Here is a 72,089-nt window from a genome sequence, read left to right as displayed (position 1 = left end):
TTAACATTTATTTATAATTTAACACTTAAATAAACGCTTTATTTTAGGTCTCCACCTTTCAAGAGGCGTTTATCGAAATCGAAGAGTCCTTGCAAAATTATCTCTCACTAGACGACCTTAATTCCAATGTCGACAATGTAAAATTTACTTTAAAAGAACGGTGTGACGCTAACTGACGGTGGCGAAGAGTTTGAAGTCGCTAAAACGTTTATCGAGTCCCAACTAAATTTAGTTGTTAAGGCTGAAACCCTTAACTTTTCCAACAATTTTGACCGATCGAACAAAGGTGAGTGTCTACGTTTTAAAATCGAATTTATTTCCTCAGATCTCAACCTCATCCTCGAGGAAATTAATTCGAATATTTACTTAAGACAAAATCCGTCGTCGCAAACGTCGTTCGTGGACCACATTATAAACAAAGTACGATTTTTCCTCTAATCATTTGTACAGCAACCTTAGAAAATACTTTATGAATGTTCTCGAGCCTTAGACTTGTGATTCCCCAAGAAATCGAGCGTTAGGCCTAGCTCTGCATTGTTGATCACCAACAATTAGAGCGTAAGGTATCAATCTTCAACAAATAGAGCGTTAGTCTTGGCTCAGCGTCATTAATCTTCAACAAATAGAGCGTTAGGCATAGCTCAGCATCTTGAATCTCCAACAATTAGAGCATTAGGCTAAGCTCAGCGTCATTAATCCCCATATAGTGGGATGGCGTAGCGGTTGGCGCTTTCGCCTCGCATCAAAAGGGTCCCCTGGGTTCGGTCCCGGACAGTGGCAGTGGGTGAAAACACAGGGGACAAGCCCTGCTGCGTTGAGTTTGCAAGTTCTCTCCGCACTTATAAAAGTAGTTTTCCTCCGCTGCCTAACCCGGTTTCTCCATTCCATCGAAACTTCTTGAGGTTAATGTTAATAAATAGTGTAGGGCGATGTCAGTTAGCTGTGGCATAGGGGGTAGCCAGCACCCCTCTATACATTTTAAAGGGACCCACCTGTAAATAAGCCTTAGGCTTAGTGTGCACATCCTTTCGTAGAAAAAGCTTTAATTATTATTATTATTAACAATTAGAGCTTTAGTCTTAGCTCCGTGTCTTCAAATCTAATTACGACATTTTTTTAAAAAGGTGGCCGAAGGCGTAAACCTACCAGACAACTAGAGCTATAATCCCCTCTATTGAACCCGAACAAATTATGGAAAAAAACAGTCTCGCGAACAAATCATTTTACTTTGTCTGTGGAAAGTATGAGAAAAATTTACGCCTTTTGAAAGAAAAACTTCAAGTTGAAATTCTCGTGGACGAAGTTAATTACGAAATAATAATCTCGGGATTGGTTAAAAATGTTGATAAAGCTATCGAAAGGTTGCGCGATTCCCAATCAAACTTTAGTAAAAACCTACTGGATATGACTTACAACGTAGATCGCAAACTCGATCCCAAAAACGTATTTAACAATTTTGGTGTTTTTTTTTCTAAATCTGAGAGCGAGGGCTCGCAGATTTTTTATAACATTGAAAGTGATTTATCAAAGTTTTTCAAACATCTCAATGAGAATGAGGAATTGAAAGGCAATATTTAAAGCCAAGTATTACGTATTAATTACGGTGATGTAAAAGAGGTCTCTAAACATTGAAGGAGAGAGGAAGGGAGTGGAAACCCCCATACCTATAGCGTTGCCTCTGTAGCCCCACCTACGGCACCGTTGTCTTCCCAGCATCCTTAGCGGTTAGGGTCGTACCGGACGAAAATGTAAAGGACGCTCCCTCTATCTAAAAATTAGAAGCTAGTTCTCGTACATATAAAATGGCGCTACGCGGCAGCACTTGACAATCGCCTACCGAAGGGTAGGGGCGTGCGCGAGGTACACTGGGAGAGATACGGTGCCTCATGTCGCCCTTCATCATTTCCAATCCATCTCACCTCCCTTATCCTGTCTAAACACTATTTTTAGGACTTTTTGCATTTCGTAATGAGTAAGAAGTGAAATTTAACTCTTTTCATATTTAAAAAAAATTTCATATTTAAAAACATGGTTACATTTAATGAGAAAGGAAATTAAAAACCAGTTTCATATTGGAAAAAAACATATTTAAAAAGTGCGTCATATTTAGAAAAAAAGTTTCTTAAAAAAATGTTTCATATTTTGAAAAAAGGGCTCCATATTTAAAAAAAGGGTTTCATAATTTGAAAAAAAGGGTTTCATATTTTGAAAAAAAGGGTTTCATATTTTGAAAAAAAAGGGTTTCATATTTTGAAAAAAAAGGGTTTCATATATTGAAAAAAAGGTCTTCATATTTTGAAAAAATGGGTTTCATAATTTGATAAAAATGTTTCATATTTTGAAAAAAAGGGTTTTATTTTGAAAAAAAGGGTTTCATATATTGAAAAAAAGGGTTTCATATTTTGAAAAAATGGGTTTCATAATTTGATAAAAATGTTTCATATTTTGAAAAAGAATTGATATTCTGAAAAAAGTTTTGATATTTTTAAAAAGTTTGATATTTTTAAAAAGAAGTTTGATATTTTGAAAAAGTTTGATATTCTGAAAAAAAATTTAATATTTTGAAAAAAAATGTTTCATACATAGCGATTTAAAATAAAAGCATTAATAATTTCAATAATGTTAAAATTATCTCAAAACTATTTTTCACTTTTACATTTGTAAAAGACAAAGACATCTTGAACATAGTGTTTTTAAACATTATATATATTCTAAATAAATATACGCTATAAATTCGTAAAGCCACTTGCAGACTGAAAATTTGGCCTTTTCAAGCCAAAAAGGATATGTATTTTACACACAAGTGATACATTGGTGTTTGGCGGACGACCTTGAAATTCACGAAATGTCTCATTGTGTTACTGCGTTTAGAGCCTGAGACCAAAATATTGAAGTTCTACCCCATCAGATTCCATCAAAAGCATGGCCTTCAAAAAAATGATGGGGTACTGCAGGTACTTTTTTGAAATTGGCCTCTACATAAAATCCCTATGTTGCTGGTGGAGGAAAGCGTGGCCGAAGGGTGTTCATCCCTCCCGCGAAGAGAATATTTTGCGGGAGGGGGGTAGAGATGAAGGGTATTCTTACCCTTCCGCTGAAGGAGTTCATGAAAAGACTCCTTTTGACAAAAATTAAATTCCCAATTTTTTTAGCCCTCTTTTTGAAACTTTTAACATGGATAAAGAATGCGCGTGAGGAAATTTGTTTTCACTCTATAGAATAGGCAACTCCCTATCTCTGATGACAGCTTATTCTGTATATACTCTGTTACAACATCGGTTCTCAGCACGCGCAAACCCACGTCTCTATGTGACGTAGCTTTGTACGTGTTGTCAAGAGACGAAAAACTTCAGGATCTAAAATATCGGCCAGTTTTTTTAGCTCGAGTGCACGGACCTCTAGACCTTAGTTTCAGATACGTGTGAAATTGCCTACTGCCTACAGCGATTTTGAGGTTACTGTATGGAAAGTGTACCCGCCTATCCATTACTTCTTCCAATTTCCCCTGATTATTACCTGACTTTTACTTCAAAAATATTTTCCCCCGACTTTTTAGGCCTATTTTCAATTTCCCAGACTTTTCCAGGTCGTGTACAAACCCTGCGGTACATTGATACCCACTAGAAAAACGGAAACGTGGGCGTAAGCCATTGTTTTTAAAAATTTCCGAAAAACTATAAAAGAAAATTGAAATTTCTATTTGGAAGGACGCTTATTTTGTAATTCTCTTCAAAACTATAAACAGCGAAAAAGGAGGAGGGCTGTGACAGGATGTAGATCATAATAAAATAAAGGGAAGAATAGTTTTTGGGCAGAATCTTTACTAGGGATATGATTGTAGGCATGATGAAAAATGTTAATTTAAAAATTCTGTATTTAGGCAAAATGAAAAGTACTCTATGTAGTATCTCTCTCCTTATAATAGGATAGGGTTCTAACAGAGTAGCTTCTCTGAATGGACGTTACAGAATGGGGTCCCAGCACCATAAAGAAAAAGAGTGAATTACCTGAAAAAGGTGTCTTTTCCCAAAAAATGTACACTGGAATGTTGCATCAATAACGCCACTTTTCCAAAAAAATGTACACTGGAATGTTGCATAAATAACGCCACTTTTCCGTACTGGTTACCAGAGAGAACTATAGAACTTGCAAGTGATAAATTTCCAGCATAGAGGCCGTGAAAATTCGGTTGGCTTTCCCATTTGCCCTATAAGAGTTGAGATATACCTTAGGCATTTGTGATTGAAAGAAAACAATGGAAATCTACTAATTACCTTTGCATGTTTTCCACCTGATCCTTCGCAACAATTCCACGTATAAATGAGGGCGGTAGCTCGCCTATGAACTTTGTAGGTGATGGCTGATTTGCAATATTGGCACTTTGTTCCAAAAGCTTTTTGAACAAGAGATGTCAGAGAAGAAGTAAACACAAAACACAGGTTCCCTTATTATTTCTTCAGCCGTTAGATGTGTGGGTTTTTGCGGCACAGGCTAAAAAGAGTAACATATAAGTATTAATTTGAAATTATAAGAAGATGGAAGAATTAAAGTGGGAGAACTTACTTTATTGTATTTAATTATCAATTCAATTATCAATTCTTCATAATCAGTATCTTTATCGTCATCTTCCGTAAAATCATTTTCAAAATTGAGATCATCACTTTCTCCTTCATTGCTATAAGTGTTTGCGGAGGTTTAGGAAAATTTCTAACAAATTAATTAATTAAACAATATTCCAAAAAATATTACTCTAGATTTTCAAGTTCGTCTCCCAATACCTCCTGCTCTAGTTCATCAGCGTCTCTTTCCATTTTATCTCCATCTTCCTCCCTGAATTAAGGTTGCCCAAATTAGAAAGAACCAAGACTGTAGGATTGTTTTAAGTTTAACACAAATGAAAAGGGCATGTTTACTTTTCAAGCTCTTCCTCCTCTTCCATTTCCACTTCAAATATAGTACGTTTTGCCCGTTTTGTTGGAGTTCTTTTAACAGGCGTATTAGCCAATGGTGACTCCATAGCCAAACCTAGCCTCTTATAGCCCTGGTTTATCTGCAAATAAAAGAAAAACTAAACTTCTGGGCTTAGTTAGGTGACTAAAGCATTGAATATCTACCTTTGGTGTCACACGCCGATAATGTCTTTGAGGAGGAAACCCTGGAGATGTCATCATCTCAAATGTGGTAATGGGGTCAGTTTGAGTATTTTTCCCAGTGGTATCAAACACACTTTGGGTCCATTTATTACACATTTCCCCCTGGCTTGTTTTCAATAAACATTAGCTAACAGCATAATAATTACTGTGAAAAAGAGGGTTGGGGGCCTAAAAAACTTACTGCAGTTTGTCAAGTAGGAATGTCACAAATTTATCATTTTGTGATCCTATTCCCGTACCCCACCGATTCTTCTCCGTTGTCCATCTTTCAAAAAATGCTTTACTAAGCTTTATTCTATGGATAGGTTCTGAAAAACATAATGGATTTCTAATTTGTCAGACAGTATTTGGTTTAGTTAAATTTTTAACCTTTATTCGCCATAGTAAGTTTACTTATAAATGAATTTCCAAAGCCAAAATTACAAGTTTCCTAAGCCTTGAAACTTTTCACTCACTGTGATATTTTCCTAACTACCAAAAAATTTCTAATATTTCAGTTAGTGTTATGTTACTAGTACTATTAATTCTTAAATTATGTTATGAAAATTATAATAAATGTATTAAAAAACTATAACTTTATATTCGTAAGGAACTAGTACAGCTCTCTACGACGAATAGACCTAAATCGTAAGCAGACGAAAGGTCACGATGAATGTGATGCTGTCAGCAATCTGCCACCATGGAGCAATATTAGTATAGACGTAAGTTTATTTAAGGCAATTTTAATAGAAATACCATTATCACTCCACTAAAACTACTCCATGGAAAACGGCAAAAAATGTAAGTCTATTAAGGGCCAGCGCCGATTGGATGGCCAACTATATGACGGTGATTGGCTTGATTACCGAGTTGTATTTAAGGCGCGAAAAATCGTTGTTTTTTGTGAGTCGTGACCAAAGAACTTGGAACATATAGCCCCCTAGAATTACACAGCCACGCTCGAATTTTTCAATTTCCAAGCCCACTTTTTTTTAAACGATAACTTTATCATTCGTTGGTAACGCCATCTATAATGCTTGAGACGAAATAATTATCAGTCGTCTGCTAAATTGACGGCGGTGAAAAGGTGAATTTACCTCATTTGCTTTAATTGCTTATGAATTTGGGCGCATAGACGCGGTAATGAAAATGTTTTTACCTCTCCGAGTGACGATGACGTCACGGAGAGGTTTTACACTGGACGTGTCTGTGTGTGTGTCTGTCACCGCGTTCGCAGTTGCCAAGTCGGAGCAAACGTGTTCGCAATCTCCGGACCGCGTTCGCAGTACACAGAAATTCGGAAAATTTTACTTCATTGCTTTATCCATCTTATTTGACGCCAATCATTAACTAGCCGTTAGACCTTCATCTGTTGGCTAACCGCCAATTCCTTCACTCAACGCACACCGGTATTTATTGGCTTCTAACACCACCAGGTAGGTATAAAACTGTTTCATGTCAATATTCAAGAACATCTTTTGATATTAACATTTCAAATTTGGTGTTTAATTTTTAATTCAGCTTTACTACATTTATATATAGTGTAAACGTAAATTGTAACTTCAATAGATAATGTGTATGTTATTACTTCATTTTCCCAGTGTTGAAACGATCGGGTCTATGAAATAATATACCCAAGATTTAAACCAGAATTGACCTTGTTTCGTGTCCTCTTACAAGAGGTATTAACTGTTTAAAGTGAGCCGAAAGTTAAATACACACTTAAGTGATAGATATTAGGTCCTCATTAGAACTATGAGGATACACAGGGAAATGTTAAACGATTAAACCTTCACAAATTACCTTCGCAATATCCCTCCAATTTGAACTACGTATTTCCGGTTTTTCTCACTGGCTGGTGGACCTGGATTAGAAAGTAAATTCGTCTTGGCTCGGAGAGGTAATACTTTGGTTTTCCCAACTTGTTAAATATTGTTTTGATATTATTTATTGTGAAAACTGGGTGACTCCCATAATCCCCCTGGACATATTCCCCCCAAAAATTTCCCCCGTCCAAATGGGCATAAGACAAAATCCCCCCAAACTGGAGACAAAATCCCTCCCAAATTGGAGACAAAATCCCCCGCTTACGGAACGAAATCCCCACCTTGGAGACGATCCCTTCAGGGGTCATTCCTATTTTAGAGGTCTTTTTCCACAGTGGAAATTTTTTTAGTAGGATAGTAGTAAAAATAGTAGTATTCCCCCTACGAGGAAAAGCGGAACCAATGATGGAGAAAATAGTATGAATTGCCGACTAACCATAAATTTTCGCCTTTTCCAAAATATCGCTGACTAACCATAAATTTCCGCCTTTTCCAAAATATCGCTGACTAACCATAAATTTCCGCCTTTTCCAAAATATCGCTGACTAACCATAAATTTCCGCCTTTTCCAAAATATCGCTGACAAATTATAAATTTCCGCCTTTTCCAAAATATCGCTGACTAACCCTAAATTACAGCCTTTTCCAAAATATCGCTGACTAGCCATAAATTTCCCCCTTTTCCAAAATACTACTGATAACCATAAATTTCCGCCTTTTCCAAAATATTGCCGACTAACCATAAATTTTCGCCTTTTCCAAAATATTGCTGACTAGCCATAAATTTCCGCCTTTTCCAAAATATCGCTGACTAACCATAAATTTCCGCCTTTTCCAAAATATCGCTGACTAACCATAAATTTCCTCCTTTTCCAAAATATCGCTGACTAACCATAAATTTCCGCCTTTTCCAAAATATCGCTGACTAACTATAAATTTCCGCCTTCTCCAAAATATCGCTGACTAACCATAAATTTCCGTCTTTTACAAAATATCGCTGACTAATTATAAATTTCCGCCTTTTCCAAAATATCGCTGACTAACCCTAAATTTCAGCCTTTTCCAAAATATCGCTGACTAGCCATAAATTTCCCCCTCTTCCAAAATACTGCTGATAACCATAAATTTCCGCCTTTTCCAAAATATTGCCGACTAACCATAAATTTTCGCCTTTTCCAAAATATTGCTGACTAGCCATAAATTTCCGCCTTTTCCAAAATATCGCTGACTAACCATAAATTTCCGCCTTTTCCAAAATATCGCTGACTAACCATAAATTTCCGCCTTTTCCAAAATATCGCTGACTAACCATAAATTTCCTCCTTTTCCTAAATATCGCTGACTAACCATAAATTTCCGCCTTTTCCAAAATACTGCTGATAACCATAAATTTCCGCCTTTTCCAAAATTTTGCTGACTAACCATAAATTTCTGCCTTTTCCAGAATATCGCTGACTAACCATAAATTGCCGCCATTTCCAGAATATCGCTGACTAACCATAAATTACCGCCTTTTCCAAAATATTTTTGACTAACCACAAATTTTCGCCTTTTCCAAAATATCGCTGACTAACCATAAATTTCCCCCTTTTCCAAAATATTGCTGACTAACCATAAATTTCCGCCTTTTCCAAAATATCGCTGACTAACCATAAATTTCCGTCTTTTCCAAAATATTGCTGACTAACCATAAAATGCCGCCTTTTCCAAAATATTGGAATTTTGGAAATAAGTTAAAACAAAATCAGTAGTTTACTTCTTTTGGTTTAGGAACATTGTTTGCAATACCTTTCACTCTTGTGAATTATACTTTTGCATTATTATTAAAGATAATCTTTGGATTTGGGCTTCCGTTTACCTTTACTTCTAAATGCCTATTATCTGGGGGATTTTCAATAAAATGATCCTTTCGGTAGGATTTTGTTGAACAGTTTTCCTTTTGGGGGATTTTGTCCTGGACGTTTTCTCTGGGGGGATTTTGTACAAACACGTCTAAAATCGGGGGGAAAAAGTCTTGGCAAATCCAAAATAGGGGGATTTTGTCCGGGGGGATTATGTCCAGGGGGATTATGTACGAGACCCGTGAAAACTAGGCCTATAATATTAAATATGTTTTGAAGCGATTGTAGGCCTATACTTAGCTGCTGTTATTATTGTCCTTAAAATAATATCAATTTGGTAAGCTTTTTTCCAACAGCTTCCATTTTCATTTTTTCATTAAAAATACGAATAACTTTGGAAACTAGAAAGTTCAGAACATGTTTTCATCCAATTTCTTGGGAAAAATGTTTTCACGCATCAGACACCTTTTTACGATGGATTAAATTTTGAGAGCAATTGTTTTAGAAGCAGTACCACCATCATTTTCAAGGTTTTGCATCCGCAGGCATTTTTTGGTGAGATCAAGAATTTTCACTACGCACTCCGAAGGATATATTATTAAACTACCATGATCTCTAACAATTAATCCTCTGGTCGACGTGGTCGTAATGCAGTAGTTGTGAAAACTCTTGTGATAAAGAGGAGGTTTTTCTTGTGCAAGTTTGCATTGATTGCATTTGAGGACTTTGTGCAGTTTCCGTACACAAATCCAGCCTAAATAGTGAATGATGGTGTCTCTCAATAGGTTTGACCCATCAAAATATAAATGTCCTCTGTTAGCTTGGAGAAAATTTGTTGTCACCTCAGAAAAAATTGGTGACACAGTATTATCACGAGCCAAGGCATTTGCACAACCAGAACCCTCAACCACAAAGGCGTTCTTATAAGCTCCTTTAAATTTTAAAATCGTGGGATTGTTGTTCCATCCACCTTTTTGTCTTACTACTCCGAAAAAATATCTAAATGGTTTTGAGACAGTTTGCACGTTGGAACGTAATTTTTTTTTGATTAAAACAATATATTAGTAGATATCAACAGATTTTGATGACCCTAAACTATCACTCTTTTTGCTAGCCCGACTATGTTTTTTATAATTAATGATTAAAAGTTTGAAAACACCGTTGGAGTTTCTCAAAATTTTTTTAATAAAATATAATTCCATCTCTTAGTTGTGGGTTTGTGGGTACACGCAAAGGTAATGTAGAATAGCGGTTTTGCCCAAGTGACAAAAAACTTATTTTGGTGACTTTCCGATAGTCAGATATTTGAAAATGATTGCTAACAGGGTTGCCACAGTACCTGGAAAACCTGGAAAAGTCAGGGAATTTAAAAATGGGTTGAAAAGTCAGGGAAATTGATTTAAGTGAGTAAAATTTCTGGGGATAAGTCTTTATTGAAAGAGTAATGAAAGTTTTCTCCTCATCCTCTCTTCTTAACACAACGCGGTATTTTTCCCTGGAGACCAATTTGATTTTCCAATGGCATTGAGCCATTTTACTAACAAACTGGACTGATCAACCGGATATCTTTATTTGAGTTGCAGTTAGTAATAAAAATAATGTAAAATTGTGGAACAATTTTCGCGCTTTGCTTACTTATGCCAGGAGGACTGTTCCTATCTGGAACTCCATTCCCACCGAAGTAGTTGGCCAGCCCACTCTTTCTCTATTTAAACTCAAAATACGTAAGTTCCTAAAACTTTAACTCTGATGGAGGGAAAGAAATCCACCAATCCCTATCTCTTTAACAACCTTTTTACTATATTAACAGTGTATAAGTTCAAGTTGGAGCTGTAAGGCTTCACAGCCCTAGCTCGTCAATTGAATGGAGCAAAAAAAAAGAACAATTATTTTTCTACGAGTATTTTTACACTCTTCAATTGAACATTTTTTGCCCATTTTATACTTGCACACTTTGAAATTAGCGCAAGAAAGTGTTTTTCTCAATAATAAATCGTTTTTATTATGTTATTAAACGTTTAAAAACTATATTTAAACATGTAGTGTATTAAACTAAAAGCACTTTGAAATCGCGCTATTTGCCGCCAAAAAGTTTGAAAATGAAAGTTTGAAAATGTTTCATTTTCGCGCAAAAAATAAAATATAGAAAATTCTAGTTATGCGCCACACACATAGATGGCGCTACCGACGAATGATAAAGTATATCCTACTTGTTGAAAAAACCGGGCGCGCGAAGCGTAGATTTGATGTGTAATTCTAGGCGGCTTATATGTTCCAAGTTCTTTGGTCGTGACACGGTTTTGGTGTTTGCTAGATACTGCTTATACGTATTTAGTTTTGAATCTTTTAATTGTCTAAATTCGCGCACCGGTATTAAGTTTATTTTTCGCCACCAATTTCTTCAATGCCACCCAAGAGTAAAAAATCAGCAAGAGTCAAGAAAGTAAACGAACAAGATGAAGGGAAGTTATTGTTTGAAAACGCTGAGGCGCAAGATGACGGCAAATCATCATATGAAATCGTTGAGGCGCTATGCCAAAATGCAATTGCTAGACTTGAAAAAGATTTCAACGCCAAAATGAACAACTTGACTGTCGGAAAGGAAAAGCTGAATGCCAAAATGGACAACTTGACTGTCGAAATGAACAACCTCAATGCCAAAATGGAAAACCTCACTGACAAATTTCATCTAGCTGTAAAGCAGATCCCAATGGTAAGATTGTAACTAATCAAAAGGGTAAAAATTTGTATAACACATGTAACGTGTTACATTGTCTCATTGTAGCAAGTTATAGGACGGATGCACGTGGACGATGCGTTAAAATTACATGGTAGATTATTAACTTGCCTCGCATTGTAATCTTCTAGTTACTGGTAATTACTAATATATATATATATATAATTACTTGTAGGCAAGCACCTTCAAGAGTAAAAGGGAGCCTCGGCAAATGCTGTGGATGATGACAGTGACACTGACACTGACACTGACAGTCACATATCACTCATGTAAGTTTTAGTTTAGGCTTAACTGCCAAGTTACTAATATACTAAAGTGTATTAAATTTGGTTTCCAGACGACAAACCCGCAGGCAGCGAGCCAGGTCCAACTCGGATGGCTCTGATGGCAAGCCCAAACAAACGAGAAGCAGATCAAGGGCAGCTTCATTGAAGAAGGCTGGAAGCAGTGAATGTTTAACGGAAAGTAGTGAAATTTACCACAGACCTCTGGGTGGAAGGAGAAAAATCTCCAAGATTCCACCCAAGATTGATCATAGGTATAATGGGGGGAGAATGGTTCTATGTTAAGTAGATGTCCATTATTTTATTAACAATTGCAAATATTTCTCTTTATAGCAAACTCCTGGAGCGTTCACCGGTGAGACAACCACATCCAGGTGAACTGTTGCTTTCCTTGGCTGGAAGTCCAGTTGATTTGAGTTCCCTTCTTGCGAATAGAAATGCCCAGGTGAAAATTGATAAGGATATAAGTTTTAATCATTGCATTAAAAATAATTACAAGCATTATCATCTTCTTCTTTTCCTAGCCCCAGACTACAACAGCCGAGTTGGAAAAGGCAGCAGAAATGCTGAAACGGACTCTGCGTCGAAAATGAGTGTTTTTTAATTTTATAAATTCGTTTTTCTGTTTTTAATTAATAACATGTTAAATATTATTTTGAATTTTATAAATTCGTTTTTCTATTTTTAATTAATTCCCATGTTAAATATTATTTTGTCTAAATTTATCTTTAAATTATTCTTGGAAAAAAATTTGTTCATATATAAAACGACTAAAGTTGATATTAAAAACTGTTCGTGCATTTTGTACAATAAAGAATGCTGGTTAAAATATATTTATATGCTCTTTGAATATCAAAATATGAATAAATTATCAATTGCAAGTTAAAAACCACATCAGTTTAAATTATTGAAGAAAATACAATCTATTAAAGGGAGGGTGAAGTAGAAAATCAAGTGATTTTTTATCAATTCTTCTACCAATTTTAAGACCACACTGTTAAAAATAACCGTTTCTTCCTGTTGAATTACCGTAAAATTTCAACAAGTAATATCCAATACTAGATATTACCGTTGGATTAACAGGATATTTACTATAAGCAACAGTAAAAATGTAATAATTTTATCAACTGTACATTTAGCAGTAAATGTTCAATAAATAACAAGAAAGTTACTGTTATCTTAATATACCGTACCATCAACAATAAAGTAATGGTAAAAATACTGTCGATGAAAAATACTGTAAAATCAACACTAAGTAATAGTAGAAACATAGTCGTTTAGAAATATCGTAACATCAACAATAAATACTCGGTGATCAACTGTGAGGATGCTGTTAGGTTAGGAATAACATATCAACAATGGTATTCTTTGCATTGCGTTTCGTACTACCCCAAATGAAATAAATTCAAATAATTTCACCTTTTTTCTCTGTTAGGATATTATTTACTATTATTTATTTATTATTACAATTTACGACATTGGGCAACAACTAAGCGTGACAAATCGGATTAACCAGCAATCTTCCACGTAATTCAAGGATGCCATATCTAGGGAAATTTATTTTAATGGTATTGGATTTATTTCCTATAAATTAATTGACTTAAAAATTACTTATCTCAGATTTTTCAACAACAATTACAATTTCCTAAAACATTTTATCTAGAAATTTATTTTTACCTCTCCGAGTGACGATGACGTCACGGAGAGGTATTATACTGAACGCATCTGTGTGTCCGTCTGTCTGTCAAAGCGTTAGCAGTTGGCAAATAGGAGCAAACGTGTTCGCAATTTCCGGACCGCATTCGCAGTATACAGAAATTCGGAAAACTATACTTCATTGCTATATTTATCTTACTTAACGTCAATCATTAACTAGCCGTTATAACTTCATCAGCTGGCTAACCGCGAACTCTTTCACCCAATAACAATCGGTATTTAAAGGATTCTAACAACAACACCATGCACTAGTCTTTCGTCTACACAACATAGACACCAATCTGCAACATAAGCTCCTACTGCATCTACATCTTTAGGTTTAAGATGTACGCGGCGAGCAGCTAGGGTTACGAGAAACGTCTAGCCTCCCAATGGCAGGGCTTCCACCGCAGGTTCACGCATATGCTAATTTTCTTATACCTCACTGTGAATCGATCACCTTATATACCCTAAATTCACGAAAATTCGGAAAAAGGTGTTCGCTGGAAGTCAAACGTTAACAATAGCTATGTTTAAAATAATTTTAATAATGAAGTTTCTTGCATCGACTTAACTATAATTAATCTAAAATACATACGACTAGAATAATTAATATAAGATATATAAATTTAATTATTTAAGATAAACTTCTTTCTTCAGAACGACACGATTGAAAGTTTATATAGAACGAGTAATGAAGATTGCATCTGAATCGAAACACTATACGCGTATCAAAGTTAATATAAAGTGAGTAGGATGAAAAGATCTTTTACAAAACCATAAACATTTTCTTTTTGCAGAATATTAAATGAAAATCAATTAAATATATTTCGGTATTACGATTCTTTTAGTAGTTGTGTAGCTATAAAGCTCTGATTCATTTCAATATTCCAAGAACATCTCTTGATAATAATATTTCAAATTTTGTGTTTACTATTTAATTCAGCTTTACTACATTGATATATAGCGTAAAAGTAAAATTTATCTTTCATAGTTTCAATGGATGTTAACGCATAATACTTTAGTAACTGTTGCTCTGAGTGGATCCATGAATTAAGAATTCCTTGGGCTAAAGCAAAATAAGCCTTGATTCATGTTCTCCTTGCGGAGGTCTTAACGGTTCAGAGTGAGCCGAACGTTAAATACACATTTAAATGATATATATTAGGTCCTTAAATAGAATTAAGGAGGATATATAGTAAAGGAATAGACACTTTAACCTTTACAAATGAACTAGGCAAATTTGTACTTTTTATTTCCTGTTATCTCATTGGCTGATTGTGCTTGCTTGAAAAGTATAATTCTTTTTAGGAAATGTTAGCTCTCGACTCGGAGAGGTTTATTTTGGTTTCCCAACTTAATTTGAGGGATATTGTTACCATCTATTTAGACTTGAAAATTATGATTGATAAACCTTGAAAATAAACCGTAAAAACACATAAAATTTGCTGTAGTTACGATGGGCTGCCGTCATTTAATTTTAAAATAATGGGATGTTACCAGTAATTACTACGGTTAACTGTAATTTTATTTGAAAAACTAGTAGGAAGGAAGGCAGAATTTAACGTTGGAACAACAGTAACGTTCCAGTAAAAGTAACTTTACTTCACTTCTGCATGGAGCAAGATCTTAATTGCAAGATTTACATGTAAAATAACGTTGGAGTTTTTTACCGTCATTTTATTTTAAAATAATAGTAGAAATCAGGTACAGCTTACTGTTGACACCACAGTAACGTTTCTGTTAAACTAACTATACTATCAGGTTTTTAATTGCAAGTTTCATGATACAATTAATGTTGATGTTAACGGTAAGAAAAACCTGTAATTTAACGGTAACTTTCCTGGTAATTTTCTGCCAGTAAAATTGCCGTAATTTCAACAGTAATTTTTTACAGTGCAGTCTGCATAGTGAAACATTCAGGAAATACTTCCGAATGATTTTAAAATTCAAATTAGGTTCAGATTTTAAGGATAATTTTAAACAAGCACTGCTGACCAATCGCGTAACGCCCTGCCTTTATATTAACAAAATTTTCGTGGCACGTTCCGTGTCTCGAGCAACGATTATCACGTCGCGCGCGAATTTTATCAAATCTCGTGATAAATTTCATTCAACACGGAACGTGCCACGAGAATTTTGTTAATAAAAAGGTAGGGCGTTACGCGATTGGTCGGCAGTCCTTGTTTAAAATTATCCTTAAAATCAGAACCTAATTTGAATTTTAAAATAATTCGGAAGTATTTCCTGAATGTTTCACTATGCAGACTGGCCTTATAATTAGTAGAAGAATCGATAAAAAATCACTTTATTTTCCACTTCAACCTCCCTTTAAATAAATTTTTATTGTAGCCAAGAACCTTATAGAAATCTCAGGGAAATTTGTTTTCCAGAAGTTGTATGAACCCTGGTAAATTTGTCGTGAAACACGAATTTAAATTCTAAAACAAGTTTTTGTTTCTTTGTTTGTTTGTTTGTTTGTAGGATCGCGAATGAGATGTCAAATTCATCAAAAATCATGTCATCAATTAGTAAATGATGCTAATTAATTAGAATTTTAATTGGCAAACTAACTGATTAGCACAGCTCTGAATTATTCCTTTTGTACAAAACCATTAAGAATAGAATCTGACGATTCCAAAGACGAGAAACAGTCCTCCAGCGATGGTAATTCCGATCACGAGGATTATGATGCAGTGCGCTCTGTTTGATTGTTTATTTGTTTGTTTTTAGCAAAATACTAATGTTTGTTTGCCTTTTAAAAAATACATTACGTTTTAAAGTTGTTTTTTTACTATTTTTTTAATATTTATAAATAAATGAATAAATTTTAAAAGTTGTCCATTTTTAACGTAACAATCGCGGCTCAAAAACTGGGAAATAAATAGTTGACAAAAACCTCAGTGAAATTTCGAATTTTTGGAGGGGCCGAGTAATTAAGCAAAAATGTTCATAAACATAGCCCCGCCTCCATAGGATTAACATTACACTCGAGGCTCATAACGCTGGTTCTACTAGAGTTATGGATATTTCCTTTTGTTTATAGTGTCGAACTTATTGTTATTACCTTATGCCTTTAGTGTCGAACTTATTGTTATTACTAACCTATTCTAAAAAAGCTTTTCATTGTGTTCATTGCTGTTTTAAAAAGCGGACGGGTTTTTGACCGCCAAATAGCCCCGCCTCCTGGTGTAAATGTTATGAATCCTCCATGTGTGAAAACTATCTATAGGCCAAAAAATGACACCAGAGAGGAAAGAGGAGATATGGAGTCGAAATAGGCCAAATGGTATGAATCCTCCATGTGTGAAATCTATCTATAGGCCAAAAAATGACACCAGAGAGGAAAGAGGAGAGATGGAGTCGAAATAGGCCAAATGGTATAAATCCTCCATGTAATAACTGTACTGAACTGAACTGAATTGAACTGTCTCTTATTACGTGGGAGAGAGCCAAGGGGTGCTTATTTGCGAAAAAAAACGTATCGCTGTAAGAAAAATTCTCTCTCCACTCCGGGCAGTCGCGAGTGACGTAGCTGGATCCCAACAGCCTTTGGGAAGTAGATTTTTGGGGGTATTACGCGGATTTCAAAAAAGTCTGTCTAAGCAAAATGCGTGAAGTGGAATATTTTTCAATTGCATATAATAACGTATACGTTTGCAAATTCTTAACACAGTAGACCGAAATGAGTATATAACTTCTTAATTTTTGATTCTATAAATTTAGCTCTCAATAGTCCATTTTATTTTTCACAAGGTTTTAATCCATACAAAAATGAGGTAGAAATTTAGAAAATTGTGAAAGTTTATCACATACTTTAGCTTTAAAATGTGTTGTAATTGGAAAACTTTGTTTACAAATAAATTTATTGACTAGCCTAAAAACGCTAGTGTAATACTGTATCAACTGTAGAACCAAATTTATCACAAATTTATCTGAGAATTATAATTATTCTGTTTCTACATAGTGAGCTTTTCCATTTTCTTCTCCCGCTTCCTTTTTTGCACTTCACCCAGAGTAGTTAAATTTATGAATTTTATCCTGATATGCGTTCTCATCTTTATGTAAGTAAATATTATTTCTCTTGGGTATTGAGGAAATAATTTAAAAATTTTCTCAGTAAGATTTTTAATAACACCCCTCTCTTTGCTTATTGAAATTCCTTTATTTTTAGTCGGCCCTCTATGATGGTCGAGAAAACATTTTTCAAAGGTATTTACATCACTTAAAAAGTTTTTGGATGGAACTGTAGCGCCCCCATAACTTAATTGAGAAACCCACGAAGGAATACCATAGGAATGATCTGCTAGGGTATTGGAAGAGCTTTTCAATTGCAGATTGGGACATTTATCAACAAATTTTCTCGCAACCCAGCCAGCTAAATACTCCATTCCACCCTCTTCTTGGGTAGTTAATTTTTCCCCCATATTTTCCTTGTTATTTACCTGTACTTTTGGTGAAGAACTAGCATTTTTTCTATTAATTTTCATTGTATTGAAATTTGTTAAGTTTTGAAATCTAGGGTTTTTTTAAGAGGCGAGTGCGTGGGAGAAACAACAGCGTTAATGGAATGAACAACAGTATCATTAAGATCTTCACACAGACTATCACTGGTATCTTCCATTATATCGCTATCTTCTAAAACAATATCTGATTCTTTTAGAACCCACGTTACAAAGTATTCATCAGATGTTTGCGATACCGTATTAACATTTGATTTCACTATTCCAGGATTTTTTCCCAGGACAATCATCCTAATCCTGTAAAATGCATTTATAGGAGTTGGATGATCATCCAAACCCCCTCTTGTCCTTAATTGTGAAAAGAAGTTCTCTAAACAATCCTGATTTAATCTGTGTGTTAAGATGTACTTAATTCCGTACTCCCTTTTCAAGTCATAATATAGATTTTTGAGGGAACTATTGGATATTATAATAGATTTCTGAAAAATTTGTAAGGACCCATTCTTCTTGCAATCGCAAATCATGGCATTCATAGTATAAGACATTTTGTCTAAAATTTCATTTTGGGCAGCCAAATTCATGCCATACCCACATTTAGATTCTGGGGTATCAAATTTTACGTAACTGATCATAACATCGAACCAGCTATTTATTATTTCTAGGAACTCTGCTGTTTCGTCACTAAACCCCATTATTTTCACAGCTGTTGCCACATTCTGTGATAAAAGCTCAGCCGCTAGCCTCACATTTTGCCTTTGAGTTTTAACACAGTTAAAATGCAAGTCAGTCAGCTTTGAACACATCTTGACTTTACCCCAATCTTGCTGGAACATTCGCAATACGGGTTCTTTCGAAATTTTTTCATCATCAAGAATGAACCCTGTGTCCAAAAACCAGTTTCTCACTAATTTTAGTAGATGGGGGGCATCAGCAAAAGAGTAAATTATTTGACTAGAGTCAGCAGGGTTTTTAAACCAAGTTCTATTAAGTGACACACCTAATTCTCTCCACAATCCCTGGTTGCCTCCACCCATATCATTTACACATGCAACCACTTCAAAGCCAGCGTTTTTTTAACTCAACTATGGCTGATGAAAGCACTGACTTGGTCATTTTTTGATCTAGTCCCAAATATATTGGCTGCTTCCAGTTGGTTAATAACCCACGCGCCACAATGACCTGTAGCTGACTATGAGGACCAACAACTTTGACATTTTTGACATCATACTCCAATAGTGACCTAACCTTAACCTCATCAAACGTTAGTACTACCAGTTTATCTTTAATGTCCATGGTTTGCCCATTGGCTCTCATTATGTTTATCATGTCATGCAGCAAACCCTGACTAAAATCGAGCTTGGCAGCATAGCGTCTTAGCGTTGAAAGGTGCGGCAAAGGATAGTTGCACTTTTCTCTAAGAGAGATGTAGCTTCGTTTACCCAAATATCTTAGTGCAAAAGCGTTTGCTAAATCTTCATTTCCCCACCGAACCTTTCTCTTCCCAATAATTAATCTGACTTGGCAAGGACTAAAAACCTTACTTAGTAAATATCGGCAATGGCTTTGTTCTTTTTCAAGCATGAAATTCCTTTTCTTAATCAATTTGTTGTCTTTTTTTAAACTACGGTTAGAATATGTTAAAGCGAATAATTTATAACCCATATCTCCTATTTTTTTTTGCTTTTTAAGCAATTTAAAACGAATATTGCTTTCCCTTCTTTCAGATATTTTTTTCTTTGCTCTTAATTTTTCTATTATTTCCAATGCATTACAATTGCAATTATTCCTTGAATGGGGCGGGTTTTTGAAGCATTGCCATGCCGAATAGAAAGGCTTTGGAATTTCAACTTCATTTGTTGATGATCTACAAGTGTGTGATGATAAACCCTCTAAGTTATTAATGCTTTCTGATAAACCCTGAGATTTATTTGTAGTTTCTGATAGACCCAAAGAGTTGTTTTAAGTTTCTGATAAACACAAAGAGTTGTTTTAAGTTTCTGATAAACACAAACAGTTATTTGTAGCTTCTGATAAACACAAACAGTTATTTGTAGCTTCTGATAAACACAAGTTGTTGTTTGTAGTTTCTGATACACTTGGAGTTTTATCGGTGGTTTCTAAAGAATGCGGAGAGTTATCGGTGGTTTCAAAAGAATGCGGAGAGTTATCGGTGGCTTCTAAAGAATGCGGAGAGTTATCGGTGGTTTCAAAAGAATGCGGAGAGTTATCGGTGGTTTCTAAAGAATGCGGAGAATTATCGGTGGTTTCTAAAGAATGCGGAGAGTTATCGGTGGTTTCTAAAGAATGCGGAGAGTTATCGGTGGTTTCTAAAGAATGTGGAGAGTTATCGGTGGTTTCTAAAGAATGCGGAGAATTATCGGTGGTTTCTAAAGAATGCGGAGAGTGGAGCGGGGCTGCAGCAGTCGATGGAAGCGGAAGCTGGCGGCTGAGAGAATTTATAAATTCTCTCTTCTGGCGGTAGTAAACGACGTCACTCGCGCCTGCGCGTTAGCTAAAATTGTGAAACGGAGATAAAAATTCCTACCTCCACTTTCTTTCCCATATGACGGTTTTTTTAGCATTAGATCAACACTCCTAACGTTCCTTACTCCCTGTTTATACCTATCGACATTCGCAACTTTGCTTCTGTTACTTGCTTTTAGTATTTTTGATGTTCTGAATTCGAGAAATCCCATGGCTAAGGGTTTTAAACTTCAAAGCGCCAATTCGGCGGTACAAACTTGAGATCACAAAAAAGACCTGATGAAAACCAAGAGTCTTTTATTTAATTTAACAGACACTGTAGGAAATTTAGTTCTTAATGGACCAAGAAATACTGCCATTTTAGGTTTTGAAACCTTGAAACTTTAAAGTCTATTTTTTTACTTTCGGCTCCGAATTTGTTAAATCAGGTAGAATTTTTCGCTGTTCTTAATACTGGTGGCTGTTGTTGAATGCCGTGGTGACGCTCAGGGATGGATAGTAAAGTGTTTTGCCCTCCTTCCTCGTGAATATTTAAAGTTATAGAGTATTCAAATTTGATAGTTTGCGCCAAGGCTTAGCTGAGTAAAGCCATTAGGGTGGAAGTGAGCCTCAGTGGGAACCCTGGGGTAAAGGCGCCATCCTCTGGCTTTAGGTTGTCTTAGATTTTTTCACGTGTGATACATATCTCATAAGTAAACGAAATTTGGTCAAGATCTTTCAAACAGGACAATGTCTGACGTATGTGGCAAGTGCAATTCCGAGGACACCCCTCGTGAGTTGAGTGATGGCTCCACTAATACCTGGATCCAATGTCAGGATTGCGTTGCATGGTACCATGCTGAATGTCTAAGTATCCGGCCGGCCAGCGTCCAACGCTTAGCACGGTCCATGTGGAAATGTTAGCAGTGTAATACAGACACTTGTACTAAACTGGCTACTGTCTCGAAGGGGTTGGTTACAAATGAACCATCCTTTGACGCGACTCCGGGGAAGCTGGTGGAAAATGGACAATCCCAAGTTGCTCTGACCGTGCCAACGACTATGAATAGGGAAACCTACTCGATGGAGAGCCTTTTAATATGCTATGATGGAAAAGAAACTGGGTGTCTATCAAGCCGATTTATTTAAAAAAATTGACAGCATAGCCTCGTTCCATGAAACAGTGAGCAAAAAGATAGATCACGGCTTCCACACATTAGAAAAGCGTTTCGATAAGCAACTAGATGCGTTGGATGAACAATTCTCAAACCATTTAGGTGAATTGCAGGAGACGACGGGGGCTCAGGGTTCTGAAACAGCAGCATTGAAGGAACAGGTGGCCTCCTTGCAGGCTTCATTGGAAGAACTTAAGACCCACGCAGCGGCTACTCCGGGTGCGTCGGAAGCCCCAGCTATGGTTGTTACCAATAATGCCAATATCCTTGCCTTTGGCTGTAGTACTGAGGAGCTGCAATGCCCAAAACGTGTTGAAGGCTGGCTGCGTAAAAATTTAAAGTTGGAAGAGGGCTCGTCTGTAGAAGTTCTAAAGTGTGAACTGTTTGGACGCCAGAAGGAGCTAAGCAAAAGACCCATCAGGTTGACGCTTGCATCTATCGAAGCCAACGCACTTGTTCTGAAACGGGCAAAACTGTTAAAGGACAGCGCGGACGTTCCGACGCGTAAAATAATGTTGCAACCGGACCGCTCACTACATGAGCGCATGTGGCATTGGTACCGGACGCGCACGTTCGCCGGCAAGCCGAAAAAACCTCCAGCCCCTCGCAGCAACAAGGGGGCTACTTCCCAGGGAGGTGGCCAAGACAAAAACCAAACAAAAAACCTGCAATGAAGCCCGCTTCCGGGGAAGTGGGCGCACCCAATAACTCTGTAAATATATTTGTAAATAGTGTGCATAATAATAAATCCCCCTCGTGCTATTTGCCGCCGGTTTTGTTACCCCTTCGCACCCAAAGCTTAGTCTTATCGCATCGAATCGAACCATTGAATACTCTGGCTCAGACTGTTCCCCGAGCGGAGGACCACTCGGTAGATGCCGACCCGTTGAGAGATGGAACTAGCCCTGACGGCAGTGGCCATGACAATCACGTGAAGCGTAAGCACTGTAAACGAGGAAAACGACGCCGTCAACGAGTCCAGCGCGCCTTACGTTTTGGCTTTCTGAATATTCGTGGGGGTCGGTCTGAAGTAAAATGAACTGAATTGGGTAAATTGTTGATAACAGAACGCTTATCTTTCATGGGGATAGCCGAAACCCACTTACCTAATGGGGAGGAGCCCAGCGGCCGTATTCTGCTGAAAAAGTATGCTCCTCCCCAGACTTAAGCTCGCGGATTGGTCGGTCAGGATCGAACTTAGGGCTGTTGGTTGGATATCATGCTGATGACGCCATTTTGCCCTAGGGGTGTTGGTTCGTAAAAATAAATAGGGCAGGCTGCGCAGGCTCTCCTCAACATAGTCAAAATAAACACGAAATTCAAAATTATGAATTTGATGACCGTCGAAACGTTTAGGTTCTTGAATCGGTTATCTTACCGACTTTTATGGTTACTTGATGTTGCTGAATGCACTATGAAGCAGACGACAGCCAGCACGAATGTTCATTTCTAATTCTACAATGGCGGGTCGTGCCCGTGTTTATGTAGCTGCTGTTGCCTATCTTGATGAACGAGATAATGGTGATGTTTATCGTAGAAATAGAGGCGATTCACATCTTTTGCCAGATGTGGAGTATTTAAGTCAATATAGGCTCAGTAAAGACAAAGTTCGTGCCTTGTGTGACCGACTAAGACCCGAACTTGGAAATAAACCCAATCAGGAATATGTTTTGACGGTGGAGCACCAAGTCCATGTGGCCCTTCTATTTTATGGTTCCGGTAGTTTTCAGCATGCGCTCGCCAGTAACTACGAGCACGGCATGAGTCAGCCATCAGTGAGCCGAGCCATAAAGAATGTTACCGAGGCAATCATTGTTTCCATTAAGGAGCTGGTAAACTTTCCTACTGGTGAAGCTGAAGTGGCTGCGGTTAAGGTTGGTATTATGTGATACAAGAAACCCTCCAAAGTGTTAGCAAGGTTTTGGCGGGCATGTGGGGTTTCAACTTTACTTTTGTACTAGCTGTTACCCGCGGCGTCGCTTGCGTGTAATAAGAACTTCCATCAAAATGATGCAAAGAATGGGTAGATTTAACTGATGACTAATATTTTTGTAGCACCCTAGAAGCGAAGGCACTCGGCGTTGCCCTTCAGCCCGTCGGGACATTTTTTATTACTTTTCACGCGGGCATTATTCCATAAAGAAGGGATTTTAGTATCTGGCCCCCATTTAAAAAGATGGCAGCAAATCGAACCCAAAAGACCATTCAGCCCGTCAATAGGTTAAAGGAAACCCGTGTGAAATCGGTTGAAACGCGCGAACTTAGTTGCATAGAGAAGAGTTTTTACATTTCTGGGCACCATTTTTTAAGATGGCGGCGTATTGGAAAAATCTTTCTTAGTACGCGCCTACTATTTATGAGTAACGTTCCTGCAAATTTTCAGCCTTCTAGGGCAAGCGGTTTGGGCTGGGCGTTGATTATCACTCAGTCAGTCAGGACTTTGATTTATATAGATATAGATAGCCGTTTAAAGTATTCTTCGATCGTAGCTTCTCCCCCAGAGTAAAGCTCTGAATATCTGGTATATGATTTCGTTATTAGACACATGTTTGAAAAGTACATTGATATTCATGTTCAACAACCGCGAATTTGCCAGAGGCAATCAAAATGTTTTTTTTCCGAAATGTTATTTGGTTTTGTTTTGGTGAGATTTGCCAAAGTAATTTCAGGCATTTTAAGTGGGGTTTTGGGGTTAAATTCATCATGCCAAGTTTAGTTTGCAAGAAAGTTTTTATGGAACCAAAATTTTAACTTGAACATAGAGACAATATAGAAAATTAAGTGTCTCGTATGGTTTTTACAGGCATCATTGAGAGCCAGGTGCTCTTTCCCAGATGTTTTAGGTGCAATTGATTGCACTCATGTGCTAATCAAAGCACCAGTTATTGAACCAAATGCTCACATGGATAGGAAAGGAAATTACTCCCTTAATGTCCAATTGGTAAATGGTGTCCTCCTTGAATGATAATGTGCATACTGACAGTCCTTTTTCTGTACCAGATTTGCGATAATGAAATGCGTATCACTGATGTTGTGGCAAAACATGCTGGTGGGACGCATGACTCATTTATATGGCGTTTCAGCGACATATTTGGGCGTTTTAAGGCTGGAACAATGCCACAAGGGTATCTTTTGGGCGATAGTGGTTACCCGTTACAGCCATTCCTAATGACACCCATTCTCCACCCTGAAACACCAAATGAACAACGCTATAATCAGCGTCATATGTCAGGTAATTGCATTTTGAATGTTTGATTGATAAATAACATAGACCATTCTGACCAATTACGCAAGTGATAGCTATTGACTGACATTAACTATTTAAGTGATATTTTCAAAAAACATTTTAAACTATTGGTCACGTTGATACCTGACATAATCAAAGCTAGTGTTGCTGTATTAACTTAGTCAATGAATTGTTATTAACATTTAAGTCGGAATGTTATTGAACGCGTCAATGGCATTTTGAAGATGCGTTTCCGATGCCTAGACATGTCAAGAGGTGCCCTTTGCTATAACCCTAGAAAGGTCACTGACATAATTTATGCTTGCTGCATCTTACACAACTTCTGTTTGGATGAGCCAATGCCTAGGGAGCAAGGTAAATTATAGTTATATATGTTGAATGTTAAATTTATTCATGTGCATGGATATATGTACATCATTATGATTAGGATGATGGGGGAAGTATGCGTAATCTGGGAGAAACCGGCACGCTTAATGTGTCACAGCTCAGGTTGGATGGGTCGCCAAAAATGGGGAAGAAAGAGTAGGATTCAATGGATTGTTGCTTCATCTGTAGCCCTTAGTGTTGAGTCCGGCGATTCCTCCCCCTTTTTGGCGTCCTGAGCTTTGATACATTAAGCGTGCCATTTTTCTCTCAGATTACGCATCATCCTGTAATCTAACTGTTAAGCCCATGGTCAGTAAAGGGTGTGTACTAATCTAAATTAATTACAACAGCTTTCTTGACTCCATTTGATTAGAACCAGTTTAAATATAAGGTTTTTGTTTTTAGCTGCACCAGTTGCATTAAATCCGCAACCAAATACCAATGACACCGATGACGAACTTGAAGCAGAACAAGCCCATGACCACAATGAGCTGCTTCAAGCTGGACGAACGATTCGGCAAACATTGATAGCGCTGTAAACGCTGACGTTGGGTGGAAGCACAGCATTTAGCATCATGAAAGTGGGGTGGCGTTGCAGTTATCACTTTCGCCTCACACCAAGTGGGAAATTTTGATCATGAACTGTGGAACCGGTCTACTGCTGCGTAGATTTTGCAAGTTCTCTCCCCATACACTTGTTAAAGGAGTTCTTCGTGGTCTCACCCCGTTTCGCCTTTCCATCAAAACGTGCTGCGGTTAACAGTAATAGTTAGTATAGGACGCTGTCAGTTAGCTGTGTCGGTAGATAAAGCTTGTACTACGCAACGAAATGCGTCTACAATAAGTTCAATAACCCTTAAAAATTTGACCTTGACATTTCACGACGCTTTAAACCGAAATATTTTGTGTCGGTCACGCAGACCCATTCTTCGTGGAAGGTTGAATAGTGTGCTCAGTTGAAAGCTACACAAAACGTTTTGACCTCACAACTAATCATATTCGGGGTCATTAGTTGAGAACTTTAGAGTCTCATTATTTCCGTATCGCGCGTCACTAATTAGAAAATGAGACGTGGCTCACAGTGCAGTAGAACCATTCTTGGTTGAAGATAATGATTTAGAGAACATTCAAAGAACTCGTTTGCGTCAACTGTTCAACAGCCATAATAATGGTTCATTGTAGACGGACGTGCCGATCTGGCGAGACCGCTTTTTATGCATCACAAACACATGTCGGCTAAGTTTGTTAATGATCATGATGTACTACACTGGAAACCACACTTTGGCCTTTCCCAAATATTATCTATATCTATATAAATCAAAGTCCTGACTGACTGCCTGATAATCAACGCCCAGCCCAAACCGCTTGCCCTAGAAGGCTGAAACTTTGCTGGAACGTAAAGGCTCGTTTACATGTGCGCGAGAAATGGAAAAAGTCGAAGCGTAAAGCAGAGAGATGAGGCGTATTGGGGTTTGCGTTCCCTAGGCATACCGTTTACAAACAAGCGAAAGCTTTTTAAGTCGCGCTTGTTGCTCATAGATGAAGCGGGTGTTCGGAATAAGCTCCGATCTGCCGCAGTAGAATCTTCAGCTCGTGTTTGCTTCTCGCAAAGAGTCACGTGATTTTCCAAGCCAATAATATCCATGGACCGAATATCGTTTGATATTTTTGCGTTTGTTTATCTCGCGAAATAGGCCTAGGCACCACCATTGAGAATGTCTTTAAAAGAACAAGATAAAATTTTTGAAATACGCGTGCCTCATCCTTTCAAGCTCGACAATTAAATCAAAATTATTCTCAAGCTCAAGTAGAGAAAATATACGCATCTTGACAAATTAAATCAAGTAACCTTCCAAAAGGCGAAAATAGCCTTCTTTGTTTCTATTTCTCCATATAGGATGTGCCCACCAACGACGTTCCGTTCTAATTTTCTGTTTTTTTTTGTTATAAATGTCGAATGTTTTTCAAAAGCAATAGTTTCATTTTAAGCAGAAGTAAACTAACGAGAGTCCACGCCATTTTAGTTGTTTACTTCCGACTGAAAGACAACTCTGCAATCTAGGCTCATGCTACCGCCCAGCTCGTATGTAAACGAAGGAGCAGGTGGAGCAGCGGGAACAAACGCTTTTGGCAGACGCGATTTTTTTAGGCGCGAGAAAAAGATTCGACTTTCAACTTCTACTCTCCGCTTTAAGCTTAATTCTCGCTCACATGTAAACGAGCCTTAATTCATAAGTAGTAGGCGCGTACTAAGAAAGATTTTTCCAATCCGCCGCCATCTTAAAAAATGTCGCCCATAAATGTAAAAACTCTTCTCTATGCAACAAAGTCCGCGCGTTTCAACCGATTTCACAAATATTTAGTACTATGGCAACCTATAGACGGGCTAAACGGTCTTTCGGGTTTGATTTGTTGCCATCTTTTTAAATGGCGGCCAAAAACTTAAAAACCCATCTTTATGGAATAATGCCCGCATGAAAAGTAATAAAAAATGTCCCGACGGGCTAACGGGCAACGCTGAGTGCCTTCGCTCCTAGGGTGCTACAAAAATATTAGTCATCAGTTAAATCTACCCATTCTTTGTATCATTTTGATGGAAGTTCTTATTACACGCGAGTGACGCCGCGGGAATAACAGCTAGTATATACATTAAATTAAATGAGTATATACATTAAATTAAATGAAATTACAATAAAAGCGCATGTAAACATTAACTTTAAGTAAATTACAATAAAAGCGCATGCCACACTAAGCATGTAAAATATTAATTTAAATTACAATAAAAGTGCATGCCAGACTAAGCATGTAAAACATTAAATTAAATGAAATTACAATAAAAGTGCATGTAAACATTAACTTAAAGTAAATTACAATAAAAGCGCATGCCACACTAAGCATGTAAAATATTAATTTAAATTACAATAAAAGCGCATGCCAGACTAAGCATGTAAAACATTAAATTAAGATAAATGCGCACGCCAAATTTTGCGTGTTATAAATAATAAATGAAATGAAACAAATGATGATTGAGAAAAGCGCATGCCAAATTAAGCGCGAAATAAATAATACAAAATAAATATACATGAAATGAAGCAATACAGTAGTGAAAATATACAATGAAAATGTGCAATTTAAAGGTACAATGAAAATAAGAAACAAAATAGAAAAAGGTGCGTCTTAAATTAAGCGCGAAATAAATTAAAGAAAACAATTTGCATATCAAGTTTTGCATGCAATTAATAAATTAAAAAAAAAGAACAAAACAAAAAGAGGACTTCACGGAAACATGCGTGAAACTAAGGTTTTCAACGCTTCAGCCTGGACCATTGCAGGCTCAGCCTGATGCATAGCAGCCTCGGCTTGAATTTTAGCTGCCTCAGCCTTCAACCTTTCTGTTTCATTTTTCTGCTTCTCATTTTCGGCTTTTCTTTCCATCTTAAGTTTCTTATATTCCAGCCTGGCCCCTTCTTGTTCCAACCTCACCCGTTCATTTTCTACCAGAACTCCCATTACGGAGTGAAGGTGTTCTTCACGCGCATTAGCTTCATTGGCAGATAGAAGAAGCTCTTCTTTGAAGGTTAAAGGTCTCTTGCGGCTGTTCCTGTTAGGCAATTCAGCTGTAAAAGAACTGTGTTCAGTTATGATACCAAATACTAAGCAGCGGACGAACACACTAAGTGTTATGATACCAAATACTAAGCAGCGGACGAACACACTGTAAGTGTACGATGTACGTCATTTATCCGCTGTTGTGTTAATGAAACAATTTCATTTGCAGAGCAATGTCTTTTACAAGTAAATTCTCGCAAGATAACAACGAATGTTGCGACAAAAGTTAATGTCATCAGTAGATAGAAAGTACCGATTTGGGGACATGGCGTCAGCCAGTGCCAGATGGCACATGATCTGGCACCAATAAATATGGCGTCAATGGACGCCCACAACATTTTTCCTCTTATGGCGCCAGTGAATCAAAATTTTTCCCCCTATATTGTTGTGACGCACATGACGTGTCTTCCCATGGCGTCAGTGAATCAATCATGGCGTCAATGTTAGGCTTAAGCGTCATATTCGACAACGTGGTAAATAACCTTTGTCATACACGTGGTTTAACTATAAGAACGTGATTGGTCTAAAAAGAGCGCCATGTTTACATGGTCAGAAAGTCACGTGACATTAAAGTATAAAAGACGAGGACGGTTTAAAGATAAGGCATTCTACAACCCTCCTTGAAGTACCGATCCAGATCCGAAAAATTTAAGAATAATTTCCCATAAAATCTTAGTGCTATAATCTTGGTCCGCATCCTATTTATTGCGATTACCATATTTCTATTTAATGCGAATATTTAGGGATAACTCCAACGTGTTTGAGATTTCTTCAACTAAATCAGTCACTGTAACGCCGGACTGTAGGATTAGACTAGGAATGACTGATGGTTCAACTGGGATCGTATTAAGCGAGGAGGAATATATGCAACTTCACGGAATGAAGGACTCCATAAACGGATTTTTCGAGAAGGACGACGCTCAACCCACTACGTGCTTTTTCGAGGGATCGATGGACAAGCGAATTCAACTGGTAACTTATCAGGAAAGGAAGATGTTAAATATCCGCCAAGTGATCCAGGGTCAAGGAACGAACTACGGAATCCAATACCCAACTTGGAATGGATTTGCCATAGGACCATTCCTATGGGAGAAGTTATTGGAAAAACACATTCAGGTGACGACATTCATTACCGAAGCGAAACGTGTGGAGAGTGCTATTAAGGACATAGTAATACAGCAACTAACTGAGGGAATAAAGAATTCGTGCAACGGCTGCATTATCGACCATCCTTCACAATTACAGCATGATTGTATAATGATGGAATGGGGTGAACGTGTAGATGAACATTATTCTAATGCCGTGTCTAATTTAAATATCGAGATGATAGTTAATATTTTTAATAGTTCCACTTTCTTAAGTTTTCAATTCTGTAAGCAAATGGTCTCTCGAAGTGTATGCAACTGTAAAAAATTCTTGTAATACATTGAATTTAAATAATAAATATTCAAATTTAATACTTTTTCATTTACCTAAATATAAGCCTATTTCAAATTTTATTATTTTAGTTATTTATATTCGAATTTAATACTATTTAACTAAATATATAGGCATATTCCAAATTTTAGGAGTTATTTCAACTTAATATCTGAATTTAATACTTCTAAATATAAACTTTAGAAATTATTTCAACTTAAACCAATTTCTCTTTATTGATAGGCCTATTTCAAGGATAGGCCTATTTCAAGGATAGGAAATGTAAATAACAAGGTCGGTGAACGGGAATCGAGAAACTCGGACGGTAAATAAACGGCCTATGTCAATAATTAGAAATCATGATAAGCGCTTGTATTAAACTCTAACGCTGAGTGTCGACATGGGATCATAGTTGGGGTTGCAATGTTTGCTAGGAAACTTGTAAGTAAACAAACTAGATTGAAACTTGACGTGAATTTCGAAACACGGCACGGTTTTCGAAACATGGCGCGACTCCTATCGTGACGTCAATGGGGAAACCCATATGATAGTTCAAGCAAAGATTAAATGGACGACGCCAAGAGTATAAAAGCCCGGCACGTGCCCAAACTCAGTCACTTTTGTTCCTGACTTCAGACGAGTTCCAGCCTGCTCCCTAGTTGCTTTATAGTATTTTTCAATACTTGGTAACATTTGCCGTTGGAAGTTATTTTGCAGAGGGTAAGAAAAAATTTACGGGCTAGTACCGAAATTACTTGTGATTTTTACAAGTACTTGCGATTTTTTACAAGTACTTGCGATTTTTCTGAGATTGTCCTTATCTCATTCATTCTTTGAGAATGTTTAAGTGTAATATTTGTGAGTGTTCATACCAAGGGAACAGGGAACTTTTGAGACATAAAAGGGAGAAACACGAGGGTGTTAAATACCCATACTCGCAATGTCCCGCCGTTTATACCAGACTTGCGAATTTAAAGTTACACGCGGCTGCCCGACACTCTAACTTTAAGGTTCCACACGCCCTCATGAACAATGCGGGTCCATCAACTTCTACCTTTGTCCCATTCTTGGGTCCATCAACCTGTACCTTTGTTCCTCCTGTTATCCCATTCTCGGACCCCTCAACCTCTACCTTTATCCCTCCTGGGACGCAGAGGCCGAAACGGTCCACGTCCGACCCATCCACTCCTGAGACGAAGCGGCCGAAACGGTCCACGTCCAACGCTACTCCTTCCTCTGTTTACAGCCCCCTTTCCGGCGTCACTCGTAGGGTGTCGTCGGACCTTGCTCCTGAAAATCTAGATGAACTGTCCGACGATGGGAATCGTCGGACCTTTCTCCTGAAAATCTAGATGAACTGTCCGACGATGGGAATCGTGCCTTGAGCGAGTTCATGGACCGAGAAGAGGGTGTCATCAATGGATCTCTACTGGGAACTCCTCCTCCCGCCGTTTGCGAAATTCTGGATGAGCTGTCCGACGATGGAAATCGTGCCCTGAACGAGTTCATGGACCAGGAGGATGACTTCCCAGCCCTTTCCAGCCAGGAGAACCGCGACATCCATCGCTTTATGGATCATCAGGAGGGTGGTGGTGGTGGTCAAGAGCAGGAGGAGGAACCCATCGTTGCGTCACCGGAAGTTCCCCTTCACGATGAGCTAGAGGAACTGGAAGTACTCGGTAGGGCAATTTTTTGCGCGCGTTTCACACCCGTAGCGACCGAGACAGACGTAGAGCTGTACATAGGTAGACATAGGGTAGCGATTGAAAATTACTTGCGCAATAAACTGGCTAGGGATAGAGGGATTAAGTGGTATTTAACTGTCAGGGCTCGCTACACCCGTCAGTTAGCCGACACTGACGAGGAAGTAGAAAATTTAATTTATCATAGAACCCAAAACCTTGCTATTTTTAACCCCGACGTTATCCCCGGACAGATAGATTTTAGTATTAGGACTCTGAAACGTTTAATGGAGGAGTTCGAGGCGAGTGGTAGCGGGTGGGTTCTAGATAAAATTCTCTTCCTGCAAATTAATATCATAGCGTACCTCCCGCTTCACGGGGGTACGTACTTTGAAACCCCTAAAAATCTTCTAGCTAAGAGAGCCCTTTTAAATGTGCAAAATACAGACAATAAGTGTTTCTTATGGTCAATTTTGGCACATTTACACCCTGTTAACCATGGAAATGCCCCTCATCGTGTAGAAAAGTACCTAGAGTATAGTAACGAATTAGACATGGCCGGTATTACGTTCCCCGCGGAAGTAAATACCGGTAAATTAGAGAATTTCGAACGGGTGAATAACCTTTCGATTAATGTTTTCGGTTACGAGAAAGAGGTCTTCCCCCTTTACGTGAGTTCCAACAGAATTGAGGAACCACGCCAAGTAGATTTATTACTATTAACCGAGGGAGAGAAGAAGCATTTTTGCTTAATCCGAAGCATGAGTCGACTTCTAGCGAAGTCATTCACCGCATACGGACACAGGGACTATTATTGTCGCTATTGCCTGCATCGATTCTCCGGTGTAAACTCGGAGGAAAACTACAGGGAACACATCAAGTAGTGTAGTATACACGGTCCCCAGAAGATCGAGATGCCGGTAAAGGAACCTATTCTGGAATTCACAAACGTCGCATGGCAACAGAAGGTAAACTAAAACTTTTGTTATTTATCAGGGTATTTTGAATAGCGCGCCAAAATAGTTTACTGAGGCTAACGTCAGACGACGCCCATAGCAAGATAAATAAAGCAGACAATAAGATGCATGGGAGAGAGAGAGAGAATGTTTTGTTTACATATTATCTAATATAGTTTTATTTCTATTTTTTTCACAGGTTAAATACGTCATCTATGCCGATTTCGAGTCTATTCTCCGTAAAGTTCACCGATGCGATCCCGATGTCGACCTCTCTTCAACCACGAAAACTTCGCCGCATATCTCCTGTGGGTTTAGTTATGTCATCGTTAGTCACGACGGTACGGTCTCTAAACCAGTTACTTATCGAGGGATAGATGCCACGGAAAAGTTTTTAGAAAACATTTGCGTGAAGACGCAATCATTCAGCGTAAGATTAAAGATAACGCCCCCATGAATCTATCACACTTAGAAAAGGCGCAATTCGCCTCGGCCCAATCTTGTTACTTATGTAACAAGCCTTTCACTGTAAATGACTGTAAAGTTCGTGACCACGACCACACTAACGGAACCTACAGGGGAGCTGCCCATAATTCGTGCAACCTGAAACTGAGGACCCGGAATTTCGTTCCGGTCTTCATGCATAACTTATCTCGTTACGATGCTCATCTTATCATGGACAAAATTGGATTGGTCAAAGATCACAAGATTACGTGTATCCCCACGAATTCCGAAACGTACATTTCGTTTTCTCTGGGTAATTTACGATTCTTAGACTCAATTAGGTTCATGCCGGCATCGCTAGAGACACTCGTATCGAATTTGGCTCGGGGAGGAGCCGATAAGTTCAAGTGTTTAAACTCTGCCTTCAGCGCTGACGAAGTTCCGCATCTGCTGAGGAAGCAGGTTTACCCCTATGACTACTTCGACTGCGAGACTAAATTCGACGAGACCGAGTTGCCACCCAAGGACGCCTTCTTCAATTCCTTAACTGACGAAGAGGTTAGTGAGGAAGATTATTCTCAAGCTCAAAAGGTTTGGGAAAAATTCCAACTCACTAACCTCGGTGAGTACCATGATTTATACGTTAAGAACGACGTTCTGCTCCTAGCGGATGTTTTTGAAAGTTTCAGGGCTATGTGTCTAGAATATTACAAGTTAGATTGCGCGCATGCATATACAGGTCCTGGTTTCGCTTGGCAAAGCGCACTTCACATGACCCAAGTGAAATTGGAACTACTCCAGGATCCTGATATGCATCTCTTTATTGAGAAGGGTATAAGAGGGGGCGTTTCTTTAATTACACATAGACTAGCCATAGCCAATAATAAGGATCTTCCCGAAACATTCGATCCAGCAAAACGTAGCTCTTACATTACCTACCTAGACTGTAATAACCTTTACGGCACCGTAATGTGTCATCACCTGCCGATGACAGGATTTCGATGGATTCAGCCATGTCAAGATTTCACTCGTGAAATTATCTTGAATCACCCAGACGATGATCCTCAGGGATTTATCCTGGAGGTGGATCTTGAGTACCCGGAAAGTTTGCACGAAGAACATAACTGTCTACCCTTAGCACCCGAACGTAGAGTTATTAACGCGGATGAGCTTTCACCGTATTCGATTGAGCAGTTGAGCAAACTGAAAATTAACGTACAGGACAGCCTTCCAAAGTTAGTTCCCTCGCTCTACAATAGGGAGAAATATGTTCTCCACTACCGGAATCTCAAGTTTTACATCGCTAAGGGGATGAAATTGGGGAAAATCCATAGAATACTCACATTCGAGCAGGGTGCGTGGTTAAAACCATTTATCGAGTTCAACACGGAGAAGAGGAAGCAGGCAGTGAACGACTTTGAGAAGGATTTTTTCAAGTTGGCCAACAATAGGTACGCATCTACGCTACGCTAAGTTATTATTTCACACGTAAATTAATCAAAATTTTTATCTATTAACAGTGTTTTCGGGAAGACGATGGAAAACCTCCGCAACAGGATCAACTTCGACCTTGTCCAGACCCGGGAGATGGCAATCAAGAAGGCCAGTTCGCCGACATTCCAGAGGTTCACCAGCTGGTCGGGATCCATCGTCTGAAGCAATCCCTCAAGTTGGACCGACCCATTTACACCGGTTTCGCCATCTTGGACCTCTCAAAGTTGGTCATGTACGACTTCCATTACAACACTATGAAGGCAAAATATGGCGACGACCTCAAACTTCTTTTTACCGACACAGGTATGATTTTTTTTAAAAACGTTTACTAGATTTAAATCCTTTTTTCTACTTTCAATTTTAACTAATTAAATGTTTTTACGTATAATTGCAGACAGCCTGACCTATCAGATTTTCACCGACGATTTGCCTCGGGACTTTGCCCAGATGAAGGAGATGTTCGACTTTTCCGCCTACCCCAAGGAACATCCGCTCTTCAGCGAGGAGAACAAGAAGGCCCTCGGAAAGTTCAAGGACGAACTCAACAGCGTGAAGATTCAAGAGTTCTGCGGCTTGCGACCGAAAATGTACAGAATCCTGTCGGCAAAAGGTGAAAAGAAGACGGCGAAGGGAATCTGTCGTCGCGTAGTCAAAAAGAAGATACGTCACGCCCAATTACTAGGAATGCCTGCTTCAACGTAAACTCACCACTGAGGAGATGAAGAGGATAGTCAGTGTTAAACACGAACTATTTTCCATCACTCAGAAGAAACTCGCTCTTAACCCCTGCGATGATAAGAGATTCATCATCGATGGGGTGTCTACATACGCTCATGGTCATTTTAAAATTAAGGAATAATTCCAAATGTATAACTTTCTGTAACCCTATCCCCTCCCATTCCTTCCTGGGGGCGAAGTGGCCGAACCGGTCCACGCCCTCCTCCCATACCCTTTGGGGGCGAAGTGGCCGAACCGGTCCACGCCCTCCTCCCATACCCTTTTGGTGCGAAGTGGCCGAATCGGCCCACGCCCAATTTCCCCTCCCATACCCTTTTGGTGCGAAGTGGCCGAATCGGTCCACGCCCAACCCTTTTCCTTTAAAATTTCATAGTTCTATGTGTAGTTTATAAGTTTAATTTAATGTATATATATTTTCAATGTTTAATTGTATAGTTTTAAGTTGTTTTTTCTCGAATGAGTTTTACTCCGTGATTCTACGGTTTCTCATTCAAAATAAAATTTTTTAAATGCAAATTTTCTCCCTCTTATTTCATACAACTTAGGCAAACATTTTTTTTTCAGGTTAAGGGGAGGGGGCTCGACCGCGCGGGCCAGCCGCGTGCGCGTGTTTAAATTTCCCGCGTGTAGGAATAAGTTCGCGCGCGATTTAAAGAAAAACACATAAATTCAATCAAAAAAACTTTATTAAAAATCTCTTATACATAAATTCCGATATCATTTTATCGTTCAAATTCTTATCTTTTACAAATTTTAAGCAAATATCATACATTTTAATACCTCTACATCTATGCAGAGAAAAATATACGCAAAATCCGCCACATGTCCGACTGGAATTTCCTTGAAGTTGTTTAGAATTAAAAGTTACGGTAACGCTGTTTCTTTCTACAAAATCGTTGAATTGAAACATGTCCGGCGGGTTTTACGAAACTATCGAAGAACTCGGTATTTTTGTTACTAGAAAAGTAAATAACAGTCCTATGCTGACCTTCAGTTTCTGAAGAGCCAGTATTTACAATATACAGTGAAGGGAAAAACTTTACTTTCTCGGGTAGCAGATCAGCTGCAAAAACACCTCGAAACAGATCTTTGGTGAATTTATCCCTTTGCATAATTTTAGTTAATTGTGTAGTGTTCATAATCTTTTAGTTGTAATCGTATATGACAGTTCTATTCTTATCAATCTCAACCAAATTCTGAAACTCAGAGTAATATAAAACTGTGATAGTCTTGGGCAAGTCCTTGGCGAATTTTAATTCCAATCGCAAGTTACCATTCCTTATCAATTGAAATTGAGAAGTTGAACTACTGAGGTCGGCACTTAAATCAAAAGCAAATATGCAATTCCCATTGGGGAATTCCTCCCGTGAAATGTAGTTTCCCTCGTCCAATAACCATTGAGAGGTTTGAGTAAAAAGATTAGTATAAGATCTCATATATTGACCACCAGAAAGGTTTGGGGTAAGAGGTTTATGTGGAACGCTAGCTCCGTCAAGGTACAAGGCGATATGATTTAAATCATAAGGTTGAAAATTGAAGGGTGACTTTCCGTAATCACCCAAATATGCATTTTGATCTACAATAGCGAAAAGAACTTTTTTGGGTAGTTGACCCATGAATAAATTATCTCTAACACATATTTTTGTACCACTGTTAATTGAGAATGAGTTACATTCCGTGCGAATAATCGGGTATTTCATGGTTGCCAGTTCCAAACATTTAGCGTGGGCGATTAACACTTCTGATGGTAATTTTACTTTACGAACGTACAGGGATGCTAACTCGTAAACCACTTTCCATTTAACTGCACCGTCTGCATGCACGCAAAATTCGTTTGGACTTTTAACAAACTTGAATTTGAGATCCGTTAAATTTGGGAAGTATCGAGGTTGTTGACAAAGGTCCAAGTGTACAGTTCCTACCATATCTATTGTTCCTTTTCTAGCAAAGGCCGCTCGTGTTTTAAACCCTTCGTTATCGTCCAAAACGTCAAATTTTCCGGCCGTGTCTTTGTAAAACATGGAACTAGTTAGAAAACTAGTTTTGGCGGGTCCTCCGAATGTCACCGCCGTTTGAAACATGGCCTTGTAAGGGTAGTTTTGCGGCGATGGTGTGACCGATCTCTCTTGAGCCGAAAGGTGTACTTCGCTGAAAAGACTATGCAGGAAATTATTTACCGGTCCAACTTTATCAGCAGCGGCCGGAATTGTGGTCCCATCGGCCGGGTTGACAATCCTAACTTGAATATGTAATGAAGTCTTGGACAAGTCCAATTACGCGTCGGAACTACCAGCTACGGTAAACGTGATTGTCGAATTTTCGTTAATGTTAGAGATGGGGCTGTATTCGACCCATTCTCCACTCAGAATACTGGTATTGGTAAGAGGTACGTCGAAAAGTTCGACTTCGCTACTGATTGACCCATGCGAACCGGGATGGACATGTGTCATTATATTTTTTAGGTAAAAATATATGGATGATTAAAGGATGTTGCTTTCCTCTTTCTTGTCACGACAGAACTGACGAGTGATCTAGACCTACGTCTCCTTTTATTACCATTCCCCGTCATTTTTCGGATTTCTTCCGCTGCACTAAGGGCGACGTCTTTAGCCGCGGCTTTTCCATGAGATTTTACCGATGCTTTTAAGGGAATCCCGCTAGCTACGTCCGTCACGACCTTCGCACCTGTGTTCAAAAACTTTTTACCGAGGTAACTGGCACCTGGATCCTATACACCGGTGGACTACGAGGTAATCTCTCCACCACTTTGAAAAGTTCTTCCGACCACGTGGGCAAGTAACCCTTCTCGAAAATATTCTTATGTTTGCTTATCCGGACTACGTCACCAATATCGTAAGGATACTTTAATGGTGGGGAGAAGTCTATATCGCCGTAAAGGTTTTCCCATACCCGTCTCGATGTTTCGGGTGTGACTTCAACGGGTTTACACTTTATGGATCGGTGATAAATGTTATTATAAGCTTGAACCATGTCTTTAAGAGCGTCAATGTACTTATAAATATTGTTTTCCGTGAAATACCGATACATGCGACTTTTTAGAGTTCTGTTGAACCTTTCAACTATCGTAGCCTTCTGTTCGGAATCCGGGGCAAAGAACTCAATCCCCCTTCTTTTCAACTCTCTCTGAACATCCCTGCATATGAACTCATTACCGTGGTCACTTTGCACTCGCTTCGGCGAGCGACCGGACTCTAGAATAGCCTTAAAAGCCCTAAGGATGGTTGGTCCTTTCTTGTCCTTGGTAGCCACCACAAAGGCGTATTTACTGAAAACGTCAATGCAGCACAGGAGGTATCTGAACCCTTTATTGTGACGAGTTAGGTTCTTCAAATCGGCTAAATCAATCTGCCACTGCTCATCGATCCCATAAACTATTGTCCTATTTCTCTTAAAGTTTTTTCTAGAATTCCTGTGTAATGTATACGTATCTTGTGTTTTTAAAAATGTCTCCACGTCTTTTACCGTAACCTTTAACCCAGCCTCTTTAGCCGCTCGGTATAGCCCGAGAACACTTCCATATGTACCCGGGTCAGAAAAATTAGAATAAATCTCTTTTAGTCTATCCATTGGTTACACTATGATAATGCCTGAAGAGAAAATCGCTAACCTCTATAATTAGGAATATGGCAATTACTAAAACCACAGTTAAAATTTTAGGAGATTTAAAAAATGTGTCTACTAAGTTGGCTAACACCACAAAAGTACCCACCTGATTATCACAACCTTCCATATCGGAATACTTAAAATGAATGAAACGTGGAATGTAAATGAATCGTATTTTATTTAAAACAAGTGCTACAAGTTTATCCAATTTCCGAAACCCTCACCAGTCTGAGCGGGCAAATAATAATCCTCCTTCACTTCTTCTTTCTCCACTTTTTCTTTCTTCGCTTCACTTTTTTCAGGCGGGGGTGGGTCTGTTTTTCTAATTTTAATTAATGTTCTTGGTATATTAACCGTATACAAAAGTTGGTAAAACTGTGGGGCGCCAATGACGGACGACTGTTTTTTAGAACTCTTCGCGGTATAAGCTAATAAATCAATTATATTTGAACCGATGATTTTACGGTTCTCATATATTAACTCTCCGGCGTGTGTCCATCTTATTTTTGATATACGGTCAATCCATTTGTACAAGTTCAAACAATCAGCTGCGCTATAGGAAGGAACCGAAGAGACGATTTCAGGACCCCAATTCCGGTTTTTTGCTGGTTTTACTTTCGCCCTTTTCACCGTTTTACTAATTTCCCTCAAAAGTACGTGGTTATATCTTAATAGTTTATCAGTATCGTTTAATTTAGTATCGTTTATGATGGATTTCAACTTATCCTCCTTATCCAACTCCATTGAAGTGTCGACTTTTAAACCGCTATTTGAATTTAACCTATTATACGTTTCTTCGGAAATTAATAACATTTTTCGCGCCATTTTTACTTTATAGCTCGACTTATAGCCGCACCTGCTACTGAACTAATGATAGATAGTAGCGGTCCGAGAAGTAAAGGGATGAAACCTCCGTTTTGAATTAATAGTTTCCTTTTCTTTGAAGGGAGGATGTTAGACGTAACTTTTCTTATAACGTGTCGATGTTTCTTCAACCGCTCCTTCTCCTCCACTGAAAGAGGGACATTGCCCCGTAGGATATTTATACAACACTCGACAATAGATTTAATCGCTTCTTTATTGGCAAATTTAATTGCGGCATTTCTTTGACATGAGTTACAATTTGCAATATATTTTAAAAAATTTAAATTATCGTCGACTCGTTTTGACGGAGCCATTCCGCTAGTTTGAACGCCTTCACCAAGGTACAGTTGTTGCTGTCCCTATGAAAAGTGCAAGCTCTGGGGGTATCGCACTCGATACTTGATAATCTCGGGCAACCGTAGTCTTCGGCGTTGATAACTTTGCACCCTAAGAACCTTGATAGGGTTTCGGCCTTCTCCGCTCCTTTCGTCACGTATGACGATGCTCTAGCTCGAATATAGTCGGCGGCCTCCTGCGTCGTCTCGTATGGGTAGTCTCCCTCCTCGAATGCTAGATCGCAAGTGTTCCTTGAGAGCCACCTGCATTGCCTTTTATCCTTGACGGATAACTCTGAGAACTTGCATGGGGATTGGAAGATCCAGACTTCGTGGACGTCGGTCTCCTTCACGTACATCGTCAGCTCCTTGATTACCCATTGCCCCTTAATCCGGAAAAAATTCGCTTCAAGGATGGCCGTAATTTCGGTATGAGCAGTGCTGCTTGTTGACCTGGAAGTATACCTGTTCTTAGACGGTGGTTATCTAGGGTGTTAGCCTTAAGGTCTACAAAGAGATAGCCGTAAGGTTCCAACGTCGCCTGTCTAAAGGAGTCTACCACGTATTTACTATTTCCCGGCGAAATTTGTTTCGCAAGATGGATAATGGCAGACTGATCACGTGGTGTTTTAAATATAACCAAGTAATGGGCATTTAAGTTTAAGGTACGAATTTCCTTCCCAGGATAATAAAGATTCTGCATTAAAATTAAAACTGAGGTATTCCTATGGTGCGAGCCCCTAATGAAAAGATTCGTCACGTCCTTATTATTCGCTATTTCACATAGCAAGTCGTCTAATATAACGAAGTTCCTCACACTAGCATCTAGGGTGTTAACATCTAATAAACCCTCGTGAAATTCTACACTCGGAGTATGGGATAGTATAGCACCGTATAGTTTCGACTGATACTCCGTATAACACCAAATTATTCTTTCGGGGGTGGGCGAAATACATATATCCTTATGCTTAATTAATTCCCCTACGAGAACACTTTTCCCACAGCCGGTGACTCCCGCCACTAGTCCGGTAAAGGGGTGTTGCATACTTAAATCCATATCGATAAATGCGGGAGGAATTAACTACCGTAAACTTATATTTAAAGAAATTTATACTTACATTTTGCGGATCTGGATCGGTACTTCAAGGAAGGATGTAGAATGCCTTATCTTTAAACCGTCCTCGTCTTTTATACTTTAATGTCACGTGACTTTCTGGCCATGTAAACATGGCGCTCTTTTTAGACCAATCACGTTCTTATAATCGACATGGCGTTTAAACCACGTGTGTGACAAAGGTTATTTACCACGTTGTCGAATATGACGCTTAAACCTAACATTGATGCCATGATTGATTCACTGACGCCATGGGAAGACACGTCATGTGCGTCACAACAATATTGGGGGAAAAATGTTGATTCACTGGCGCCATAAGAGGAAAAATGTTGTGGGCGCCCATTGACGCCATATTTATTGGTGCCAGATCATGTGCCATCTGGCACTGGCTGACGCCATGTCCCCAAATCGGTACTTTCTATCTACTGTCATCTTGTGTGGTTCAAATGTTTAAGAACAAAACAATGTCAAATAACTGTGTCGAGGATTATGTTCGATACCACAGCAGACGGTACCAAACATATGAGGAAATAACTATTAACAGGTAACGTTATGATAAACGCTTAGCCACGGGAGTAAATTACCCAATTCATAGAACACTGATAGACATCCGTATTGTATAGTATACGACTTACAATTGGTATCAGACAGTGGCGGTTGGCCATCACTGGTGGTTGCGCTAACAGTTGTTGAGCAACTTGCCTCGGGATCTTGGATAATAAGGAATTAATTATTATTATTCACCATCTGTGTAGTATGTCATCTTAAAAAAGTTTGACACATCTTGCGAAAGAGAGTCGATTGATCTTGAAAGCTAATAACAATATTAATTTGAGCGCTTGTTAAAAGAAATTAAATTCGCTTGAAGAATGAGCGAGAGGAAATTTGTTTCCACGCTAAATAGCAGCTTAATCCATACTCTGTTCCAGCTTAGGTTGTCACCACGCACATACCTAGGTCTCTATGTGACGTAGCTTTGTGCGTGCTGACAAGAGACGAAGAAATACTGATTTTCAGCATCTGTAATCTCGAGATTTTAGATCCTGAAAATCAGTATTTCTTTCGTCTCTTGAAACAAATTTCCATGATATTAATAGAGACGGAAAGCTTTCAGACATACTGGAATCATTCACGCTTCCAAATCCCTCGGCGCAACTGACATCCAAGACGTCGTGGCGACTATTTAACGGAAAAACAAAGAACTTGGTCATATTTTTATGTATTGAATCGTGTTAGTAACGTATGTGTGTAGGAGTTAAACATTGACGTGGTAATTGAAACATGAGAGGGAGCCAAATCGCAGCCAAATATTGAAACCAGAAGGGAATAAGAGAGAAGGGACACACTTTATATCTCCATAATGCTTTACACTCGTAACAACAGTCTTACTAACCTCAAATCAACTACCCTTCACTGATTGGCTATCTAACTTCTGTCTTAGCTGTGACGTCACATAAGAGGGTGACGTCTCGGTTGACGAATAAAAAGTAGTTTTGTTTACAACTTTACATTGAAGGAAGCTGTGCAATTAATTTAGATGCACGGGAATGGAAAACATACCAAAATCAGATAATTTGAAGGTATTAAATAGATGAAAACTAATTATTCTGAATTAATATTAAAAAATAAAAATTAGTTTCAATAAAATACATACTTGAGGTTATAATTACACAAGAACGAAACATCGAATGCAGAATGAAAATCTAGCAGACAAATAGGCCGCCTGATACCGCGGAGAACTTAAAGAACTATTTTTGCAGTAAATTGGTTAAAAGCTGTGTACTTGCGCAAAGTTTTCGCGGTTTTCTTGAGGTTGGTCGGACTCTCGTTACCATAGCAGGCTCTAAAGTCTCCCTTCTCACTTATTCCCTTCTGTTGAAACGTGTTATAGGACATGTAGGAAAGAATTTGTATATACAAACACTATACAATAAGTAGCTGGTTTGAGCCTTATTGAAATGTCTAATCCATTGTTCGAAATAAAAATGTCATTTGGTCATGAATTATCTCAACAATTGCCATAACAATGTTACATTTAGACCTTTTCAGATTAGTTAAAACCGGTTTTAATGTGTCTAGTTGATAATGTTGTATTGTATAATAATAATCAAAGCTTTTGTCTATGAAGGGATATCCACACGAAGCCTATGCCTTTAATGTTCGAAAAGCGTCAATTGAAAATAAGCAACATTTTGCATTCAACTGGACATTTGGCAAGTACAGGTAGACTACCCGGTCGCAGAGTTGCATTTCTGCTGGGAAAAGTCTTTGAAAGCATATGACTATTATGTTTATATGACATGAAATAATAAAGTTTATTACAATGGAAGATGAAGTCACAAATATTGGCATTTTTAGGATTGATTATGAAACAATCGGTGAATGTTGGTAAGGTAAGTATTTCAAAACTAGGCCATTTCCTACAGTATGTGTAGGTTACTTACACGACTTCGCAAGGTACAGGTTCTGAGAAAAATCGGCAAGACGTCTCGCTGTAAATGTAAAAATAACTCTGTTAGTAGTTCCTAGACCAACATATAACATTCTACTAATGTCCTGGAACCCTGCGAAGAAGGGTTAGGTCACAAACAGCATTGCATTATTCCTCAAGGTGCTTGCTTTTACGTATGAGAACCGGTTGGCCTGTAGTAAACAGGTAAAACAAATTATAAGATTGCAGGCCCACTTTTGATGTAAATCCATCTTTTAGAGCGGACACTAACTTTAAAGATGCAATAACTATACAAGGAGGAATACACTAATATTGTGAAGCCAATGTTCATGGACAGAGCAGTTCTTGCAGTTTAGGCTCTAGTCATTTAGGTAAAATGCACCGGAATGTCGGGCTTGAAATACTTATCTCACAAGCATTACACTTCAGGGCCTTGATTTACAAATAGATACAATTACGCAATAGGTACCACTAACAACAATATCTAATTGGGAATAAAATTGTACGAATAAAAGCGGAAAAGACCACTTCACACTGATTCACTTATGATGCTCTTGAAATAGGGAAATTAATTGGAATAGTTTGTTACACAGAGATAGAAATACGTACATAACACGTTAGGTAACACCTGTCATTGGATGGGACTGTTTGTACAAACAATAACAATAGGAAGTGGACAATTCAGAAAGGGGTTTTTCCAAATGTAACTGATCTCATTTATGGGTTAGTGAAACCATTTTAACTCACGATCATTTCCAACCTTATCAAGTTCAAGAAGTATCTTAATATACACTTGTACCAAATATGGACTTACTGGCACAATGTGTTTAATATTCTTACCATATATTGTTGGATTACAGAAAGTCACTTAGGTTTCAGGAAATTGTGGCGCTGATGAAGGTCCTGGAAGAGATGTACTAAAGGGCACATCGGAAAGTTCGTACCCTCCGGCTATCCCAAAAAAGGAGGCCCTTGGAATCAATGCGGCTAAACGAGACTCAATCGGTGTCAGTTCGCTAGCACGATTGATCCCTCCGCCAGCCTTTTTTGTTTCCATGGCTCTTGTAGCAACTTTATTTTTTAGTGCACTCTTTAGAGCCGCCCACTTCTTTCTTACTTCTTCACCAGTGCACTCTTGCCCACTGATGTCGTTCAAACGATCAGCAATCGTTTGCCACATTTTTCGCCTCTCCTCCTGAGACTTCCCGTACTGATTATTCAGCAGCGAGGGCACTGCCTCAAGTTGGGAGACAAGACATTCCATCTCATCATCAGAATATGTCCCCTTCCTAAGTTTCGGTGCCATTACTTAAGCTATATGGCTTACTAATTAGAAACGAAATTTTAGCAAAACTAGAATTTATCAAAATGTAACTGCCAAATTGGAGTAAAATGTATCAACGTTGAAAAATTAACAGTCTCTTATTATTTTTCTTTTCAACAATTTCATTTACTTTTGTTTTCGAAAAATTACAAGGGAAGACAAAACGATTAAAAGTCACATTTTAAATATTATCGTAAAATCATCATTATTACATTACCTTATTTTTCGCAGTTGGCCTACACGTCACACGTTCAGTAGAGGCCATCGAAATGAAAGTTCGTGAATTTGATAAGGTCTTTTTAAGGGTTTAGGCGCTAGAGGGCACGATTCACCGAAGAGTAAGGACAAAGGTCTCTTTCACTGACCTTTGAGAGTTAAATACACTTTCAAGTTGTGTTAACTGGCCTATCACCGAAATATAGTTCCGATTACACAAAGAACTAAATTGAACGAGAATGGTCAGTCCCTGCCCGTATGGACATCCAATTCCCACCCTTAGGTCAAAACGGCGTCATCAGCATGATATCGAACCAACAGCCTTAAGTTCAATCCTGACCGACCAATTCACGAGCTTTAATCAGGGGGAGGAGTATACTTTTTCAGGAGAATACGGCCGCAGAATGTTCAGCAAGGAAATCACGTACATCAACATGTTTATAGTCTGATTTGTTGGAAAAATAACTATCATCACAGGCTTTGGTTGAAGAGTCACGTTCATCAAAGTCTATGGTTTGAGAGGAATGTTCATCACAGTCTTTGGTTGGAGAATAGCGTTTATCACATTCGTTGGTTGGAGGATCACGTTTATCACAGTCTTTGGTTTGAGGACCACGTTCATCACAGTTTTTGGTTGGAGGCTCACTTTCATTACAGTCTTTGGTTTGAGGATCACGTCCATCACAATCTTTGTTTGGTGAGTCACATTCATCACATTCATCACATTCATTGGTTGACGATCCACGTTCATCACAGTCATTGAATGAAAAGTCACGTCCAACGACTGTTTTGTGAAGTAATCACCTTTGTCATCGGATTTAGCGGTAGCACCACATTTGTCGCGGGAGTCGGTGGAAGAATCACCACAAGAATAAGAACTAGTAAAAAAATTCCATCAATGGCTTTAGTGGTACAATTACCACTTTCATTCTCAAGTTTTGAAGATATAGAAACCTTGCTCTTGAAGACTTTTAGATGATGACTTGTAGAGGAATTCCTAATTTGATCCTTACTCAATTTAAAAAAAAATTGCAAATGGGTTATAAATCAGACATATAACGTACTTTTATTATGAGGAGCTAATTTGCATGTTTTCTGTTTTATCATATCATTCTTTAACGATTTTACACTTTCAACTGAAACATTAAAATTAATAGTTTGTTTTCGTAAAATTTACTTTGAACGTTGTAGATTATGCAAGTGTACCACAATCCAACCCATTTGGGATACTAAACTTTTGGGGTATTCGCATTTTTTTTTTGTTAACTTACTAATTTTCAATGGGATTGGGGGAGCCTTTGTCAAGACGATGGATTTTCGTCTTTTGAGTGTTTGCGTTTTTTTCGCCGAAAAGTTTAATTCTTCATCTTCTGAATCAGAATTATTCAAACGTCTACAGAGGATAGCTTTTTAACCCTCCGTCCACATTCTGCTTCACTGGCTAAGTCGGAGGTCACCTCCGATTTCCTCGGCTTCTCCCTCGCTTGACTATATGAAACTGCAGAAATTTTGTTTATTGGTGTTGACAAGCTGAAAGAGTTTTCAAATATTTAGTAACGTAGTAGGCTTGTAGATTATTTTCCCCTCGTACAACTACAAGCTACAGTCTGGTCCAGGTTTTGCTGAAGATGTGATCAGCTTCACATTCTCGTGGTTCAACCTACCCATGGGCCAGAAGCACGATTTCTCATTCGGTCACCATGACATTGGTACAGCCTCAACTGTTCCTTCAGCAAATCTGAATATTACATACATCTGGTCAGAAGTATAGAAAAAAACCAAAGGAAAGCCAAATCCTATTGGTTTTTCTAGCATCCTTCAAAAAAGAAAGTAAATGGTTAATGACGTCACATTTTTTATCTCCCGTTTTTGCATTTATTTCTATTAAAAAAAATAAATCTAAAGAAAAGACTATGTCCAAAGTTGATCCCCTACAAGGTGACTATCCTCATGTACTCAAGTTTTGGCTTGGCGAAGGCTGGTGGAATTTGTGGGCGGAATCTATAATGCACTTATGAATCTCTCCCACAAGCCTCGCCAAGCTAAACCTTGAAATCAGGAGGGAAGTTTCCTTGTAGAGGATTCGCTGGATGCGTGATTTGCTTTAATGTGAAAATGATTAAGGGAATGAACCAACTGATCCGTGATGGGCCCCAAATTTGTAACGCGTATTGTTCTAAAAACCTTGTTTGAATGAAAATTTTAAACTAAATTCTTGAACCTTTCAAACGTTAGAACAGAACAACAGCTACTAATGAATTTTCCTTAAGAAACACTGCAGGTTCATCGCCAAACTTTCAGGGTTTGCGAGTTGTCTAGAGGTGAAGAGGCTTCTATCTGTAGTGTCGAAAGGTATAGGCTTAAATTACATAACCATTGCGAGGGAATACTTCGTACGAGTTGCCATTTAATAGCTATAAAACATAAAAATAAACTAGGTCTCAATCGAGAACATTAGAAGATATGCCTTACTATATACAAGGATTGAATCAATAACATAGATACATATTTACAAATTTATAGTTCATGGAACTTACGGTGACCTTTGTGCGGGTGGTGGATCGCGTTCGCGGTATAATTGCCTCTTTTATAGTGCTCGCCAAGTGGCACCGGTTTACGTCTTGACCATTGTCGAAGGCGAGAGTGGATACACCTCTGTGTTGGGCCAAGAAGTTCGGAGCGGCAAGGTGTTCTCCAGCTCTTTCAGGATTTTATTTAAAGTCTGTCTTTTTCTTGGTGTCTGGCGATTTCATGGTGTTTTAATTGGTGCCAAGGCAGGCACCAATCGGCGAGTCTGGCCTTGTTTACGTCAAACTGGGAAACCAACTGGCGACATTGGGTATGGGCCTCTCATGGTGACGAGTTATAAGTCACATGTCTCAAGACAACGGTGATTGGTCGCTTTCAGTCGCGTAAGCCGCCACTTGTTGAGGTGTCTTTCACCCCATTCCATGGGAAAGGATGCTTCGCGCACAGATCCCCCACATTGCACCCATTATTTAATTGGCAACATATATACATGGGTACACTCAGAGTAAGGAACACTTTTACTATTCCTAGAATATTTGGCAATTACTCGTACGAAGTATTGAAAATATTGGGATAAGGGAGAGACATAATGAACGCCATAAACTATCACCTGTCTGTTAAAATCTTTGAAAGAAATTTATATTTATTTTATTGGGAACCTTAAAATTTAGCAGCGCTTGAGATTAAGCTATGATAAAAGGGTAAAGAGGGGAACTGCACCTGCTCCGTAGAAGGTGCTCTCTTTAACCACGGAACGGGACGCTAGGGAAATAAGGTCTTATTCATGGCCATAGCATTAGGAAACCTTTCCCACCAAGTTTGAGCTATTTATAAGAAAAAACAAACGGTCAGGGTGACATAGGCTTAATAGTTTCATCTGTGATTTACAAGTTTCAAACTGTTTGCTAAAAGTAGAGACGGTTTTTGAACTTTGATAGAAATAGCATAAATTTACGGCATGATCGTAGAAATATTGAAAGTGATAAAACTGGGCGCTTAAAGACTTACTCAGGAAGTTGGTTTATGAACAATGATTTAAGTATAGCATCATTGGCTTGTGAACCAGCTTGAAGACACATCTTTTGTAGAAAGAGTGATGGTTTCTGGTCGCCGATTTGCATTCCACTTAGTAGTTTGTGTAGCCGTTTTTTGTTCGTATCGCAGAACGAGGAGCTTATACGTGTTTTAAATGTTGTATTAGGATTTTCCGGACGCACTTTTATGATGTCAGCGACATAAGAAATTATGGTTTGGTCCAGGGATTGCAGTACGTAGTCGAGTCTTGTTTCTTATGCAGTAATTCTACTAATTCGGAATTAAGATTCTATCGTGGAGAACCAGAGGTCAGGATTGTCTTTCCAAGATAGAGGAAACTTGACTAAGAAACGGGAAATTTCATGGCTTTCGGGTTTCTCCTTCGTGGTGATGTCCTTAGAAACCATCACTTGGTTAACTTTCACGTTTAGATACTTCATTTGTTCAGTTAAAGAAGTTTCCCTTTCGTCGTCGTTCCCCAACATGTCGTTCTCCGTCTATTGCTTTAGGGTCGTGTAAGAATAAACTAAATCTCGGGTCACCAATCGTGGGTACTTAAATAGAAGAGACAGGAAACACGCTAGTTTCAACGAATCAAACAATTTTGTTATGCTTTGAGATGTTATATATATCCATCTCAAGACTGATATTTCCAGACTTTTTATGTTGGAAAAATTGAGAGAGGTCAAACTCACTATTATATGGTGCGTTCCTTAAACTCAATGTGATAGTCGTAGTGTGATAGATAACGTGAATCGGGTGTTTAGAGTCACCAAACCACGCACAAATCATTTTAATGACATTTAGAAATTGGAATTCGAAAATTTGAAGCTGAGTGCAAAAGGTTTGCTATGGAAACGTATGCTAAGCTTAGACAAATTTTCTATGATACTCTCCAACGGTATTGTGTCATTTCAAATTCAATTATAATGTTGTGTGGTTTGTTAACTGTGTCACGTAAAAGAACAACGCCTAATATTCTAAGATCAATTGACGATCTAGTGCAAGATTTGCTAACTAGAGACCAGTTTTCAAAAAACATTGATGGTCAACTTATGAATGCCATTAATAATGTATTTCCTAGGTCCAAGTCGATCCAATGTGCTTTCAACCGCATTCAAGAGATCCACGGCTTTCGAGGTTCCTTTGAGTGGAAATAGTGACGCAAGTTCTTAGGTTCTAACGAACACCTCGTAGGAAAATTTCTTCTTGTGCTGTGTCCGTCATATCGGTGTATTCGTCCAACGCAATACAATAAAAAAGGTCATCTACACCTCGTAGGAAAATTTCATCTTGTGCTGTGTCCGTCATATCGGTGTATTCGTCCAACGCAATACAATAAAAAAGGTCATCTACACCTCGTAGGAAAATATCTTCTTGTGCTGTGTCCGTCATATCAGTGTATTCGTCCAACGCAATACAATAAAAAAGGAACTTCTTAGCTTTCGATTTTAGTTTCTCTTCAATTGACAAGGACAAATCCTCAACACGCCTGGTAATAGTCGGTCGAGAAAGGCTTATTTTAGTAAAGATATTTTCTTCTCTGGGCACATTATATCAGACACTCTTTAACAATATCACCATCTTAAAAGGCTTGTAATCGCGCGCTTTCACTGTTAACCCGAAAACACACGACTACGTAATTAAATTAATTAAATATATTTATTAGAACATGACTTTGGTTAAATTAAGTATACAATCCGTTAGTAAATATTAACAAGGTAAATATAAATAAATAAACACAGTTAATTATCTCAACAAATCCGATTATCTGATCCTGACGCCGGTACTCCTCCAACTGCCTTCATTCCCGGGCTACGTTTGAATATATATCCTCGGCCTCCGGAGATCAGCCAATCCCGGCTCACGAGCAGACGACAGGTCAGCTTCCTGGGCCGTCTAGCGGGGAACTCTGGTGTCGGTTTCGGTTGCTCCACCTGGTGGTGAACTTTTGTAACGGGCTCCCCGTTAAAACCTAACCTCAGCATTTATCCCATCCGTTTCACGCCTAAAGGCTAAATTTTGATTTATACCTTCAAGTACATGAAGCATTTGGCGCTGGATGTTATTCAACGCTTCCATTGCAACCCTCTGGCGTTTGGCCTCTACGTTTAACTGTTCTGCTGCCAACCACTGACCTTTGGCCGCCTCGGCGCACCCTTTGGCTGCAGCTACCATCTCCTCCTTGAGTGTCAGAGGCCTTTTTCTGGCTTGCGATTGAGCTAAAAGACACGTATAGTCAGTTTATAAACTAACCAACCATAAACTCATTGGCTAATAGCGTTCTGTCTTGTCACGTGTAAGCAATACTAAGTAACTGGGGTTTGTATTTGTCGCACCTATTTTATTAACAGGTCGGAGCGCATAATAAACATTACAACCAGTGTTTCAACAAAAGAAGCCATTGGCATTGGATATGTTTCACAAAAGAGAAGGAATATTTCCTATGTCTGTAACTGCTTTCATTGTGTTTGGGGATAATAAGACCTATGTACAGAACAGGCTACAATCAAACTTACAAGTTCCTGGCGCTTCGCTCTTGGAGCAGCTTGCTGGAACTACAGGAGCACTACAGTAAGATGGAGGAGAACTACTGGAGCAGCTAGCCTCGGGATCACTACCGCCAGCACCTAGGAACTTACATGCCTACTATTAATACCCATTCATTTTCATTAAAGGAATACTCAGATAATATTTCATCGTACCAAAGATGGAAGAAAAGGATGGTAAAGTTGTGGCGGTGTCTAGAAATGGTTGCAAAATGGCATCCAAATTCTCATTACTAATTGAATTGGAATTCCGCCATTTTTATATGGTTAACAATATTACAAGCAAAATGTAAGTTTAGTTCCACAAACCTTTCAGCCAATAGGTCCGGAGTTGATGGTGCAATGCAAGAAGACCGGTGAAAACAATGTTTTAACTGTTTCGCTCTTGATAATATGAACAATGTTCTGAGAAAAAGCACGTGCGGGTCATATTGAGGAGCTGACGATTGACCTGCATCAGACTGTGCAATCCAGTTACGACCAAAATCATAGGTTCGAGAGATCCCTTGCATTGAAACTTTAGGAATCAACGCGGAAATCCTCGCCTCAATTGGTGTAAGCGGTTCTGATGCATTGGTACCACCACCAGTTTTACGTCTCTCCTGAGCAATGGTTGCCGCCTTCTTACCAGGGTAAGAAATAAGCAATATTTTTAAACTGGTCATTTGACCAGCAGAGCCCAAGGGTTTTAATTAAAAAGCTGGTCAATGACCACTTAATATTTCTACATACTGTCAGAGCTCCACTGAAATGGTTCTAGGTTTTATATACCGCTTATTTATTTTATATGAATTGATTTTTATATCTCACTCAAAAGTTAGTTTATATGTTAAGAAAAATAATTAAACTTGGAACCTTTAATGGAAACATGTTCCATTTTAATAGGAGTAGAATTTTCCAGGTTTGAAGTGCTTAAATTTGTTGTATTACAAACACTAAAGCCTCTTACAATGAAAGACTAACGACTCATAAAAACAACGCACATCGCAGCAAGTCTACTAGGCGTGTTAACCGGTCCGGTCCGGATAACGGCGTTCCGTCACTTTCCCCTTCCGTTCTTCATTGAATCATTGCTTACAATCAATATGTCACCATGGAGTAGTATGACAGGAGACTAATTGTTGTGTTAGGCTTCTCCAAGTAAACTTTTATTGTATATACATTAAAACTACTCCTTGGTACACTGACCCGGGAATTTATTTTTTACTAAAGAAGGGCAATTTAAAAAGTGGTCACGGTGACCACTAGACCACCAGGCATTTAATAAATAAACTAGTCAAGGCAATTTTTAAACTGGTCATTTACCCAGTGCCACCGCCTTATTTCTCACCCTGCTTCTTACGTAAAACTCCTTTCAGGTTGGCCGGGCCAGGGTTGGAAATAAGGTGAATTTTGTAAGTGGTCCTCGGGACCAACGATCCATAATGTTGGAATTATTAAACTGGTCCTTGGGACCAGTGACCCTCGCATTAATTATTATTTTACCGGTCTCACTATAAATTAAATTTCTAAAATGGTGAGAATAAAAAGCACGTAAAGACACAATAGTAAAGAAGCTGAAAATTCTAATTGATTTTGAATTTTTTACTGTAGGAAAAAGTAGCATATAACAATCCATAACAGTTAAATTTTATTTCTTATCACAAATTTTCAACTAGTTGCCACTAAATATCAATCAACATGTCTAATGATATTTGAAGTTCTTAATCCTTTTCTGAACTATCCTTATACCTTATTGCATTTTACATAAATTCGGTGGCAATATCTTCTCTCCCTATCAGTAAGCCAGATCAAAATCCTGTAATGTGACCATACACTACTGCCTAATACGACTACTGACAACTAGTACTGGCTATGGTCTAGAGTGTTGACTACAAGAGACTCATTCTAGAGTATAGACGCTAGACAAGATCAATAGTCAATAGACTACAAAACTCTTGTAGGGAAGTCGTAGCCAAGGAGTACTAACTACCCATGAGTAGAATTGGTAGAAAATGTGTTGAGCTAGAAAAATTCTAGTAAGGAACCCCGAATTAATAAACTGGTCCCACCGTCTATTTTTTCCAGAAACCATAATTAATAAAGTGGTCCCTGGGACCACTGAACCCAAGTTTTGGAATAAATAAACTGGTCCGAGCAATTAATAAACTGGTTTTTGACTTGTAAACCTGACTTATTTCCTACCCTGGGTTGGCCCACTTCTTTTTCACCTCCGCATCCGTGTGCTGCTGTTGTTGCACAGCGTTGACGCGCTCAGTGATGCGACTCCACATCTTTTTGCGCTGCTCAGGGGTACAGCCATACTCATTTATGACCAGTGATGGAACGGCCTCCAGCTGGGTCACCAACGTTTCAATTTCGTCTTGCGAAAATGGTACCGTCTTCGACGAACTTGAAATCTCCGTGTAAATCATGAATATAGGGTTAGAATACAACATACTGATGTACACATTTCTAGCAGAAAAATCAGTGGTAAAAGTAGTAAAGGTATATATTACTACAGCTTTGTTTTAGAGGACTTTGTCACACATTTTGTGTGTGTGGCAATAGCCTCACAGGCCTGCCTACAGCCACGAATAATTGCTGAAGATATATGGTAAACGACTTACTTTCTTGTAGAGCTCAGTAAAATGGGGTAAGAACATACATGGGGTCAGTTGAAAACTTTAAGGTCATTAGAGGTGTGTATTTAATTAAACATCACAAATCGCTGATGATTTCTGTTTTAGCTTTAGTACGTTTTTGATACCATTTCATTTGTATTATTTACCAAGCTCAATGATTTGAGACATTCTTGTCAATGAATTTGGTTCTCTTTATTTAGTTTTATTCTATACATTATTGTCATTTAAATGTATTATTATTATTCATTTAATTCGGTTAAAGGTTCGGGAAATTAGAAATATACATAGTAATTAATCGTTCCATAGAATCTTACCCACCTAAAGGCAAACAAATTTGACGAACACGGGGATTATGCGAGAAAAAACATCGACTCTTTTTTAAATAACTGTTTTATTTTAAAAAAATTATTGAAGAAAAAATTTTGTAAAAATTAAAGAAGAACATTTTTCTAATAAAAAATTATAATTTTAAACAATTGTAATTAGGAAAAAAAATAGTTTAAAATAATTTGTAATATTAAAAAATTATAGTTTAAAATGAAAATTTTCATTTAAAAAAATAACACTTGAGAAAAAAGAAATTATTAAAAAAAATTAAATTTTATTGTTAATGCCAATCCTGTAAGGAAATCGTTTGAAAGTGTGACTTAAATTATAATGATGAGGTCCAATTCTGTAATTGTTTAAGTTGTGATAAGGGACATAAAGCTTACGAATTTATCTTGGCCTCCAGTTCATCCAGGGACATGTCGTCCCCGGAGCCCTCCTCCACCGGCTCCTCCCCAACGCCTTCAGGCTGGGCCGGCTCCTCCCCAGCGCCTAGAGGCTGGGGGGCTGCACTCCAGCGCCTAGAGGCTGGGGGGCTGCACTCCAGCGCCCTGAGGAGGGGTAGGCGCCTCCCCACGCGGAACCTCCGTCAACGGAGTTTGTTGGTCATCTTGGACCCCTTTCAACAGAATTGAATAATAGTTTGTACATTTTGACATTTAAGTATCAAACCAGTTTTATACCACGAACGCGGCTCCAAAGGTCGCGTGCCAAGTGGCCATAGCGATCACAATTATTGCAACGCCGGCCCCTGGCGTTGCGACCGCTATGGCCAACACGACCTAAATGGCCTACGTGGCCTCCACGGCCCCCGCGGCCTTCATGGCCTCCACGACCTCCACGACTTCCATGGGGCCCCATTGCCCCCGTTGAAATACGGCCCCTCCTTCGCCTTCCTCACGTCCATTGGTGTTCAGGTGCACATGATGCACCGTAACGTTACAGTTCTCGGATATATAAAATAGTCTATCCATTTTCTTAACTACAATTTGAAATAAAGGCATTTATTGTTACGGTACTAATCTTTCTTTCATTCACGGACTATTTTCACATTCATGGAAAAGGATTTTAATAGTAAAAAATATTAACGGGATTGTAAAACAGGCTGAAGAAAAAGGGTGCATTGGAATAATCTTAAGACTTGTTAATTTTAAGAGTCTTGAAACCCTGCTTATGTTAATTACGGGCCTGTACCGTAATTTTAATAATTTTCCTCACCAACCAAGCGGTAAGAGCTGCCTTCTTTCTACTTCCCCTAAGCCTTAGCTGCAGCCATGAAAGAAAGCAGCGTTCATGAACCGAGGCTTAAGGTATATATTTTGAAAAAGAAGTTAAAAAAGATTTCAAAGTGAAAATATAAGCTGTTGGTGCTTGAAAGGCTACTAATAATGTAATTAAAGGCAAAATAAATTCTATTTGTTAATAAATTTTCCATTTGAAATCATATTGCATGACAATAAGTATAAATCTAAATTCGCTTACTTCTTCTCGTCTCAATGTTTTAAAAGTGTAAGTGCGTTCAGCAATCACTACCAAGTTCTCGGTTTAATGCCGAATTGTAATTTTTATACGGAACCGTATACCAATGCGCCTTATGGTACACCTAGCTGAACGTTGCTAATGAAACCGGGCAATACGGTAAACTTAGTTTCTACATTTATAGACCTTTTTCCGTGGTTTTAAAGATAAAATAAGAAAATTCAAATAATAACAGATATAATTGCAATATTTCTTTATTTTTTTTCTTGGATAACGACTTAAATTGCAGGAAATAATCACATAATAATTTTAAAAGTCGCGGTATAGCAAGTTTGTACTGTTTCAAGCGACATCTCTAGGAAAATATGTTCAGGCTCTTTCTTAGAAGGGATGTCAAACAGTATAATTTCGGCATTAATGTTCTGTTTGTAACCTTTTTCTTGATCTTAATATAAGTTTAGTCGTTTTGAGTAATTTCTTTACTAAATACCTGTTGAAAGTAATACGCAAGTGTTCAGAATCTATTTACAATGCCATACAATAAACGATGCGTCATTCTTGGATGTTCAAGTTGTAGTGACAATCTAGCCCAAGATGGTTCTTACAGTTTACATTTATCCCCTAAAGGTATTGTAAACCTTAACAAAAAGTGCCTTTTTGGGCGACTGGGGTATTTGGCTAAGTTTTTCCCAACATTAAGGTAATGGTAATCTTACCGAAAAGTGGATTCTGGCTACAAATCGTGGTGAAAAGTGGAAACCGAACAAAGTTTCCGTTATTTGTTCAAAACATTTTAGTGAAGACGATGTTATTGTTACCAACGGGAGAAAAAGGATGTTACTTAAACCACATTCAGTACCAATTCTTGGAACAATTTTACATAACGAGCTTGGAGAGAGCTCTAATTCTAAAATTTTACCAACTGTACATGACGATATAAATCTAGTACATGTTCAAGCTTCTGATGATAATGAAAGAGAAACAACAGTTAATTCAAAGACAAAAAAGTCAACTGAAGGTAACCCTGCACTTGTAGATAAAGTCATGCCACCCTGCATGGATAGAATTAGTATTGAAACAGTGAAAATTGGCACCGAATGTAAAGCTACGCAAACTGTCATTACAATGGCTACAAAAGGTACTCAGACACTAAACATAAACAATGTTTGGTTTCAATAGAGTAGTGTCGGTAGAGAGGGGAGTAGACTGTTTATCCCTCCCTCTAGGCGCGCTTTTGTAAGAGGGGATACTGTACGCGCCTGGTAGGGGGGGATGACACTGAGCTAGAGCTAGATGTCAGTTCTACGTATGCAAACGTCATACCCTTCTATCTCTTAGCTAAGTGTCATCCCCCCTACCAGGCGCGTACAGTATCCACTCTTACAAAAGCGCGCCTAGAGGGAGGGATACACAGTCAACTCCCCCCTCTACCGACACTACTCTATGGTATGACGTTTGCATAGTAGAACTGACATTACTCTATCGAAAGAAGTTATTCGGGTATTGCTGCTTGAAGAGAAAACATTCCGAGATGATTGATTACAAAAAGTATCAAAACTCTAACCACAAATGAAGAATATAGTATGAAGAATAGTTTGAAAGAAGAAGTGGAAAACACTTTTTAATATTTTAAACAGATGCCAGAGATATTTGTAAAGATTACCTTTTAAATTCCTTCCAAGCTTAATTGCAACAATTGCAAACAACATGCGACGGAAGATGAAGTCTAGAAATTGTGAAAGGAACTAAATGCAAGAGTAATTTTTACTAAACATTTTGTCATTAAAAATCAATGACTATGACTATAGAATTGCATCAAAATAAATGTTTGCCTAATTTTCACAAATTTAAATAACATCAATGGCAGTTTTGAAAAATAGCCTCGCTTATTATTTCTAAATTTAATCCATTTTTGTGATTTCATTCTGTGTACGTTATTTCAAATAAACGTCAAAATTATTGAGATCACATTTTCCATAATTATTTTAATTATTTCGAGGCTTATTGGTTAAAATTTTCAAATTCCTTATAATTGAATAATCAGGGGTGTGCAGGTATCGCGGGTACCCGACTCGATATCTGAAACATATTTTTTTATGAGTCTAACAAAATCCCTATGGGTCCAGTTCATGACGCGCATGTTTCAATATTTCTGTCTTTCATAATTTAACAATTTAATTAGTAACAAGTTATTAATTAATATTGTTATGGGAAAATGGCTCAGCTTTGAAATCTAGGTTTTAATTGGACTGTAAGGAAAAACAAAGACTTGTCTGAATTGGACACGCGCAAGCTAATTTTAGGGATTTTGACGGACCCTAGGACCTGACGGGTAATTGAAAATTGAACCCTATACCCGCGGGTAAAATTTTCTATTACCTGAAGTTTACCCGCACAGCTCTTATCATAAGAGATTTAAAAGAAAGCAAACCTATTTCTTCATTAATAGACTTTTCCGTGCTTTTAAAGGAAAGAACAATATAGTTAGAATATTTCTTTATTTTTTTTCTCAAATAGCAACTTTACTACAGGAAATAATCACAACCACATATTAATTTTAAAAGTAGTAGTATATAACAAGTTTGTGCTGTTTCAAGTGACGACTTTAGGAAACGGTGTAGTTTAAGAAATATGTTTATCTATTTGAAGGAACAAACAGTAATTTTCATCTTCTGATTTAATCAAAGAAGGTAAAAAACGAGTAGTAGAAGGCTTGACTGAAGTCTTCTGGCTTTGAAATATTCTCTCTGAACTTCCTATGTGGTCCTAAAATACTTTGCCAAAGCTGCTAGTTCCGCTCCCGTTCTTTTTACCCTCTTTGATTTAATATAGTTTGAATTCCAATTGCAACGTGATACTTGTCGGTTTTAGTATTTCTTCACTAAAGTCCCTTTTGCATACAGTCATGCCACCCTGCAACGAAGGAAGTATTGAAACAGGAAATATGTCACCAAATGTAAAGCTCAACTCTACCTGAATTTTACCACTTCTTCAGATTGGACATTCCACGCGAGTTTTCTTCCACACCATTTAGACGCACGTTTAATGTTTGAATCAAAACTCAAATTTATATCCTTGTCATAGTTGTGAATTTGGCTGTTAATAATTTCAACAATATTTCCCAAACTCCATCTTTATAGAAAATCCAATGGCGTTTTGCATTTTTGTTAGCCACTTTTTAATTCATACCTTTAGACAGACGTGGATCGTTGATATGGGTAGCAATGCGCAAGTTGTTGTTTTAAGTCATTTTAAATCAAAGCAAGAGTCATATTATATTGGCCTTGAATAAAGGCGTAGTTCAACTCACTAGATTATTACTGAAATCCAACTATAATTAATTAATTGGCCTAAGTTGGCTATAAGTTTACTAATTTCGAAACGTAGCATTTAATTGAACGTTCAAGGATGTTACCAAAGTGTGCGCATTGCGATACGGCAACATTAAAATTGTATAACTTACGTTCGCGGGATCCGGAAATTTAGTCATAATTAAAAGAAAAGCTCTCACATAGTCATAGAAACAAGAAAGATCGACCAAGGCTTGACTAAAACCATTGCTCATCGTTAAAAAAAACACAAATTTCAATGCAGAGTTATTCTCCGCATCTGAGTGGGGCGCTGTTTGTAGGTCTTACCCAAGCAATCTATTACCATGGAGTAATATTAAGTGATCCAAAGAGAGAATTGGTGTATTTTAATAAGAACTTACACGACAATAAATCTACTCCACGCAAAATATCCCACGGAAACGACAATCAAACTCAGCCTCTAAGATTTGCAAATTTCTTCGATAACATTTCAAACTAAACTGAACTGAACTGAATCATAAGCTAGCTGGAAAATATAACACGTTGACTCGTGTTCATTTTTGGCTCGAGGACAGATAAATTCTTGTGAATTTATTTCACGAATTCTAGGTTATAGGCCTACTTTTCTCCAAGCCGTTTAATTACTTTTGCTGCAAGGGCTGCTTAGGGTTTACGCTTTTTTAAAAGCGTTCTAAGCTTAACTTTGCTGCTTTGAGGATTTATTAAAGTAAGATTTCTGTTGACTTTTTTTCTTTGTTTGTGCTGTATTCTTTTATGTTTCCTTTGTTTGTGTTGTATCGTATTTTTCTTCTCTACGGCTCCTGTTACACTGAATAAAATAGACCTATTGTGGCACACTGAGAAAACCTTCCGTGACTTGGTAATAGACCTATTGTGGCACACTGAGAAAACCTTCAGTGACTTGGTAATAGACCTATTGTGGCACACTGAGAAAACCTTCAGTGACTTGGTAATAGACCTATTGTGGCACACTGAGAAAACCTTCAGTGACTTGGTAATAGACCTATTGTGGCACATTGAGAAAACCTTCTGTGACTTGGTAATAGACCTATTGTGGCACACTGAGAAAACCTTCAGTGACTTGGTAATAGACCTATTGTGGCACACTGACAAAACCTTCCGTGACTTGGTAATAGACCTATTGTGGCACACTGACAAAACCTTCAGTGACTTGGTAATAGACCTATTGTGGCGCACTGAGAAAACCTTCAGTGACTTGGTAATAGACCTATTGTGGCACACTGAGAAAACCTTCAGTGACTTGGTAATAGACCTATTGTGGCGCACTGAGAAAACCTTCAGTGACTTCGTAGTAGACCTATTGTGGCGCACTGAGAAAACCTTCAGTGACTTGGTAATAGACCTATTGTGGCGCACTGAGAAAACCTTCAGTGACTTGGCAACGAAACACATCTTTGTCTGCTAAATTTAGGAACTCAAAATGGTTTCTCGAGAAAAAGCCAGGAGGGACAAAAAACGTTTCAAAACACAATGTCAAAGAGCGTTACTAGCTAAAACTAAGACTTTAGCAAACAAAAATAAATCTAAGTGCAAAAGGTACTATATAAAAAAAACAGCTCTTTCGGAAGAAAAAATCGAGTGATGGACTTAATCGCAAGTCTTTATTGACAAGTTCAATAAAAACTCAAAAGGTTTTGCAGGCCCCTAAAATAGGTGGCGCTTCTCGACAAATAAAAGTTGGTGCGAACCCGACTAAGAATTATGTTAAAAAAGTCTCCTTTAACAAAGGAATTTTTAAAACAAAAAATAAAAAAAATTATTGCCGAAAGTTTCAAGCGGTTTTTGGTGACGCGACTTACGGACCGTTTAATGACGAAAAGAACTTTTGCTAATTCACGTAAAAAGCAAAGTTCCAAATTTGCATCCCACAAACTCCTATGCCAGTTGCTATCTGGAAAAACATTCTATTTAAAAAGGCGAATATATTCGGCCTACCATGCTAGGCGATCGTTACTTATTGAAGATTTCAAAAGTTTCGCGAAGAAAGTGCAAGAAATTGGATTGGTGGATAGTGACAATTTTATCAAAGTCATTGGAGGAAAAACGCTTCACAGTAGTCTGGAAGAAGCTTTTTATCACCAGACAACATATTTTACTTTGGGGAATGATGGCAGAATTTTGAAAAACGAGGACCACGAAACGCGTTTTGAAAAAATTTTGCAGTTCGACGAAAATGGTCTATTAATAAAAGTGTTAAGAGAAAGCTCTCGTATCGGCGAAAAGGTTAATGAATTATGGGTTGATGAAAGTGGTAATTTTATTGACCGGAAAAGACTGAACAAAGGCATTGAACGCTGCTTGCAAGTTAATGATTTAGGGGTTGTCACGAATCTATTCAATGCCGTAGAAATCGTGTCAGAGGAAAAAAATCCCAAAGCGAATATCGTAATTAACGAAACCAAAGAAAAAGCTTCGTATTGGGAATGCAGCGACATTTGCAACGTTAGAGAGCGGGCAATTTTTAAAGTCGTAGCTTTCATTAACCAGGCGGCAAAGGCCAGTGATGGCGACCTAATTGAACTTTTTGGCTCTGATTTTGACGTTTGCTCCTACAAAAACAAGTTTTGCCAGAAATCCATTGTCAAATTGCCATTGGACGATTCAGATTTTGAAGTTAAAGTTTTGCCTATCTTGGTCATTTCTTATATTGCTCTGAAAGCGAGGAATGCCAAAGTTACTTGAGGGCCTTCAGAGAACTGGCTCCGCATTACTCGGGAATTAGAACCATTTTGAGTAAAATCTACTCCGTTAGAGCGTTGCTTAACGCTTTTTCAACATTGACCGATGAGATTGAGCATGGTGATTACGAATCTCTTCAAAATGTTATACCCAAAATTAGTAAAGTTGTGGAGGCACGTGGATTGAAAATGTTAAATGCCGAAAACGAGGCGACGAAAGGCGGTGAGAACGATATAAGGCCTTGTCTCGATGAGAGTGGAATCTTGGCTTTCTACGCTAAACAATTTGCTAGAGCTGAGCGTGATACGAATGAATTTCACGACACATCTTGCGATTGTTGCGCTAGATTATTAAAGAATTCTGATTTGAGGACCGTGGAAAAACTAGCATGCACTTCAGTTTTTGACAACCACGCCTTTCTCATTTTAAGAGCTGGTCTACTGTTGAAAAATCCAGACTTTAGAGAAATGGACATGCTTTTATGCCCTTATTGTTCTAAAGAGTTGCAAAAGGGAAAGGTGTTCCAATTAGATGTTTCCTCAACGGCTTGGGGGTTGACGTTCCTCCGACCGAGGTCACGAGTTTGAACATGTTTGAAAAGGCCTTAATTCAGCTTGTGAAGGCATTTCACACTGTTGTCCGGTTAGGTACTAAAACTAATTCCAACATGCAGTTTGGCGCGTTGAAAGCTTTGAAAGGTAGAATCATATATTTGCCAATTCCAGTCCAAAAAAATTTGGATATGATACCAGCAGCACTGACTAAAGATCACGAATTGCACGTCTTGGTTAATGGTTTGCCCACTAGTGACAAAAAGATTTGGCAAAAAATTGTTCGCCTTGATGCTTTGAAAAAGGCCGTCGCTAAACTGAAAAAAATTAATCCATTGTACAAAGACATTGATATTACTCTTATCAATGAGGATTACATTTACGGCACCGAAGAGATTAACGGAACTATTGAAGACGAAAATTCATTATCTCCCGATGAATTATTGGCGAAAACGGATCCTCTGGCGCTGTTAAACAACCGCGACGAGGTCAATACAAACGGCTTCAGTACAGTTGCAAAAAATCCGCAAGCGGAATCGCACCAAATCGATATCGATTTTATCAATGATGGTGTGATCGAATCAAATCTTTCGCCAGACGACCGTTATAAAATTTTAACTCAACCTGAGGCACTGTTGCGAAAACTCTCAAAAGATGAAGTGAATGAGCTGTACGATCACTATACAATTCACCCGGTGAATGTTCAGCCGCCAAAAGATTTGTTGGCTTCTTACCAAATGAAGCGTGTCGAAGCCGAGCCTATCAGTAATTGGGACAAAAATCTAGAATACATGTCATTCGTGCCCTTGTTCCCAATGGCTCGCTATGGCAAGCACGACGAAAGACCGTTTGGGAAAATGACGGAAACTGAATACCGACTTTCTCGTCTTTTGAACGCGAATCCAATGTTTAGACGTGATTATGCGTTCATGTTCCATTTATACCAAGAGGCCGAAATAAAATCCATTAACAGTAGTTTGAATTACGTTCTACGCGTGAAAAAACCCATGAACGTATCGGTCAATGATTTCGTGAATCAAGTTGATCCTCGAGATTCGGAGCTCGAGAGTAATTTAGCGACTTTCATGGCCCACATTCGAGGAACCAAGGATTATTGGTATAAAGTTCTCAAATGTGTTTTGGCCATGATTAGGGAGTATGGCCCCCCTACTTGGCTTTTAACTTTTTATCCGGCCGAATACGATGACATTGAACTTCACGACCACCTACGACGAGTGAATGCTGACGTGCCAGGGATCGAATCTATGTCGGTGGCTGAACTATTAAATTTAGATCCTCTTAGCGTTAGTTTACATTTTCACAACAAAGTGAGATCTCTCCTAAGCAACTTTGTGCTTTGTAAAGATAATCCGGTTCTTGGACCGATAGCGCATCATATTGTGCGCGTCGAGTACCAATCTCGCGGCTTAGCCCATTACCATTGCTTGTTGTGGGCCGAGGAAGCTCCCGTGATTGGTTCCTCTTCGGCAATAGCTATTTTAGAATACGTGCAGAAGTATGTCACGTGTTCAATCCCAAAAGCTGCTGAAAGTCCAGAACTTTATTGGCTAGTAAAAAAATTTCAAACACATAAATGTTGCAGCATTTGCTACCGAAAGGTTAAGAGAGGAAATAAGGAGCTCAACGTGTGTCGTTACGGTTTTCCTCGAAACGTAACAAACGTTGCGACATTGAACTCTGCTGAATCAGTTACGCGTCATCGTAAAATGAAACGAAGCCAAAAACGCCTTTATGATTTGCCCAGAAATGAGAGCGAAGTTTTTATCAATGACTACAATCCGGCATTACTTTTGGCATTGAAAGCCAATATGGATTTGCAGTTTGTCGCCGATTCCTCGGAACGAGTGGCGATATACGTCACGTCGTACGTGACAAAGGGAGATCGGGCTGAAATGGATCAGTGTTTCGCAGAGTTGGCACACGAAAGCTTGTCTAAAAGACTGTTCACAAATAAATCGGTCGGTATTTACGAAGCCTTGGACATGATGTTTGGTCAGAAGTTGTTTCAAAAGTCTGAAAGCACCAAATTTATTAACACTAACGTGAAGGAAAACCGATCCAAAGTTTTGAAATGTTACAAGGATCTTGCGCGCTTGAGGGAAATTGATCCTGAAAGCGAAGACATTTGCCAACCAGGGTTTGTGGACGATAAGTATCCCAACAGACCCGATAGCTTGGAAGATTTAAGCTTGCGCGAGTTCGGCCGGTTTTACGATTACGTCAAGTACTCGGAGGCAGCGAAAAAATCTGAAAATGTAATCGAGTTGAAAAATAATCTCAGTTTGATGAGAAAGAGGATTAAGCCCTACATAATAGAACATTACGTTCACGACCCAATAGAGGAACCAGAAAAGTACTGCCACTCTCTACTTATTCTGTTCAAACCATGGCGAAACGAAACTGAGTTATTGGGCGAATTTGCAACCTTCGCTGAAGCTTTCAAAAGCTCATTATCGACGCTAAAACCCATGAGAGAATACCATGAGAAATTTTCGGTTTCCAAAGAAGTTGAAAAGAAGCGCAAAGCCTCCGAAAAAGCTAAAGAGACTTCAGCTCTTTCGGATACAGAAAGCTATGACGATGAAAATGCCCTTCAAGGGAAAGAAATCGTCGTTGAAACGGAAAATGGGATGCACGATGTCGAAGCCGCTATGGAAATTGATTTCGAGGGCATGACACTAGACCAAGTTGCGCAACTCAACATTGATCAAAAAAGGGTGTACGACAAAGTCATGGATCACTTCACCCAAGAGGGAGGGCAAAAGGAAAATTTTTGCCATTTTGTGTCTGGTCCGGGTGGAACTGGAAAGTCCTTTCTTATTGCCACTATCGCCACCGCCGTTAGACGCCACTTTAAAAATGCCGGTAGCGTCGCGATCGCCGCTCCCACGGGCTTGGCTGCTCTAAATGTCAACGGCGTAACGTTGCATAGATTACTTATGTTGCCAGTAGAACATGGGCGTACCGCGGAATACCATTCCCTCAATTCCGAAAATATTTCCATTATGAAACAAACTCTGGGAAATTTGAAACTCTTGGTAGTCGATGAGATCTCTATGGTGTCTTCGGTCTTACTAACTTACGTTCATTTGAGGCTAAATGAATTTTGGGAAATGAACAAGCCTTTCGGCGGTGTCGTTTGCATTCTCGTTTTTGGAGATTTCATCCAATTGCCGCCTGTACAGGGTAATCCCGCGTTTTTAAAAGTCACTTCCCAGGAAGCGAGACTAAGATTTAATAGCATTGGTGGCACTGATCTTTGGAAGTATTTCCAATACGATGAACTAACGCAAAACGTACGACAGGCTGGCGACAGAGTTTATGGCGACCTGCTTAACCGAATTAGAATTGGAACTGTTACAAAAGATGACGTTTCAACCTTAGAAAGTAGACTAGTTCCGGGAGGGAACAAAATTGAGGTGGCTATGAATCTTTACGTTAAGCTGGTTAAAGAAGGATTTCATCCCATCTGTTTGATGCCAAAATTGGCCATGTGCGATAAATTCAACATAAAAATGCTCGAAGAAAGCCGACAGAAAGTTGAATGCGTTGAATGCGCAAAGACAAACTAGTTGATTACGACAAAAAAATTACCAAAAACATTGTCAGGAGACTCAAAATGTTAGACAATGAGCCGTCTAAAACCGGAGGTCTTGAGAGCAAGCTGTATCTATGCGTTGGATCTCGAGTAATGGTTAGGAGAAACATCAATTTCGAACAAGGTGTTATTAACGGCACCATGGCCGTTATAACGGGATTCCAAAAGAACGACCGTGGAAACATCATTGGTATCCGGATCAGAGTAGATCGGGAACCAAACGACGAGAACAATAAGCCCGACTTTGTAGTCGAGAAAATGAGCGTCAAGTTCATGCTAATGACCAATGTATACGTGAAACGAACGCAATTCCCCATAATCTTGGCATACGCCATTACTATACACAAAAGCCAGGGAATGAGTTTAAAATGCGCAATTATGGATTTGGGATCAAGTTTATTTGGAACCGGCATGGCATACGTTGCTCTATCGCGAGTGACTTCCTTGGGTCTAACTGCAAGAGATGGAGATCTCTTGCAGTTAGACCCGAATAAAATTATGGCAGATGGACGAGCCATTGCGGAGTATAACAGGCTGCGTCAAAAACACAGACCTGATCTTCCACTTATAGAAATAGTGGGGTCGGAAGCCAAGAGAGGTACAAAAAGGCCAACGTCGAAGAGTATTTTAGAAGGTGAAGGAGAGCGATCTGATGAAACGGCAAAAGAAAGACCAAATAAAAAGATTAGACTAGGTCTTCAAAGTGTAGACATTTTTCCCTTGAAAGGATTTGAAAATGGAGATGGAGTAACGTGCTACGCAAATAGCGTTTTGCAATTGCTCTTACTGATTCCGGAATTAAGAAACATGGTTAAAGGGCATAAAGGATCATTGAGCGATAAGCCTATTTTGACTTGCCTTCGTAACACTATTGAGCATGTTGAAAATTCAAATTCGAGTTCCGGCGACGATGGTTTCAATTTGCCAACGGCTGTTGGTCTGCCTTTTACCCACAAACAACAACAAGATGCTAGTGAATTCTTATGGGTTCTCTTGCCAAAACTTTGCGAAGAAATGGAAACTTGTGACTCTGACGCTCTTCAAGAACTATTATGGACAAAGTCGCAAAACGTTACCAAATGCCCGAACTGTCACCTTGAAAAAAGTTCTGGAAACATTATCCAAAGCTGCATCTTCACTCTTCCTTTGCCAAACCTCGCTAAAATTGATTGGAAACTATTAATCGAAAGGATGAGACCAGCAATGATGGCATGCGGAACTTGTAAACACAGAGAAATTAATGAACGTGATGTATTGATTTCTGCCAGTAAGTACGTATTTCTGTGGTTTCCAAGAGATACTGTAGTAAATGGTCACCCTATTAAGATTTTAACCAAAATATCGGGATTCGAAAATCAGAAAGTGGTTTTAAACCAAAGCGTTTACAAAACTAGGGGCGTGATCATTCATAAAGGTTCATCTTTAAACCAAGGTCACTATCTGAATTTTATTCGAAAAGATAACAGCTGGTACGAGGTTAGTGATACAACAATCACCAAGCGTGACAGATTCGTCAGTAACTTGACTGATGTCTCAATTATCCTTCTGGAGAAAGTCTCTCCTTTTTAAAGAGAACCCAGCCTAACTAGCGTTGTTAAGGGTGATCACTAAAAAATGGTAAATTAAGGAAACGTAGGAAATTTGCCCTTGAAATATACGGAGATGTTGGTGTAAAACGTAAGCGGCAAAAAAATTAAATTGCACGGAAAAAACTTGGAAGAAATTGTGGGTAAAAAAAATAGGAAGAAATTGTGGGTAAAAAAAATAGGAAGAAATTGTGGGTAAAAAAATAGGAAGAAATTGTAGGGGGAAAAAACTAGGAGGAAATTGTAGGGGGAAAATAGGAGGAAATTGTAGGGGAAAAAAATAGGAGGAAATTGTAGGGGGGAAAAACTAGGAAGAAATTGTACGGGAAAAAACTGGGAAGAAATTGATGAAAAAGAAGCGAAAAGTACAGAAATATATTATCAATCAAAATCTCATTTCAAATGAAAAGTAGAAACTATTATAATTTCATGGTTTGAGAGTTCTACTAAACTAATCAAAAACAAATGATATACCTTTACGATTAAGAGTTATATTCCAGCGATTTTGAAGTTCTTCCAATTTATAGGAAATAGTTAAAGTTATTTAGAAATTATCCGCAAACCCCCAAGAAAGTAATTCCCTGGCGTCTATTGCTATATATTCCCCGCAAACGAAGAACTATCTCATTTTTAAATTTCGCAAAATCACCAACGGCAATTAAATCTAACAACATTCCATTCTATAGTGCTGCCAAAGAAAACAAGAGGATAAAGCTCAAAATTCGGCCACATCACTTGCGATCTCTCGTTATCCCCGATTTAATGAATTTTGTTCTACTGAAATATCCTCCAGTATTCCGGTGAAAAAAGGGTGGGGCCGGTGTATTTTTCCTTTCCCTGTGATGCAACGTGGAGCACACGTGTTTACGGCCATACTTCCTCATATCCGTTAAAATGATAATCTTCAAAGCAAGCGCCTATACAACCCTCTTTCCCTTTGACGGCTTCTACTTTTCCCCTCTCTTAAAGTTTTTGGCACGGTTTAAAATATATAGACATCATCTTCTAATTCTTCTCAATGATAAATGTATAGAGTGTATAAAACAAATAAACATTTATATTCTACGTTTCAAATACTGTCATTTTTTAACTTACTTCATAAATAAGTACAACACAATATGCTTATCGGAATCTATGTTATTAGATATAAGTTAAATGCAATTAACGATACTCAAGTACACGTAAAGTGTAAACAAGTAAAATGGCCCCCGCTTTCTCTCTTGGGACTAATATTGAGTTTTTTGCATCTATTTAAATGTAGAGTGATTAAAAATAGGAAAATTAAAGATTTGCTTGTTTGGCAATTGTGAAAGTGATTCAAGGAAATGGAAATGGAAAAACAAGCGTTTTTGGCCATTCCACAAAAGCGTCACGTTTGTGTACATTGTACCGCGGTGCGCGTACCCTTCCAAATTGGCGACCAACTGCGCACAGACGTTTTAAGCGGGAAAAAAAACTCCCAGTTTCTGGCCCCTCTAGATTGAAGGGTCATGTATAAATATAAATAATGCATCTTTCGAAATAGAATAGATTTTTGCAATGATAGCGTTCGTTTACGACACTCGTATTTACTGAAGAACATTAAGAAATGCATTAGTAATTTGCAAGCCATTTAGAATGTCCCAACAGCCTGATTGCTTCCATTAGAGAAACGATAGGGATCGATAAAAATGAACACTACATTACGCAATGCATAGTTTATAATTTTTTGGAACTCAATTGGATTTGAGCGTTACCTAAATTATTATTTTCACATCTTAATGCTCTTTCAGACGATCCAACTTTTTGAGTCAGCTTGATGGGCCAAAAACTTGTATCAACTTGACCAACATTTGAAGGGAAAACTAAAGTTAATCCTTCCCTTTTACACGACTAAACTTTTACGGCCAAATGGAGCCTTTTAAGCGCCACCTACCTTGGAACTTACGAAATAACCCGCTAAAAAGGCTTTTTTGTAATTCGTTTTGATTGGCTGGAGAAATGAATTTAAAAAGTTGAGTCAGCAAAAATTGGATGACTGATCCAATTTTTCCTAGCAAACGTTTTTGGTGACTCAACTTGATTGAACTCAAGTTGACTCATCAAGCTAAGTCAAAAAGTTGGATCGTCTGAAAGAGCCTTAAGTCGGCCTCTTGTCACCGATTAATACGCTTTCAAAGCAAATGTCGGCTCCTGTGGTGCCCCTAGTGTGATAGCTATTCTTCAAGACAGGAATTATGCCTTGCCAAAGGCAGGAACTTATGAGAACTCTTCTGGATTTAGTGCGGAACTAAAACTAGCCTTTACTAAGCTTAGAGGGAAAGTCAACTCCACCCATCTACTATGGGAGCATCTAGTGGCGCTGTTTAAACTAATTCACAGCCGAGACATAAGCTTGAAGCCTACCGTTTTAATTTTAAAATTGATTAATTGGGAAAATTTGTCATTCTTGCGATGGCTTTATATTGTGTGGTTAAGAAGTATTAAGTTAAATAACTAACAGACATTAGTCAATACTACCTAAAGCTTTTTAAAATTGTTAATCTTGGCTAGACTTCAACTAGTGTTGTTACGAAATATCATTTTGCCATTATTGCAAACACTATGCAGAAGGGTTCGTTCCCAGTTTTTACACTCGGTGTCCCCGTCGGAATCGATTCTTTATTTAAAGTAGATTAATTTTGTTTTTAGGCCTATAGTACATTAATTTTTACTTAGAATAAAGTGCATTTATATTTTAGTTAAAGTAGATAGATATTTTAGTTAAAGTAGAATAATATTTGGGTTAAATTACACTATATTTTAATTAAACTAGATTAATGTTTTAGTTAAAGTAGATTAATATTTTAGTTAAATTAAACAATATTTTAGTTAAATTAAACTACATTTTAGTTAAGGTAGATTAATATTTTAGTTAAATTAAACTATATTTTAGTTAAATTAAACTATATTTTAGTTAAAGTAGATTAATATTTTAGTTAAAGTAGATTAATATTTTAGTTAAAGTAGATTAATATTTTAATTAAAGTAGATTAATATTAGAGTTATAGTAGATTAATATTAGAGTTATAGTAGATTAATATTAGAACTAAAGTAGATTAATAGTTAAAGTAGATTAATATTTTAGTTAAAGTAGATTAATATTTTAGTAAAAGTAGATTAATATTTTAGTAAAAGTAGATTAATATTTTAGTAAAAGTAGATTAAAGTACATTAATATTTAAATTAAACTAGATTAGTTAAGATCAGATTAATTAGTAGAATCTCTAAAAGATTTCCTCGTGAGAGAGACGAGAAAGAACCCAAACATGTTTTGAAAATATAAAACTTTTAAAATTTTGCGTTAAGAAACCTTTCTATCCCAAAAGAAAAACTCGAGAAATTTTTATACCACGATAATTATCAAACAAAATTGATCGTTTTAACCGAACCACCTCTTTTCTTAACCTAACACACCGTGAATACCGTTAATAGGCCAGAAAATAGGTCTAATCAGTCACCACGTAAATTAAAATTAGGCTTAAAATACTTGAAATAAAATTTCTGAATTTGAATTACAGGTATTTTTCAAATATTTATTTATTTCGGAAGCGTTTAGTCGCTTTTAGATTATGTAAGGCTTGGCAAATGGCCAGAAAGACGGAGTGGGCGTGTCCAATCAGGATAGCTGTAAAGCCCAAGTAGAAGTTTTTGAACTTGAGAGCAGGTGGATCTTTGTCCTCGTTGATTGGTGACTGCCTCGTGTTCAAGAACAAGTACACTTTGCTCAATATCAAAACAGAGTCGAACGTTTTGCAAGCGTCGAATCGAGCCATTCTAAAATTTAAGAAAAACGTTTTTATGTAAAGAAGATGCAAGCAATTACTATTTGTTGAAGATGATTTCTCTAATGAAGTAAGTAAAGCTTAAGTTTATAAGTGATATGTTCCTTCCATAAGTATGAGTGCACTTTGCGACAATTTTTTTAGCGAGTTCTTAATTTCACTAAATCATGCATATATTAATCTAGGGGACTGATATTGTCGACATTAAATTAAACAGAAAACAAGTATCAACAAGTAACATTAGTTTTAATTGTTCAAACATAATAAAAAAATTATTTCAACTCTTTAAATTCAAATCATTAAAAAATGGCAGCTGGTAAATAACCCCTTATTAATTAATTTAAACGTCATACGAGTTGTTTCCTATTCTCGTCCAATTTTCATTCTCTTGCTTTTGTCGATTCAACCATGAACGAAATAGTGAACAATCCAGGACTTAACAGCCGTACCTTTGCACGG

The 72,089-nt window shown here is 38.2% G+C and overlaps 5 protein-coding genes and 1 long non-coding RNA gene across 7 annotated transcripts; 4 read left to right on the top strand and 2 right to left on the bottom strand.

Annotated features, from left to right (window-relative positions):
- Window positions 1-32,630: 32,630 nt before the first annotated feature.
- LOC149632605 (uncharacterized) lies at window positions 32,631-33,181 on the top strand. Its single transcript, XR_016373594.1, has 2 exons — window positions 32,631-32,903; window positions 33,091-33,181. It is a non-coding gene; the product is annotated as an uncharacterized LOC149632605 (long non-coding RNA).
- Window positions 33,182-33,276: 95 nt separating this feature from the next.
- LOC149632604 (uncharacterized) lies at window positions 33,277-34,991 on the top strand. Its single transcript, XM_089850978.1, has 2 exons — window positions 33,277-34,786; window positions 34,856-34,991. The coding sequence occupies exons 1-2, from the start codon at window positions 33,345-33,347 to the stop codon at window positions 34,989-34,991; spliced, it is 1,578 nt and encodes a 525-aa protein (XP_089707104.1). The 5' UTR covers window positions 33,277-33,344.
- Window position 34,992: 1 nt separating this feature from the next.
- LOC149632603 (uncharacterized) lies at window positions 34,993-36,083 on the top strand. Its single transcript, XM_089850994.1, has 2 exons — window positions 34,993-35,132; window positions 35,224-36,083. Exons 1-2 carry the CDS (start codon window positions 35,060-35,062, stop codon window positions 35,529-35,531), a joined length of 381 nt encoding a protein of 126 aa, XP_089707120.1. The 5' UTR covers window positions 34,993-35,059; the 3' UTR covers window positions 35,532-36,083.
- A 629-nt stretch (window positions 36,084-36,712) lies between these two features.
- LOC149632602 (uncharacterized protein F54H12.2-like) lies at window positions 36,713-38,017 on the bottom strand. The gene is made up of 2 exons (XM_089850977.1): window positions 37,845-38,017; window positions 36,713-37,802 (listed from the first exon to the last, which is right to left on the bottom strand). Exons 1-2 carry the CDS (start codon window positions 38,015-38,017, stop codon window positions 36,713-36,715), a joined length of 1,263 nt encoding a protein of 420 aa, XP_089707103.1.
- A 6,807-nt stretch (window positions 38,018-44,824) lies between these two features.
- LOC149632601 (myb-related transcription factor, partner of profilin-like) lies at window positions 44,825-45,262 on the bottom strand. The gene has a single exon (XM_089850976.1). The coding sequence runs from the start codon at window positions 45,260-45,262 to the stop codon at window positions 44,825-44,827; it is 438 nt and encodes a 145-aa protein (XP_089707102.1).
- Window positions 45,263-56,757: 11,495 nt separating this feature from the next.
- On the top strand, window positions 56,758-57,897 carry LOC149632600 (uncharacterized). Of its 2 annotated transcripts, none has more exons than XM_089850958.1 (2): window positions 56,758-57,177; window positions 57,532-57,897. In XM_089850958.1, the coding sequence occupies exons 1-2, from the start codon at window positions 56,874-56,876 to the stop codon at window positions 57,576-57,578; spliced, it is 351 nt and encodes a 116-aa protein (XP_089707084.1). In that variant the 5' UTR covers window positions 56,758-56,873; the 3' UTR covers window positions 57,579-57,897. The 2 variants fall into 2 exon arrangements, with proteins under 2 accessions (XP_089707084.1, XP_089707083.1); XM_089850957.1 differs by having other exon boundaries at window positions 57,529-57,897.
- The last annotated feature ends 14,192 nt before the right edge of the window (window positions 57,898-72,089 follow it).

This window comes from Phalangium opilio, unplaced genomic scaffold (genome assembly GCF_054372755.1).
Source record: "Phalangium opilio isolate 3A_F unplaced genomic scaffold, DU_Popi_V2 ptg000098l_1, whole genome shotgun sequence".
In the NCBI taxonomy this organism is placed as follows: Eukaryota; Metazoa; Arthropoda; class Arachnida; order Opiliones; family Phalangiidae; genus Phalangium; species Phalangium opilio.
This window is presented reverse-complemented; position numbering and strand designations above follow the sequence as displayed.

Bases quoted from the DNA above. Each gene is read 5' to 3' on its own strand.
- LOC149632604 (XM_089850978.1), top strand. From the start codon at position 33,345: ATGAATCTATCACACTTAGAAAAGGCGCAATTCGCCTCGGCCCAATCT. The intron at 34,787-34,855 runs GTACGCATCTAC...ATCTATTAACAG, and splicing joins TTCAAGTTGGCCAACAATAG to TGTTTTCGGGAAGACGATGG.
- LOC149632603 (XM_089850994.1), top strand. From the start codon at position 35,060: ATGTACGACTTCCATTACAACACTATGAAGGCAAAATATGGCGACGAC. The intron at 35,133-35,223 runs GTATGATTTTTT...GTATAATTGCAG, and splicing joins ACTTCTTTTTACCGACACAG to ACAGCCTGACCTATCAGATT.
- LOC149632602 (XM_089850977.1), bottom strand. From the start codon at position 38,017: ATGACACATGTCCATCCCGGTTCGCATGGGTCAATCAGTAGCGAAGTC. The intron at 37,803-37,844 runs GTAATTGGACTT...TATTCAAGTTAG, and splicing joins GTAGCTGGTAGTTCCGACGC to GATTGTCAACCCGGCCGATG.
- LOC149632601 (XM_089850976.1), bottom strand. From the start codon at position 45,262: ATGGCACCGAAACTTAGGAAGGGGACATATTCTGATGATGAGATGGAA.
- LOC149632600 (XM_089850957.1), top strand. From the start codon at position 56,874: ATGTTACTTAAACCACATTCAGTACCAATTCTTGGAACAATTTTACAT. The intron at 57,178-57,528 runs GTACTCAGACAC...CTCTATCGAAAG, and splicing joins CATTACAATGGCTACAAAAG to AAGTTATTCGGGTATTGCTG.